Here is a 72089-nt window from a genome sequence, read left to right on the forward strand (position 1 = left end):
GAAAAAGAGTACACCTCGGGTTAAGTTATTCTAGCTGTAGTATCGTCTTAGGTTACAGGCGTGCCAGGTTCTGGGCAGCTCATTGCCTTCTAGGTCGGATATCTTGTAGTAGCCTGTCCCTAAGATTTCTGTTACTTTGTAGGGCCCCTTCCAATTTGCGGCTAGCTTTCCTTCTCCCGATTTTTATGTTCCGATGTCGTTTCGGATTAAAATCAGGTCGTGAGTGGAGAAGCTTCGTTTTATCACCTTTCGGTTATATCTGAGGGCCGTTCGTCGTTTTAAGACTTCTTCTCTGATACGGGCTCTTTCTCGGACCTCGGGTAGGAGGTCGAGTTCTTCCCTTTGTGCCTGAGGGTTGCCTCCTTCGTTGTAGAGTGCGGGGTTGTCCGATATGCCCATAATACCTGGGGGAGTTCATCGGCCCATGCCCCTTTGGCCTCTTGGAGTCTTCGTTTTAACCCGGCCAAGATGACTTTATTTGCGGCCTCTGCTTGTCCATTGGCTTGCGGGTGTTCGACCGATGTGAACTGCTGTTTGATTTTTAGCTCGGCCACCAAGTTCTGAAAACTTGTGTCTGTGAACTGTGTTCCATTGTCTGTTGTGATGGAGTAGGGGACTCCGAACCTCGTGACAATGTTTTTGTATAGGAATTACGGCTTTTCTGAGCCGTAATAGTGGCTAAGGGTTCAGCCTCGATCCACTTTGTGAAGTAGTCGACCCCTACTATGAGGTACTTGACTTGCCCGGTCCTTGTGGGAATGGGCCGAGTAGGTCGAGTCCCCACTTTGCGAAGGGCCATGGTGCGGTCATGCTTATGAGGTCTTCGGGCGGTGCTTTGTGAAAATTGGCGTTTTTTTGGCAGGGGGGGCATATTTTCACAAACTCTGCCGCGTCTCTTTGCAAGGTCGGCCAGTAGAACCCGGCTCTGACTATTTTCTTGGACAGGGCCCGGGCTCCGAGATGGTTCCCACACATGCCTTTGTGGACTTCTTCGAGGACGCTCTTTGTTTCTGTGGTCGGGACGCACCTCAGGAGGGGGTTTGAGAATCCTCTTCTGTATAATACGTCGTGGATTAACGTGTAGTTCTGGGCGTCTTTTGTAAGCCTTTTAGCTTCTTTTCTTTCGGCGGGGAGAGTTCCCGATTTCAGATAGTTGAGTATGGGGGTTATCCATCCTTGTTGTTGCCCGGATATATTTAGTATTTCTTCCTCCCTTAACACGGAGGGGGATTGTAGAGTTTCTTGGAGGAGACTTCTGTTGTTCCCTCCGGGCTTGGTGCTAGCAAGTTTTGAGAGGGCGTCTGCCCGGGCATTTTGCTCCCGGGGTATGTGCTGGATTTGTATTTCCGGGAAGTGTCGTAATTGCGCCTGTGTTTGGTCCAGGTATTTTTTCATAGTAGGGTCTTTGGCCTGGTAGCTTCCATTTACTTGTGATGTGACGACCTGGGAGTCGCTGAAGATCGTGATCCTCTTTGCTCTGACCTCTTCGGCTAGTTTTAGTCCCGCTAGTAGGGCTTCGTATTCGGCTTGGTTATTTGAGGCCTGGAACTCGAATTTTAGGGATAGCTCAATCCGTGTTCCTTGATCGCTTTCGAGTATAACACCGGCCCCGCTTCCTGTTTTGTTTGAGGATCCGTCGACATACAGATTCCATGAGAGTGGGGTTCCCGGGGTCTCAGTGTATTCTGCGACGAAGTCGGCTAGGTATTGAGATTTTATGGCAGTCCGGGCTTCATAGTGGAGGTCGAACTCGGACAATTCCACCGCCCATTGTAGGATTCGTCCTGCCATGTCTGTCTTTGTAGGATGTGTCTCATGGGTTGGTTTGTCCGGACTTTGATGGTGTGGGCTTGAAAGTAGGGGCGGAGTCTCCGAGCTGTGAACACTAGTGCATAGGCGAATTTCTCTATTTTCTGATAGTTTAATTCGGCCCCTTGTAGTGCTTTGCTTACGAAGTATATGGGGTGTTGCCCCTCCTCATTTTCTCGTATTAGTGCCGAGGCGACTGCCCGATGTCCGACCGACAGGTATAGTACGAGCTCTTCCCCTTTTAGAGGTCGGGTTAAGATTGGTGGCTGCCCGAGGAATTCCTTGAATTCTTGGAAGGCCTTTTCGCATTCCGGGGTCCAAGAGAAGGGTTTCCCTTTCTTTAGGAGTGAGTAGAGAGGGAGTGATCTTATCGCTGATCCTGCCAAGAATCTTGATAGGGCGGCTAGTCTCCCATTTAGTTGTTGTACTTCTTTGACACACGTCGGGCTTTTCATATTGAGTATTGCTTGGCATTTGTCCGGGTTTGCTTCGATGCCTCTCTGAGTCAGCATGAAGCCTAAGAACTTCCCGGCTTCTGCGGCGAAGGTGCACTTTGTCGGGTTAAGTCTCATGTTGTTTCCGGAGGGTGTCGAAGATACTGCTGAGGTCGGCCACCAAGTTTCTGTCTTCTTGTGTCTTTACTAGCATGTCGTCGACGTACACCTCTAGCTGTAGCCCGATGTGTTCTGAGAACACTTTGTTCATTAGCCTCTGGTAGGTTGCCCCTGCGTTCTTCAGCCCGAAGGGCATTACTACGTAGCAGTAGTTTGCCCTTGGGGTTATGAACGAGGTCTTTTCTTGGTCGGGTCCATACATCGGGATTTGATTGTATCCCGAGTATGCATCCATGAAGGAGAGGTATCTGTAGCCCGAAGCGGCATCGACTAAGGCGTCGATGTTCGGTAGTGGATATGGATCTTTGGGGCAGGCTTTGTTGAGATCCGTGTAGTCGACGCACATCCTCCATTTTCCATTGGGCTTCTTCACTAGGACCACGTTTGCGAGCCATAGGGGTACTTTACTTCCCTAATGAACCCTGCATCTAGTAGTGCTTGCACTTGTTCTTCTATTGCTTGCATGCGTTCGGGCCCGAGCTTCCTGCGTCTTTGTTGGACAGGTCGGGATCCCGGGTATACTGATAGCTTATGGCACATCAGGTCGGGGCTTATGCCTGGTATATCGGAGGCTTTCCAGGCGAAGAGGTCGGAATTCTCCCTTAAGAGGGTTGTGAGTTCCTCCTTTAGGCCTGCCTCGAGGTTTGCCCCTATGTTTGTTACTTTCTCGGGTGTGTTCCCGATCTGGATCTTTCGGTCTCTCCTTCTGGTTGTGGCCGAAGATCTTCTCGGGCTTGGACTCGCCCGAGTTCTATTGTGTTGACCTCTTTCCCTTTTAGGCTCAGGCTTTCGTTGTAGCATCGTCGTGCTAGTTTTTGGTCGCCTTTTAGGGTAGCGATTCCCTTTGCGGTAGGGAACTTCATACAGAGGTGTGGGGTCGAGACTATAGCCGCTAGTCTGTTTAGGGTTGGTCGTCCGATGAGGGCATTGTATGCTGAAGTGACGTCGACTACAATGTAGTCGATGCTTAGTGTTTTGGTTTGCTCGCCTTTTCCAAAGGTAGTGTGTAATGAGATGTATCCCAAGGGGCGGATCGGGGTATCTCCTAGTCCAAACAGGTCAGTGGGATAGGCTTTTAGCTCTTTTTCTTCGAGTCCGAGCTTGTCGAAGGCTGCTTTGAACAGGATATCTGCTGAGCTTCCTTGGTCGATCAGGGTTCGATGTAAGTTGGTGTTGGCTAGGATGATGGTGATCACCATAGGGTCGTCGTGTCCGGGTATTATTCCAAGAGCATCTTCTCGGGTAAATGAGATAGTAGGTAACTCGGGTAAGGGGCTGTCTTCTCGGACATGGTAGACTTCTTTGAGGTGTCTCTTCCGTGAGGATTTGGATGTCCCTCCCCCTGCGAAACCTCCGTTTATCATGTGTATGTGCCTTTCAGGAGTTCGCGGGGTTCGTGTTTGCTCGGCCCGATCTTCGTTATCTCCCCGTCTTCTCTTTCTGGTTTCTTCTCCTTTCTCAGCTATGTATCTGTCCAGTTTTCCCTCTCTGGCTAGCTTTTCTATAACATTCTTTAAGTCGTGGCAGTCGTTAGTAGAGTGGCCGTAGAGTCTGTGATATTCGCAGTACTCGGACCGATCTCTTCCTGCTCTCTGTGCTTCAGAGGTTTGGGTGGTGGGATCTTCTCGGTGTGGCATACTTCTCTGTAGACGTCTACCAGGGAGACTCGGAGGGGAATGTAGCTGTGGTATTTTCGTGGCTTGTCCGAGTTGGATTCTTCTTTCTTTTTCTGTTCCCGATCTCGATCTCGGGGCGGGTAGGTTGACTCCTTCCTGGAAGAGTCTCTCAGCTGGGAGGTTTCTTCCATGTTGATATACTTTCCTGCCCGTTCTTGTACTTCGTATAAGGAAGTCGGGTATCTTTTGGATAGGGATTGGCTAAACGGTCCTTCTTTTAGGCGTTTGCTAGTCCCATGATGGCTGCTTCCGTGGACAAGTGTTGTATGTCCAGGCAGGCCTTGTTGAATCGCTCCATGTACTCTCTGAGAGTTTCTCGGTTGCCTTGTTTGATCCCGAGTAGGCTGGGGGCATGTTTTGCCTTGTCCTTTTGAATAGAGAACCTTGTTAAGAATTTTTTGGTCAGGTCTTCAAAGCTGGAGATTGATCCTGGTGGCAGGTTGTCGAACCACTTCATGGCTGACTTAGTGAGAGTGGTGGGGAAGGCTTTGCATCGAATCGCGTCGGAGGCGTCGACTAAGTACATTCTGCTTCTGAAATTGCTGAGGTGATGACTTGGATCGGTGGTGCCGTCGTAGAGGTCCATATCTGGTGGTTTGAAGTTTCGCGGTACCTTCTCTTTCATGATCTCTTGTGTGAAGGGATCATGGTTGCTTTCGGGAGTGGTGCCGTGTTCCGTCCTATCTTCCGCAGTTTTTCTATCAATTCTCTGCGTTTGCGAGCTTCCCTTCTCAGATCCTGTTCAGTTTCCTTCTGCTTCTTTGCGTCCTCTTCGAGTTGTCTCAGCCGGCTTTGTTGTGCCCGAACTGTTTCCAGAATCTCCGAACTTTTTTCTCTTTCGGGATTTTGTGGATCTTTGTCTGGGGGTGATGTCTTTGGGCGATTCTGTTTGTTTCCTCCTGGAGTGCGTGGTGATAGAGGGCTGTCCGGCCGTTCTCCGGTGTCAACTTCCTCTTCTTGTTCTGATGTAGCGTGGTTATTGTTGGGAGGGTCGTCCGCCATGGTAAAGGGATGACTTCCAGGTTCCCCGGCAACGGCGCCAATGTTCCGAGGGTTACCTGAAACGTGTAGCTCGGTCTTCTGGCAAGGCCCGAGGTGGGGGGTTTGTGACCCGAGCTGGTTGTGCTGAACGACGGGGGGTTGTACCTGCAATGACACTCCGATGCTTAAGTTAGCATGGGTCCAAGCAGATATCAAGTAGAATTAGAGTATGAGTTATACCTGGGTGCTCCAGTGTATTTATAGTAGTTGGCTGCGATCATCCCTGGATAAGATATTCTTATCTTATCTTATCTTTTGGGAGATTCATCTCTATCTTTGCGGAACCGCCTTTCCCAGGCCCTTTCGGCCTTTAGGTTTTGGGCTTAGTTCCTTCTGATGGGCCTTTCTTTGGCCTGTTTGTCCGAGGTCCGACCTCGAACGTGGGCCTTGGGTCGAGGTCGGGCCTTCTATCAGCATTACCGAGTTTGGAGAGCTCGGTCAGGGTATGAACACTTCCCATCTTACTTTCTTCGCTTCACCTCTCGGATTCTTCTCCGTGTCACTTGGGAAGCTATCAGTGGGTCTGGGAATCTTCTCAGACAAATATCCCACTTGGATTTCCAGCTTCTTGATTGCTTCCCCCCGATTCTTCATACTGGCTCTCACCTCCTCTTTGAACACCTTATTGTCTTGAATGTCTTTGCATATGCTTTCAAGTAAGGTTTCAATCTTAGAGATTATGTCATCAAATGATGGTATGTTGGGGGTAGAGGTAGAAGAGGTGAGATGTATTACTGTGGTTTTGTTGGTATGTCCTCTGTGTGAATTGTTGGGGAGCTGTGTTGTTGTTGGGGTTGTGACGTCTCTGATCTTGGCCTTGGTTTTGTTGATTCTCCCACCCAAAGTTTGGGTGATTCCTCCATCCAGGGTTGTAGGTCTTGGAGTATGGATCATGGTTGTATCTAGGTGAATTCCCAATGTAGTTGGCTTGCTCCTGAGTGCCTTCTTCCTCTTCACTTGCTTCCTCTTGAGTTGAAATGGTGATTGCTGCCACTTGACTTCTCTCCATCTTCTTGGTGAGGTCAGCTAGCTGCTTGATGATGAGCTTGTTTTGAGCAAGCAGAGCATCTACATTGTTCAGCTCCATTACTCCTCTAGTGTTCCCTCTTTCAGAAGCATAGAAGTAGTCATTCTCAGCTACAGTTTCAATGACATCTATGGCTTCCTCAATGGTCTTCTTCTTGTTCAAAGAACCTCCGGATGAATGGTCTACGGCCTTCTTAGATTCATATGATAGTCCTTCATAGAAGATGTGCAGCTGCACCCATTCATTGAACATATCAGATGGACATCTCCTTGTTAGGTCTTTAAACCTCTCCCATGCTTCATATAGAGTCTCACCATCTTGTTGCCTAAAAGTTTGGACCTCAGCTCTCAGCCGATTGACTCGTTGAGGAGGGTAAAATCTTGCCAAGAATCTATTCATAACATCATCCCAAGTTGTCAAGCTATCCTTTGGAAAAGACTCCAACCACTTGGTTGCCTTGTCTCTGAGAGAGAATGGGAACAACAACAGTCTATAGACATCTGGTTGAACGCCATTGGACTTCACTGTGTCACATATTCTCAGGAATGTGTTTAAGTGTTGGTTGGGGTCTTCTTGGACACCTCCTTCGAACGAGCAATTGTTCTGAACGAGGGTGATGAGCTGTGGCTTTAGTTCAAAGTTGTTGGCATGGATGGTTGGTTTTTGGATGCTACTTCCGCAATTCCCTGGGTTTGGGTAGATGTAAGAGCCCAAGACTCTTCTATCTTCCCCACCAGGATTTGCTCTACCTCCTCCACCATGGTTGTGAACCTCTTCCTCACGATGGTCCTCCATGGTTGTTTCAAAGTATTCTTCAAAGTGTTCCTCTTCTTCTTCAGCACCCACTACACATTTTTCTTTTGCCTCCCTTCTTAATCTTAAGAAGGTTCTCTTAGGTTCAGAATCAAAGGAAGTTGAGGCTCCGTTTCTTCTCCCTGTCATACAACCAACAGATTACAAGCAAGAAAAGCAATGCAGAAAGTATCTTGTTAGAATTACTTGTTAGTGTCAGTGATGCAATATATCAAACAGTTAGTGGGTTAGTGAACTGAATTGTAAATAGCAAAGAAAAACTCAGAAACAGGGGAAGGGAAGAATTAAACTAAGACGGAAAGCAAATTAACCAAATAGAAAATTAAATCAAACAAAATACAAATGCTCAATCTAGTGAGCCTCTAATGTAATCATTGTCGATGCACAATCAATCCCCGGCAACGGCGCCATAAACTTGATCGGGGTAAAACTTGTCTCTCAACAAATTCCCATTCGGCAAGTGTACCGAATTTGTCGTCAAGTAAAAACTCACAATAGAGTGAGGTCGAATCCCACAGGGATTGATTGATCAAGCAACTTTAATTAGAGGAATGATCTAGTTGAGCGAATCCATGAATAGAGTTGATAATTGCAGAAATTAAAATGGCGAGAAAGTAAATGACTGAAAGTAAATACCATAATTGTAAATGGGAATGGGGGAATTGCTCATAAAAGTAAATTGCAGAAAATAAAGAGAATGGGTAAGATCAGAAATGGGGAGTTCATTGGGCTTAGGAGATGTTGCATTCTCCGGATCAATTTCATTTTCATCTCTTCCTCAATCAATGCACTCATTGATCTCCTTGGTAATCTTAAGTGATTGAATCACAATTTCTTGCAATTCAATCTCTCAAATCTTGATCAATAGCCAATTCTTTGGTCAATTGCTCATGAGAAGAGATGAAGTGTGGTCACTGATTATACCACATGCACTTCCCAAATCAAATGCTTAAAGGGTTATAGCCACATACCTATCCACACTCAATTTGGTCCAGCATGAGAAAGCATTTCTAGCTAATCTCTTCATTCCTCTTTCAAGGATCCGAAGAGATCCATGTTTGAATAGCTTCTTTTCCAAGATCACTATCCAATTGGATGAAGATCGAAAGCTTTCAAGTAAAATCAAAAGGAAAGATAGAAGAAGAATAAGAAAATTAGTATTGATCCATCAAATTACAACAGAGCTCCCTAACCCAATGAAATGGGTTTAGTTGTTCATAGCTCTAGAAATCAAAATCAAAGATGGAGAATACATGATAAAGCTAGAAGTACAAAGAAAGTAAATACAAAGAGTAGTTCTCTGTCCTAGCTCCTTCCCCAAAAAGCTCCTCTCTCTTTCAAAACTACTCCTATATATACTACTCTTCTCAGCTTCTAGTTAGCTCTTCAAATCTTGGGCCTCTGGATCTTTGAGCTTGAAGCAGTTCCTTTCTTCAATTGGGCTTGACTTACTTGCAGAGAGAAAATGTAAAGTGGGCATAGAATTTAGCTCAAGACGTTAGGGGTATTTAACATTTAGTGAAAATACAAGTTCGAGAACGTTAGTGACACTTAACATTGTCACTAACGTTGCCATGCACCCCTTTGCCTCACGTTAAAGCCCACGTTAACTGGGTTAACGTGGCTTTTAACGTTGCCTTGTTAGCCTTCGAGAACGTTAGTGACACTCAACATTGTCACTAACGTTCAAGTGTGCCCCTTCTTGCTTCACGTTAAAGCTCACGTTAACTAGGTTAACGTGGCTTCTAACATGGCTTTTGCCAACCTTCGAGAACGTTAGTGACACTCAACATTGTCACTAACGTTCAAGTGTGCCCCTAGGTCTCACGTTAGAGTCCACGTTAACTAGGTTAACGTGGCTTCTAACGTGGCCATTCTTAGCCATCCCAACGTTAGTGACAATGTTGAGTGTCACTAACGTTGGCTCATTCTTCATTCCTCATCGTTAGCTTCCACGTTAACCAAGTTAACGTGGAGGTTAACGTGGCTCTTGGGGGTTGTGTGGTTGCTCCAATGTTAGTGACAATGTTGAGTGTCACTAACGTTATCGACAACTCTCCATCTGGTTAACGTGGGAGTTAACGTGGCTCTTTGCACCTTAGGCCAACGTTAGTGACAATGTTAAGTGTCACTAACGTTGGCTCAACTTCTCTTCTCCACGTTAGAGTTTACGTTAACTTAGTTAACGTGACTCTTTAACGTGGGCATTGATGGCTTCTGAGAGTGTTTTTGGCAATTACTTTTCTCCTTAACTTTGCAAGTTACCTCCCATTCCTTGCTTCCTTTGGTCCTGAAATCAAGCAATAGAGTACATCAAAGTTCTAGTCCAAGTCATGGGTAATGCAATATAAAATTTTATCATTAAAATCATGCAAAATCCTCATGAAACATTGTAAAATGCACAATGTATGCTTGAATCAAGGTCTGAGTGAATATCTGCCCAAAACTAACTTATTTCCTAAGAAAATGCATGAAATTACCTAAAAACAGTAAAGAAAAGGTCAGTGAAACTGGCCAAAATGCCCTGGCATCACAGCTCCTAGATCCTTAACGGTTTTTCTAAGTATGTGTCTTAGGGGTCCTTTTCATTGATTGTCACCTTGAAGTAGTAAGGGTTAACTCTTTTTTTCTCTTTTGTGCTTCTTTTCTATTTATTGACCACGACTCTAAGTGTTTTGTCTCAAGACAACCCTTTAGTTAGGCTTTCAATCAACACTCTCAAGTCAGTTGACTTTAGGGTGCTAGGTGTTGAAACACCCCTGAGAATTTACTTGCATAGGCCTCTTCTTGACACATCTTCACCACAAGCATCTACTAGGGGTTCTAACTCTTTTTGAGTTTTTCAATGTTTCTTTTTTCTCCTTAGTAGTTGATGCTCAGAGCCTTGGGTCTTTGTTGCTTACTACTTCTTGGTTTTATAGATATTCAAGGAACACCCCTCAACTTCTTCTTGTCGTGCCTTCTAGGAATAGTTACTTTTCATGACTCAATTTTTTTCTTTTCACTTTATTCAAGGTTCCTTACTTAGTCTTTTGTTGCTTAGTTCTTTTAAATAAGCTTTCTTGGTCTTAGTCTCATTTACTCTTGTTCACACTCACAACAACTCTTATGGAAACAAACTCTACTTTATAGATGAAAATGAAGACTATAGTTATCGTTGCATTTTCTTTCTTGCATATCAAAGGACTCACAAAAGACTTCAAGCAGAATAAAACATAAACTATCCTAATATTATCAATTATTCTCAAATATAAAGTAAACAGATAAAAACTTAGGCAGAATTCAGAAATTTGGGAAATGTCAGCCATGGAACTCAACAATCTTATGCAGTTTCTTCAGTTCATTGGCCCCTTGCCTTTGTCCTTCTTCTTGGAGGGGGAGGAGTCATCTCCACCCTTTTTGGAGGATCCTTATTGTGCTTTCTTGTCCTTGGGCTTCCAGAAACCCAGCCTTCTCATGTAGGACTTCACGTTTTCCTTGTGCTGATACACAATTTTCTCCTGCTGTCCACTGAGTTCCTCCAATTTCTGCATATAGGTGGGGTAATTGGGATTTAAGTTGGCTACTGTATTGCATAAGTAACTCAACTTAGTTTGTTCATAGCAGTCATATTCCCTTCTTGCTGTAGTTCTAACTTCATAGAGGTGTCTGAATTCAGCAAGGCTGTTCATTTGATGTAATTGATGTTCCAGCATCATCCCTAAGCTGTCTTACATTTCTCCCCAGTTGATCCTTCCTTGCTGCTCCTTCAATTGTTCAGAGCTTCCTTGGAGGTTTTGCATGTTCTCATTCACTTGGTTCTATTTCTCCCTTTGGCTACTTTGAAATTGGTTGACATATTCCCTTATTTGATGCAGATCTCCCTTCATTTGGTGCACATCTCCTTGCAGCTACTCCCAGTTCATTCCTTCAGGAAATTGTTGGTATTGTTGGTATGGTGGTGTTTGAAGTGCCAGAAATTGTAGTTGCTCCTCTGCCTTCTCTTCCTCTTGTTGTTGTGGTGGTGGCACATGAGCGTGAGCTCTATGCTCTCTAGCCCTTTGAAGTGGATTGACGGCCAATATCTTAGCCATCTTCTTGGCAGTTATAGGCTTATCTTGCTTCACCAACACCTTATCAATCACCTTATCAACTCCAGCGTCATCACATAGCTCTTGTATGATGCTGGGGAATGCCAATCTTGTGCTCTCGTTAGTGCTTTTTAGTATCTTGTTGATGTTGTTGGCAATCAACTCCCCAATATTCACGTCCTCTCCCTTCATTATACTGTATATAAGTACAGCCCTCTCCTTTGTCACCTCAGATGTGTTTGATGTAGGGATCAAAGACCTTCTCACAAAGTCTAACTACCCCCTAGCTTGGGTGCTCAAGTCCCTTCTCCTCAGCTGGTTGGATTTTCCATCTTTATCATTGATCCACGGCACATTTAGTACACAGATTTCATTCAGAATTTCATCAAATCCTGGGTCTGGTTGCTTCATCCTCTCCTCATAACTTCGAGTAGAGTTGACCCTTTTCACCATCAGCACCCTTTCTATGTTAGAGGGACTATAGTCAATGGTCTTCCCCCTCACATAGCTAATATACCCATAAGTTTGCCCTGGCTGTGGCACGGCATTGGCATAAAACTCTCTTACCACCCCTTCCACCACTTTCTTTGGTGGGTTACAGAAGAGTGCCCAGCCCCTATTATTGATCTCAATGTTGATCTCAAGGTGCTCATTCCTTCCTAGTTGAAAGCCGACCTCTGGGATGATCTCCCTCTCACTCACCTAACCATAGAATTGGTTTTGGTTGAATGCTGAGAGGAATTTATACTCATTGAAGTTTGAGCTTGAAGAACCTGAGGTTGATTCTTTGGTCTTTCTTTTCTTTGAGGTTGAGGATCTTGGTGGTGCCATTGGGTGGAGAGAGAGAGAGTGTGTTGTTCCGGGGGTTACCTGAAACGTGTAGCTCGGTCGTCTGGAGAGGCCCGAGGTGGGGGTTCAGGGACCCGAGCTTGATATGCAGAGTGGTTGGTGGTTGTACCTGCAATGACACTCCGATGCTTAAGTTAGCATGGGTCCAAGCAGATATGTGTAGAGTGGAATGAATGTCATACCTGGGTGCTCCAGTGTATTTATAGTAGTTTGGTCGTGATCTTCCCTGGATAAGATATTCTTATCTTATCTTATCTTTTTTGGGAGTTTTATCCTATCTTTGTGGAACGCCTTTCCTAGGCCTTTTCGGCTTTTAGGTTTTGGGCTGTGTTCCTTTGTGATGGGCCTCTTTGCTCTTTGTCCGAGGTCCGACCTTAAGGCGTGAGCCTTGGACGAGGTCGGACCTTTTGAATTTGCCGAGTTTGGAGGAGCTCGGTCAGGGTATGAACAGTGCCCCTGCCCGAGTTCGTCCTTTTTGGGAGGTCGAGCTCGGGCATAGTAGTTTTTTAAATTTCAAAAATGACCGTTTCCTGCATTTATTGCATTTTACCGTTTTTCCTCGATTTCCGTTCGGGCTCTGTGGAGGCTTTATTTATTTGCCCCTTTTCCTCTTTCTCTGCATTTTTCTCTCTATCCTTTTCGAGCACTGCTTCTTCTTTTACTCTACTTCCCTGAATCTTTCTGTGTGCTTTTCCGGGGTTTCCTCTGTGCCGCCGTCTTGTTCTCCTTGTTTCGGAGCTCTTCGTCTTCGTTTTCTTGTTTCGGAGCTCTTTCGCCTTCGTTTCTTTTTCCAGGGTTGTTTTCCCATATTTTTCCTTTCTTGTGATCATATGCTTCTGTTCTTTGGTGGCTCTTTTGTTTTGTTTCTTTTTCTTTATGCCTGGGTTGCCCCAAAAAGAGGCGCCGCCACGCTGTTGTTTGTATATGGGGGGGGGGCTCTTTTTTTGTTTCTGGTGTTTTCGCTCCGGGTTTTTGCTTTCTTCTTTACATGATTTTGCTTGCTGTTGTATTCTTCTTTGTAGGTAGGAATTTTAATGTCTCGAAAGTTCTTCAGGCGATGTCGACTAAGATTCCACGGGGTCTTGGTTGGGTAGACACTCTTCCTCTAAAGTCCCTTCTGTAGATTATGAGTATTTAGCTAGGTTCCGTAGGCACAGTAGCATATGTGAAAATAGAGAGTCTGAGAGGGATTATGAACTAGTGGCCCCGGATTCCGAGGAGAGAGGTGCTTCCCGCCTTTAGAGAGTTCCGAGAAGCTCTTCTTTTATGCTTATGATTGTTTTTCTCTAAGCTGGGTGTCCGACTTCCTTTACCGACCTGGAGTCCGAGGTGTTGTGGTCTTGTAACCTTGCCCCTACGCAGCTCCACAAATTCAGGGCGTTTTTAAAGCTGTTTCAACTTTTGTGTCAGTTTTTGGGGGTCCCCCCTCTATTTCTCTTTTTTCTATTTGTTTGACGAAGCCGGGGTCGGGTGGAGGGAAGGTATCTTGGGTCTCTTTTAGGGCTAACCAGGGAAGGAAGTTTTGTACCCTGTATGATGAGTCCTTTCATGATTTAAGAACTTTTATTTCAAGGTCCGGGCTACTGGAGATGTCCGACCTTTCTTTCTAGATGAGAGGGGAGCCTTCTTTTCCTCTTTGTTGGCAGGAGAATGTAGTGTCTACTAAGTATACTTTTGAGTCTAGATGAGGTGGAGCAAGCTTTTGTGGTGTGGTGAGCAATTTATGGGTCGGCACCTCACTTGGACACGAGAAAATGTTGGGAGATCCAAGCCTTCTCCGTTCCGAGTTAGGTAGTTCCCGACCTCTCCGAGATTCATCTTTTTAGTATTTTTGGCTTTGCTTGTTTTGGTGGAATTTCTGTTGTGGTAATCCTTTTCTTTTATTTCTGCAGAGATGTCTTCTCAGGCGGATTCCATGAAGTTCCTTCGTCGGACGAAGAAGTCTGTGGCTGCTCAGAATATTGAGGCCGGGGGGGTTTCTGCCCGATCTTCTCCTGAGAAGACTACTGTGGTGTTACTACTCGGTCAAAAACTATTCCGACTCTCCCAGTTCCGAGCTATAAATCAGATCCTCCGACCTCTGGACCTGCTACCTCTTCTCCTCTTCGTCCCCGGGTCCTCCTCCCAAGAAACAGAAGACCTCTCAAGAGCCTGCGGGTTTTAATGACAAGGATTTCGATGCTCTTGGTTGGGTTGAACAGCATATTCCCTCAGACTTTTATTTCTACTGATGATGTTCTATGGAGCACCATTTCAGTATATGGCGCGGAGCTGTGTCCGGATGGCTATTCTTCATGCCGCTATTGCCCGGGAGTTCAAGAAAGCCCCTATTGGTGCGACCAGTTCCCGACTTGAGAAAGCTCAATCCGAGTTTGAGAGAATTAGTAAACTGAAGGCTGCTAGGATTGCTGAGCTGGAGGAGTCTTTGGAGAAGGAGAAAGCTAAAGCTACGCGGCTGTGGCGGTGGCGAGTTCGTCCGAGGAGATGGCGAAGGCGGCGAAGGAGAATATACTCGGGCACTTGTCGAGCTTGTGGAGACAAGGAGAAGTTGCGATCTGCTCAGGATGACTTTTACGAGCTAGAAGGGCATGTGGCTAAGGGTATGGATCGGCTGTGGCGGTGGCGAGTTCGTCCGAGGGATGGCGAAGGCGGCGAAGGAGAATTATACTCGGCACTTGTCGAGCTTGTGGAGACAAGGAGAAGTTGCGATCTGCTCAGGATGACTTTTACGAGCTAGAAGGGCATGTGGCTAAGGGTATGGATGCTATATGAAAATTTGAAGGCTCAGGTCCGGGTTCTTGCTCCTGACCTGGATCTGAGCTTATTCAGTATGGATAACGTTTGTGGAGGGAAAGATTGTTCCTGCTCCCAACGAGGATGTTCCGGTCCGACCCCAAGGTTCCGGTGTCCGACCCTGAAGTTCCGGCTGCGAACCCGACTTCACCTTTGGTCGGGGACGGATCTGGTGTGGAGGTTTTAAACCGAGATGACGGTGCCGTTGATGCTGTCCCGATTTCTATGTTTCTTCCGCAGCCTTCTGATGTGGCGTCCGAAAGGATCTTTGATTCTCTGTGATCTTTTTATCTTTTGGTTTTTTGCCCGGCCTGTGGGCTCTTTTGTTTTTGGATGGTTTCTGTGAATGCTTTGGACACCCTTTTTGCTTTTGGCTACTTTGTAGTAATTTTTTAGCTTATTATGCGGTGTTTTTGTTCGCGTTTTGACTTTGTTGCTCCGCTTTATGCTTTTTAGTTGTTTTTTGGATAACAACTTTTAGCTAGCGCTCGATTTCGTTTTTTCGCTCGTACTTTTTTAGTTGTTTTTGTATAGCAACTTTTTAGTAAGCGTTTTCGAAATCTTTGTTTTCGCCGTTTTGACTTGTTGCTCCGCTTTTATGCTTTTTTAGTTGTTTTTTGGATAACAACTTTTTAGCTAGCGCTTGATTTCGTTTTTTCGCTCGTACTTTTTTAGTTGTTTTGGTATAGCAACTTTTAGTAAGCGTTTTCGAAATCTTTGTTTTCGCCGTTTAAGGCTTCCTTCTCGGTTCGGGCTTTTTCTCGGACCTCGGGTTTGGGCGTCGAGTACACCCTTCGTTGGGTCCGACCTTTCATTGGTCGGCCTTTTAAGTTATTTTTGTAATCGTTTTGTCGAGCATAAATTATGCGCTTGGCGGGGTACTTTTTCAGGATTTGTTTTATCACGAAGAACAAAAGAACATAGAAAAATTTGATTAGTATTAAAAAAGAAAGAATATTTACAGAGTTTTACCCTTGACTAGGTCGGGGTGCCTTACTTGACCGGGTGTCTCGTTAAAAAACCCTTGTAGGGAAAAAGAGTACACCTCGGGTCAAATTTTTTCTAGCTGTAGTACCGTCTTAGATTACAGGCGTGCCAGGCCCTGGGCAGCTCATTGCCTTCTAGGTCGGATATCTTGTAATAGCCTGTTCCTAAGTTCTGTTACTTTGTAGGGTCCTTTCTAGTTTGCAGCTAGCTTTCCTTCTCCCGACTTTTGTGTTCCGATGTCATTTCGGATTAGAATTAGGTCGTGAGTGGAGAAGCTCCGTTTTATTACTTTCTGATTGTATCTAAGGGCCGTTCGCCGTTTTAAGGCCTCTTCTCGGATCCGGGCTCTTTCTCGGGCCTCGGGGAGGTCGAGTTCTTCCTTTTGCGCCTGCGGGTTACCTTCTTCGTTGTAGAAGATGACTCTGGGTGACCCTCCATCTATTTCGATAGGAATCATTGCCTCCATCCCATAGCTAGTCGGAATGGCGATTCTCCCGTTGTAGAGTGTGGAGTTGTCCGATATGCCCATAATACCTGGGGGAGCTCCTCGGCCCATGCCCCTTTGGCCTCTTGGAGTCTTCGTTTTAACCCAGCCAAGATGACTTTATTTGCGGCCTCTGCTTGTCCGTTGGCTTGTGGGTGCTCGACTGAGGTGAATTGCTGTTTGATTTTTAGTTCGGCCACCAAGTTCTGAAAACTTGTGTCCGTGAACTGTGTTCCATTGTCTGTTGTAATGGAGTAGGGACTCCGAACCTTGTGACAATGTTTTGTATAGGAATTTGCGGCTTTTCTGAGCCGTAATGGTGGCTAAAGGTTCAGCTTCGATCCACTTTGTGAAGTAGTCGACCCCTACTATGAGGTATTTGACTTGCCCCGGTCCTTGGGGGGACGGGCCGAGTAGGTCAAGTCCCCATTTTGCGAAGGGCCATGGTGCGGTGATGCTGATAAGGTCTTCGGGTGGTGCCTTGTGAAAATTGGCGTGTTTTTGGCGGGGGGCATATTTTCACAAACTCCGTTGCGTCTCTTTGCAAAGTTGGCCAGTAGAACCCGGCTCGGACTACTTTCTTGGATAATGCCCGAGCTCCGAGGTGGTTCCCACACATGCCTCCGTGGACTTCTTCGAGGACGCTCTTTGTTTCTGAGGTCGGGACGCACCTAAGGAGGGGGTTTGCGAATCCTCTTCTGTATAATACGTCGTGAATTAGTGTATAATTCTGGGCGTCTTTCGTGAGTATGGGGGTCATCCATCCCTGCTGTTGGTCGGATATATTTAGCGTTTCTTCCTCTCTTAGCACGGAGGGAGATCGTAAGGTTTCCTGGAGGAGACTTCTGTTGTTGCCTCCGGGCTTGGTGCTGGCAAGCTTTGAGAGGGCGTCTGCCCGGGCATTTTGTTCCCGAGGTATGTGCTGGATCTGTATCTCTGGAAAGTGGCGTAATTGTGCCTGTGTTTGTTCCAGGTATTTTTTCATAGTTGGGTCTTTGGCTTGGTAGCTTCCATTCACTTGCGATGTGACGACCTGGGAGTCGCTGAAGATCATGATTTTCTGGGCTCCGACCTCTTCGGCTAGCTTTAGACCTGCTAGTAGGGCCTCGTATTCGGCTTGGTTGTTCGAAGCTTGGAACTCGAATTTTAGGGATAGTTCTATCCGCGTTCCTTGGTCGCTTTCGAGTATAACCCCGGCTCCGCTTCCAGCTTTGTTTGAGGACCCGTCGACATACAGGTTCCATGAGAGTGGGGTTCCAGGGTTCTCAGTGTATTCTGCAATGAAGTCGGCTAGATACTGAGATTTTATGGCAGTCCGGGTTTCATAGTGGAGGTCGAACTCAGACAGTTCCACCGCCCATTGCAGTATTCGTCCTGCCAGGTCTGTTTTTTGGAGGATGTGTCTCATGGGTTGGTTTGTCCGGACTTTGATGGTGTGGGCTTGAAAGTAGGGACGGAGCCTCCGAGCTGTGAATACTAGGGCGTAGGCGAATTTTTCTATCTTCTGATAGTTTAATTCGGCTCCTTGTAGTGCTTTGCTTACAAAGTATATGGGACGTTGTCCTTGGTCATTTTCTCGTATTAATGCTGAAGCGACTGCTTGATGTCCGACCGAGAGGTATAGTACGAGTTCCTCTCCCTTTAAAGGTCGGGTTAGGATTGGTGGCTGCCCGAGGAACTCCTTGAATTCTTGAAAGGCTTTTTCGCACTCCTTTTCTTTAGGAGTGAGTAGAGAGGTAGTGACTTTATTGCTGATCCTGCCAAGAATCTTGATAGGGCAGCTAGCCTTCCATTCAGTTGTTGTACTTCTTTGACACACGTCGGGCTCTTCATATTGAGTATCGCTTGGCATTTGTCCGGGTTCGCTTCGATGCCCCTTTGAGTTAGCATGAAGCCTAAGAACTTTCCGGCCTCTGCGGCGAAGGTGCACTTTGTCGGGTTAAGTCTCATGTTGTGTTTTCTGAGGGTGCCGAAGACGCTGGTGAGGTCGGTCAGTAAGTTTCTGTCTTCTTGTGTCTTTACCAGCATGTCATCGACGTACACCTCTAGCTGTAGTCCGATGTGTTCTGAGAACACTTTGTTCATTAGCCTCTGGTAGGTTGCCCCTGCGTTCTTCAGCCCGAAGGGCATTACTATGTAGCAGTAGTTTGCCCTTGGGGTTATGAACGAGGTCTTTTCTTGGTCGGGTCCGTACATCGGGATTTGATTGTATCCCGAGTATGCGTCCATGAAGGAGAGATATCTGTAGCCTGAGGCTGCGTCTACTAAGGCGTCGATGTTTGGTAGTGGATATGGGTTTTTGGGGCAGGCTTTGTTGAGGTCTGTGTAATCGACGCACATCCTCCATTTTCCGTTGGGCTTTTTTACCAGGACCACGTTTGCGAGCCATAGGGGGTATTTTACTTCCCTAATGAACCCTGCATCTAGTAGTGCTTGTACTTGTTCTTCTATTGCTTGTATGCGCTCGGGTCCGAGCTTCCGGCGTCTTTGTTGGACAGGTCGGGATCCCGGGTAAACTGATAGTTTATGGCACATCAGGTCGGGGCTTATGCCCGGCATGTCGGAGGCTTTCCAGGCGAAGAGGTCGGAATTCTCCTTTAAGAGGGTTATCAGTTCCTCTTTTAGGCCCGTTTTGAGGTTCGCTCCTATGTTTGTTATTTTTTCAGGTGTGCTCCCAATCTGGACTTTTTCGGTCTCTCCCTCTGGTTGTGGTCGAAGATCTTCTCGGGACTGAACTCGTCCGAGTTCTATCGTGTTGACCTCCTTCCCTTTTAGGCTCAGGCTTTCGTTGTAGCATCGCCGCGCTAATTTTTGGTCGCCTTTTAGGGTAGCGATTCCTTTTGCGGTAGGGAACTTCATACAGAGGTGTGGGGTCGAGACTATAGCTGCTAGTCTGTTTAGGGTTGGTCGCCCGATGAGGGCATTGTATGCCGAGGTGACGTCGACGATAATGTAGTCGATGCTCAATGTTTTAGATTGCTCGCCTCTTCCAAAGGTAGTGTGTAGCGGGATGTATCCTAAGGGATGGATCGGGGTATCCCCTAGCCCAAATAGGTCAGTGGGGTAGGCCTTTAGTTCTTTTTCTTCAAGTCCGAGCTTGTCGAATGCCGTTTTGAACAGGATATCTGCTGAGCTTCCTTGGTCAATCAGGGTTCGATGTAAGTTGGCGTTTGCTAGGATAATGGTGACTACCATTGGATCGTCGTGTCCGGGAATTATCCCTTGAGCATCTTCTCGGGTAAATGAGATAGTAGGTAACTCGGGCAGGGGACTGTCTTCTCGGACATGATAGACTTCTTTGAGGTGTCTTTTTTGCGAGGATTTGGATGTTCCTCCGCCTGCAAAACCTCCATTTATCATGTGAACGTGTCTTTCGGGGGTTCGCGGGATTTGTTCGGCCGACCTTTCGTATCTCCCCGTCTTCTCTTCCTGGTCTCTTCTCCTTTCTCTGCTATGTATCTGTCGAGCTTTCCTTCTCTGGCCAGCTTTTCTATAACATTTTTTAGGTCGTAGCAGTCGTTAGTAGAGTGACCGTAGAGTTTGTGATATTCACAGTATTCGGACCGATCTCTTCCCGCTCTCTTGTGTTTTAGCGGTCGGGGCGGTGGGATCTTTTCGGTGTGGCATACTTCTCTGTAGACGTCTACCAGGGAGACTCGGAGGGGGGTGTAGTTGTGGTACTTCCGTGGTTTGTCCGAGTTGGGGTCTTCTTTTTTTCTTCTGTTCCCGATCCCGATCTCGGAGTGGGTAGGTCGATTCCTTCCTAGAAGAGTCTCTTAGCTGGGAGGTTTCCTCCATGTTGATATATTTTTCTGCCCGTTCCTGCACCTCGTATAGGGAGGTCGGGTATCGTTTGGATAGGGATTGGCTAAACGGTCCTTCTTTTAGGCCGTTTGCTAGTCCCATGATGGCTGCTTCAGTGGGCAAGTGTTGTATGTCCAGGCAGGCTTTGTTGAATCGCTCCATGTATTCTCGGAGAGTTTCTTGGTTACCTTGCTTGATCCCGAGTAGACTGGGGGCATGTTTTGTTTTGTCCTTTTGAATAGAGAACCTTGTTAGGAATTTTTGGTTAGATCCTCGAAGTTGGTGATTGATCTTGGTGGCAGGTTGTCGAACCACTTCATGGCTGACTTGGTGAGAGTGGTGGGGAAGGCTTTGCACCGAATCGCGTCGGAGGCGTCGACTAGGTACATGCTGCTTCTGAAGTTGCTGAGGTGGTGACTTGGATCGGTGGTGCCGTCGTAGAGATCCATGTCGGGTGGTTTGAAGTTTCGTGGTACCTTCTCGTTCATGATCTCTTTCGTGAAGGGATCGTGGTTGCCTTCGGGGGTGGTGCCGCGTTCTGTCCGGTTTTTCAGGTTGGCCTCTTTTCTGCAGTTTTTCTTCTAATTCTCTGCGCTTTCGAGTCTCCCTTCTCAGATCTCGTTCAGTTCTTTCTGCTTTTTTATGTCCTCTTCGATTTGTTTCAGCCGATGTTGTTGTGCCCGGACCGCTTCTAGAATTTCCGAGCTCTTCTCTTTTCGGAATTTTGCGGATCTTTGTTTGGGAGTGATGTCTTTGGGCGATTCTGTTTGTTTCCTCCTGGAGTGCGTGGTGATAGAGGGCTGTCCGGTCGTTCTCCGGTGTCGATTTCGTCCTCTTGTTCAGATGCAGCGTGGTCATTGTCGTGGGGGTCATCTGCCATGATGGAGGGATGACTTCCAGGTCCCCGGCAACGGCGCCAATGTTCCGAGGGTTACCTGAAACGTGTAGCTCGGTCGTCTGGAGAGGCCCGAGGTGGGGGTTCAGGGACCCGAGCTTGATATGCAGAGTGGTTGGTGGTTGTACCTGCAATGACACTCCGATGCTTAAGTTAGCATGGGTCCAAGCAGATATGTGTAGATGTGGAATGAATGTCATACCTGGGTGCTCTAGTGTATTTATAGTAGTTGGCCGTGATCTTCCCTGGATAAGATATTCTTATCTTATCTTATCTTTTTTGGGAGTTTTATCCCTATCTTTGTGGAACCGCCTTTCCTAGGCCTTTTCGGCTTTTAGGTTTTGGGCTGTGTTCCTTTGTGATGGGCCTTCTTTGCTCTTTGTCCGAGGTCCGACCTTAAGGCGTGAGCCTTGGACGAGGTCGGACCTTTTGTGAATTTGCCGAGTTTGGAGGAGCTCGGTCAGGGTATGAACATGTGTGTTTGAGGGTTTTGAGATATTAATGGAGTGTTGCGAAGAAACACAAGCAAAACAAGGTTTTGCCCCAACAGCAAACTTAGCACTTGATTGTCCCAATCAAGTAAAAAGATAAAGAAAAAAAAGAACAAGAGAAGAAAGAAAGGTCTCTGTGAGTTTGTTATGTGGAGGTAATGGGAGGGAATGGGGAGGGTAGGGGATTTATAGGAGTGAATGGTGTGGTTTGATGGTGGGAAAAGAAGGGAATTCAATGTTTTCCACTTGGGGAGTGGCGCCTAGTGTGGGAAGAGGCGCCAACCCTTATCCCACTGTGCTATCTGAATATGTTGAGTTCCAAAGTGTAAGTACACTTTGACCTCCTTGTTATCTATCAAGAGGGCCCCATTCAATCTCCTGAAAAAAAAAAGAAAACAAAAATCCATTAGTAATGAGAAAATGATTCTCCACATTCCTTTTCAATGCTAGTGAATGCATTTGCAACTGATGGGTGTCCCTTGGGACACCAAACTTAATTCATTTGCATCTCAATAAATTGGGTTCATTATTGGGTTTTTAATGTGTTCATGGGAAAGAAATAATTCCAATCCTTTCACATTCTTTGCGTCTAATCTCCCCTAAACACATTAAAATTCTCATTCAAGCCTCCACCAATGTATTAAATGCTTCCAAATTGAGTGGTATTGGGCTCGCTGATTGATTCTCATATGGTAGTGGCCACACCAAACTTAATCTCTGAGCTTACTCTTTAAAAATTTAATTTATCCAAATGCTTGTAAGCCTAGATCAAGTTGGTGAGTGGGCACACCAAACTTATCTTTTTAGCTAGTTTTTAGCCCAATCACTCATCATCATTAGTAAATGCTTTCATCCAGCTGCACATCCAAAAAAGCACACAATTTACTCACAAAGCTATCTTAACTATCAAAACTGAAATTAACTTCCTAAGCTAATATTTACAATCTACTTCTAATAAAACAATGAATCAAAAGGATATAAAGTGTTAGGTTGCCTCCCAACCAGCGCTTCTTTATCGTCACTAGCTTGACGTTCTTCCTTTTTCAGTTGAGGTGGTAGCTCACTCTTCTTTCATCCAGTGAGTCCCCCAGGTAATGCTTGAGTCTATGGCCATTTGCAGTGAAGATTCTCTGTGTTTTGTCCTCCATGAGCTCTACTTGACCATAGGAGTACACTTTGATGATGGTGAAGGGTCCAGACCATCTAGACTTAAGCTTTCTAGGGAAGAACCTAAGTCTAGAATTGTACAATAACACCTTTTGTCCTTCAGTGAACTCCCTCTTTGCTATCTTTTGATCATGCCATCTTTTTGTGTTCTCTTTGTAGATCTTTGCATTTTCATATGCTTGGTTCCTACATTCTTCCAGCTCGTTGAGTTGCCTCAGCCTCTTTTCTCCAGCAGCTTGCTCATAAAAATTCAGTAGTTTTAGAGCCCAGAAGGCTCTATGCTCCAGTTCAACTGGCAAGTGGCAAGCCTTGCCAAATACTAGTTGGTATGGTGACATCCCAATGGGGATCTTGAATGCTGTCCTGTAGGCCCATAAAGCATCGTCTAGCTTCTTAGACCAGTCTTTCCTTGAGCTTCCAATAGTTTTTTCGAGAATCCTTTTTAGCTCCCTGTTGGAAGTCTCTGCTTGCCCGTTGGTCTGTGGATGATAAGGAGTTGCCACCTTGTGTTTGACTCCATATCTGAGAAGGAGTGCTTCCAGTTGTTTATTACAGAAATGTGTCCCTCCATCACTAATGAGTGCTCTGAAAACTCCAAACCTGCTGAAAATGTTCTTTCTTAAGAAGCTCATTACAACCTTGTTGTCATTTGTGGTGGTGGCAATATCCTCCACCCACTTTCACACATAATCTACAGCCACAAGTATATAACTATTTGAGTAGGAGGATAAGAAAGGCCCCATGAAGTCAATCCCCCATACATCGAATAGTTCTAGCTCCATTATAAATCTCTGTGGCATCTCATTATTCCTGGGTAAATTGCCAACCCTCTAGCATTCATCACACCTTGACATCAAGTCCTTTGCATCCTTGAAAATATTTGGCCAGTAGAATCCACATTGGAGCACCTTGGCTGCTGTTCTTTCTCTGCTAAAGTGGCCTCTATACGTAGATATATAACATTACCAAAGCACCTCTTATGCCAAAGCCTCCTCAAGATCCCATCATCACACTTTTTGAACAAGTATGGCTCATCCCTGATATAGTATTTGGCATCTTTGATGAGCTTTCTCTTCATATGTTTTTTGATGTTGGTTGGTAGTTCCTCAATGGCCTTGAAATTGGCTATATCAGCAAACCAAGGGATCTCTTATATCATCATCAATTGCTCATCCAGAAAGCTTTCATTCACTGCAAGATGGTGTGCTCCTTCTTCCTCTTGTAGGATCCTTGAGAGGTGGTCAGCAACTTTGTTCTCTGCTCCACTCCTATCCTTAATTTCGATGTCAAACTCTTGGAGTAGCAGGATCCATCTTATTAGCCTTGGCTTGGATTCTTGTTTTGTGAGTAAGTATTTGAGTGCTGCATAATCAGTGAAAACAATTACTTGAGAACCAATGAGATATGATCTAAATTTATCAAAAGCAAAGACAATGGCAAGTAATTCCTTCTCTGTAGTGGTGTAATTCCTTTGATTTTCATTAAGGACCTTGCTGGCATAATAAATGACATACACCAATTTATCCTTCCTTTGTCCTAAAACAGTACCCACAGCAAAATCTGATGCATCACACATCAACTCAAAGGGTAGATCCCAACATGGTGGTACTATGATAGGTGCAGAGGAAAGTTTGTTCTTAAGCTCCTCAAAGGCTAACATGCATTCATTATCAAAAACAAAAGGCACATTAGAGACAAGTAGGTTGCTCAATGGCTTAGCAACCTTAGAGAAGTCACTAATAAACCTCCTATAAAAATCAGCGTGTCCCAAAAAGCTTCTGATTGCTTTGACATTGCAAGTTAGAGGTAACTTTTCAATCACCTCTATCTTTGCCCTGTCTACTTCTATGCCCTTCTTTGAGATTTTATGACCAAGGACCACTCCTTCTGTAACTATGAAATGACATTTTTCCCAGTTTAAAACAAGGTTGGTCTCTTGGCATCTCTTTAGCACCAGGGCTAAGTGATGCAAGCAATCAGAATATGTGTTACCAAATACAGAGAAGTCAACCATAAATACCTCGATGAACTTCTCAATCATGTCTAAAAATATGGAGAGCATGCACCTTTGGAATGTTGTAGGTGCATTGCACAGTTCAAAGGACATCCTCCTGTAAGCAAAAACACTATATAGACAAGTAAATGAAGTTTTCTCCTAGTCTTTTAGGTCTACAACTATTTGGTTGTAACCCGAATAACCGTCAAGAAAGCAGTAGTATTCATGTCCAGCCAGCCTCTCGAGCATTTGGTCCATGAATGGTAGGGGGAAGTGGTCCTTCCTAGTGGCTTCATTGAGCTTCCTGTAGTCGGTGCACATGTGCCAATCGGTCACTGTTCTTGTTGTTATCAGCTCATTCTTCTCATTTGGTACAACAGTGATTCCTCCTTTCTTTGGAACTACTTGTACCGGGCTCACCCAAAGGCTGTCTGAGATGGGGTAGATCACCCCAGCTTGCCACAACTTCAATACTTCTTTCTGGACTACCTTATTCATGGTTGGATTCAACCTTCTTTGTTGTTGCCTTGAGGGCTTGGCACCCTCCTCAAGTAGGATCTTGTGCATACACATTGAAGGGCTGATCCCTTTTAAGTATGTGAGTGTCCAGCCTATAGCATCCTTGTGTTGTTTCAGTACTTGGATGAGCTCCTCTTCTTGCTCCTTGCTCAAGCTTGAGTTGATGATCACTGGTAGATGCTGTTGTCACCTAGATAGGCATATTTCAAGCTTGGAGGTAGGGTTTTTAGCTCTACTTTCGGTGCCTCTTCTTCATTGTTGTCTTTGTAGTTTGTCATGATTGAACTTTCCATGGTTCCTTGTGGTGGTTCTTCACGTGGTGCTTGTTGCTCCAATTCCATACTTCCTTCATATTGCTCTTCTTCCAAAACTCCTTGGACTATTTGTTCTATGGTGTCCACCATCATGCATTCTCCTATTGCTTCCTTGGGATAACTCATTGCCTTGAAGATATTGAAGACCATCTTTTCCTCATATAATCTCAAGACTAGTTCTCCTTTTTGCACATCAATGATGGCTCCAGCAGTAGCTAGGAATGGCCTTCCTAGGATAATTGAAGTGTTTGCCTCTTCTTCCATATCCAACACAACAAAGTTAGCTGGGAAGATGAATTCTCCCACCTTCACCAATAAATTTTCCACCACTCCATGTGGAAACTTGAATGTTCTGTCAGCTAGTTGGAGTGCCATTCTTGTTGGTTTCGCTTCCTCAATTCTCATCCTTCTCATCATGTTCAAGGACATGAGATTGATGCTAGTTCCCAAGTCACACAAAGCCTTTTCAATAGTGATATCCCCTATGATGCAGGGGATTTGGAAACTCCCGGGGCCCTTCATTTTCTGGGGAAGTTTCTTTTGTATGATGGCACTACATTCCTCAATTAGGACTACAGTCTCCTTTTCACCCCAGTTTCTTTTTTTTTTTGTCATGAGCTCCTTCAGGAACTTTGCATAGAGGAGCATTTGCTCCAATGCTTCAGCAAATGGTATGTTGATTTGGGGCTTTTTGAAGATTTCCAAAAATCTGGAGAACTGGCTGTCCTTCCCATATTTTCTTAGCCTTTGTGGGTATGGTGCCTTTGGTACATAAGGCTTCAAGATTGGCTTTGGTGGGCCTCTTCTTTCTTCCTGTTTTCAGGCTTTTCTGCAGCTTCTTCTTCGTTGTTTTCCTGGTTTTGGGTGGCTTCTTCTATCACTTTTCCACTTCTAAGTGTGATGGCCTTGCATTTTGCTCTTGGGTTGGCCATGGTGTCACTTGGAAATGTGTGTCTAGGCATTGGGATTTGCTTGGATAAGAACCCCACTTGTGCTTCCAGTTTTGAGATTGTTGAACCTTGGTTCTTCAAATTTGACCTGTATTCTTCTTGGTTGGCATCTATCTTCTTTTCAGCTTGTGCTTGCCTTTCCAAGAGGGTGGAAATGACTCCTGTGAGCTGTGATAATAGCTGTGCTATTACGGCCTCTACTCTCTTAAAGTTACCCTTGATTTCACACTGTTGTGAGGTTGGGGTTAGTGTGTCTTGATGGTGGTGTGTTTGCTGGTTGGAAGGATATGATGTGTGAGATGGATTGTGGTAAGGTCTGTTGTTATTTGACTGATGGCTAGAGTTGTGATTCTGGTATTGATTGGCTTGGTATGGTTTGTTGTGCTCTTGGTTGTGATTTTGTTGGTTCCCCCATCCCAAATTTGGGTGGTTCCTCCATCCTGGGTTATATGTCTTAGAGTTAGGGTCATATGGTGGTCGAGAGGGGTTATGCACATAGTTTGCTTGCTCACATTCAACTTCTGGTTCATTTTCTTCTTGGGTGGTGCTTGAGCTTGGACAACTGCAACTTTATTGTTTTCCATTTTCTTGGTTAAGGCTGCCAATAGTGCTGCAATTGACTTGTTTTGTCCCAACAGGTCATCCATAGAATTGAGTTCCAGCACCCCCTTTTTTTGGCCTCTTTCTGAAGCATAAAAGTAGTCATTCTCAGCTACAGTTTTAATGACATCTATGGCTTCCTCAATGGTCTTCTTCTTGTTGAGTGAACCCCCTGAAGAGTGGTCCACAACCTTCTTCGATTCATAGGTTAATCCTTCATGAAAATGTGGAGCTGCACCCACTCATTAAACATATCCTGTGGGCATTTCCTTGTTAGATCTTTGAACCTCTCCCAGGCCTCATAGAGTGTTTTACCATCTAGCTGTCTGAAGGTTTGCACCTCAGCTCTTAGCCTGTTGATCCTCAGTGGAGGGTAAAATCTCACTAGAAACTTGTTCACAACATCTTCCCATGTGGTTAGGCTCTCCTTGGAGAATGATTCTAACCACTTTGTTGCCTTATCTTTGAGTGAGAAAGGGAACAGAAGTAGTTTGTAGGTGTCAGGGTGTACACCATTGGACTTTACAGTATCACATATCCTCATGAATGTGTTGAGATGTTGATTTGGATCTTCTTGAGCACCTCCTCTATATGAGCAGTTATTCTGGACTAGTGTGATGAGTTGAGGTTTCAACTCAAAGTTGTAGGCATGAATTGTTGGCTTGAGGATGCTGTTGCCACAGTTTCCTGGATTTGGGTTGATATAGGAGCCTAAGACTCTCTTCTCTTGCCCAGCTTGATTTCCAGCTCCTCCTCCAACATCTTCATGCACTTCGTCTTCCATGGTGGTTGTTAGATCTTCTTCTACTGGTTCTTCTCCAACTATACCATTGCCTCTAGCCTCCCTCCTCAATCTAAGGAAGGTTCTATCAGGTTCACTATCAAAAGAGGATGAAGTCTCTCCTCTTCTACCTGTCATACAGCCAACACACAGTAAGAAAAGAGCAAGTGAAGAAATCTCCTTAGTTAAAATTAGTGATTAGCTTGAGTGATGCAATTAATCAAACAGTTAGAAGAGTGAAAGTATAAACAATTAATAGCTAAAGAAATCTCAGAAAGACAAGAAAGAAAAATAGAGATTAGAAAGGAATTTAAAGGTTACACTAGGAAATGAATTAAAAAAATAAAAAAAAGCTTAATCTAGCTCTCTAATTGGTTTAATCATTGTCAAATTCAAACCAATCCCTAGCAACGGCGCCATAAAACTTGATGGGCGGAATTCACTACCCTTCCCCAATAATATTGATGAATCCGCTCTTGGCAAGCGCACCAAAATTATCGTCAAATATTAACCCACAGTGGAGTGGGATCGTATCCACATAGATTGGTAGATTTGAGCAATTTTAATCAATTGGTAAATTAGTCAAGCTCAACAGAATAAGTTGTGTGTGCAGAATTATAAATGGCAGAAACATAAATGGCAAAAGAAATAAAAGAAAGCAATAGAATGCAGAAATGGAAATAACAAGAATGTAAAGGTGAATGGGATTTTACAGAATGTAAGTAAAGCTATAAAAGAATGGGAGAGATAAGAATGGGGAAATTCATTGAGATCAGGAGATATTGTCTCTTTGGATTAATTCCAGCTCATATCCTCTTTAGTCATACAACTCATTGACCTCTTGGCAATCATGATTGATTGAGCTCCAATCCCTTGGTGACTCAATCTCTCAGATCTTGATCAATAGTCAATTTCTTGGTTTAATTGCTCATGAAGAGAGATATGCTTGGTCCCTGATTATACCACACATCATCATAGGTCCAGGTAGAGGGAGGATTGTATGTCACCATATCCAAACACCAAAACCCAGATTCTACTCAAGTGTGAGAATGGATTTCTAGCATGGTTTCATGTTTCCTTTTCCAAGGTTCCTATGAAACCCATTTTGCATTCAATCTCTTTTCCAAGTTAATTGAACACTAAGCATTAAATTTGAAATTCCTTCTAGCAAATCAAAGAGACAATGAAGAGAAAAATAAATTTACTATTATTAATCCATCAAGTACAATAGAGCTCCCTCTCTCAATGAGAGGGAATTTAGCTACTCATAGCTCAGAGAGAAAGTACAAAAGATGGAAGAGATGAAGTGTGAAAACTAAAAGTGAAATCCCCCAAAACTAAACTCTATGACTTGCTAACCTCTTTTCCAATACTTCCAAGGGTATTTATACTATTCCTAGATCTAGAAAATAAAAGAAAATTACAAAAGTGAAAAGAAAATTACAATTTGGAGGGAAAAAAAACTCAACAAACGTGATCTTCTACCTGGCGTGTGACTGGCGCTTCTCTGGCGTGTCACGCTCCTTCTGTTTCTGATTTGGCGTGCCACGCCTCTCCATTCAAGTGGCACGCCGTCCTCTGTTTCACCCCTGGCGTGCCACGCCTTCGAGCCTAAGTGGCACGCCCAGGACATTTTAAAGGGCAAAGTAGCCTGGCGTGCCACGCCTTCCAACCAAAGTGGCAAGCCCAAGGCATTTTAAAGGGCAAAGCGACCTGGCGTGCCACGCCTTTGAACCAAAGTGGCACGCCCAACGTCACTTCCTTTATCTCTATGCTTCAGGAGATTTGTACCAGCGTGGCACGCCCAGGGTCTGGCATGCACACCCTTCTTAAAGCTTCACTCCCTTGCCGGCGTGCAATGCCTCCCCATCCAAGTGGCACGCCTGAGTTCATTGGCTCCTCTTCTTCCTCTCTGGAAAATACTACAAGCGTGCCATGCCATGAGACCGGCGTATCACGCCCTTCATTTGCTTCATCTTCTTACTGGCGTGCCACGCCTCATCTCCCAAGTGGCACGCTTGAGTTCACTGGCCCTTTAACTCCTCCTCTGGAAAACACTACCAGCGTGTCATGCCATGAGACTGGCGTGTCACGCCCATCATTTGCCATGGTCCCAGATGTTGGCGTGCCACGCCTGGATGTTCAAGTGGCACGCCAAAGTGCGATAATTAAGCTGGCGTGCCACGCCTTCGATACCAAGTGGCACGCGTAGCTTTATTTGGCCTCCTTATGTGCTGTCATGCCACACCTTGTTGCTCAAGTGGCATGCCTTAGTGGGACTTCTTGAGCTGGCGTGCCACGCCTTCGATACCAAGTGGCACGCCTAGCTTTTGCATTGTCTTCTTGTTCACTGGCATGCTACGCCTTGTTGCTCAAGTGGCACATCCATTCAATTGTGGGTCTTATAAGCTTGGTGTGCCACGCCTTGGTCCTCAAGTGGCACGCCCAAGAGAACTCTGGGGCTGGCATGCCACACCTTCGACACAAAGTGGCACCCCATAGTGATGGTTCTTCTAGTAACGAGTTTGCGTGCCACGCCCTGCTCCTGGCGTGCCACGCCCCTTTGATGGTCTTCAATTTTGCTCTCTTGAATGTTGTACCAGCCTGTCACGCCCAGCTTCTGGCGTGCCACGCCAACACATTTTTGTGGCGTTTGTTCCAAGTGGCACGCCTGCTTCACACGCCCCACTTGTTTTGTTGTTTTCTTTCCCATTTTTTGATGTCTTTTCCACCTGAAATCCAGCACAAACTCATTTCAAAGCAATGTACTATGATACTCATCAATTAAGGCATGAATTGCATTGATCAAATGAGATTATGCCTCTTTTATGGTCCTTTTTATGCAAGAAAAAGGGTAGATGATGTAAGTCATCAATGTGAAAGAAGCAATAAGGCTTTTCACCGTGTCTATAATGGATGCTACTCGATTTGGAATACTGATAAACCACTATTTTATGGTTTATCTTGTGCTAATTTGAGTGGTTTTTATCAAGCATTTGCACACTTATCCATACTATTTGCATGGTTTTACATTTTCCCTTCCTAACTTTGTGGTATGATTGAGAACATGCTTCTTTGGCCTTATATTTGCTAATATTAATCCTCTCTTATTACCATTAGATGCTGTGATATGTGTGTTAAGTGATTTCAGGGATTACAGGGCAGGAATGGCTTAGAGGATGGAAAGGAAGCATGCAAAAGTGAAAAGAATACAAGAAACTGAAGGAACTGCTAAAGCTGTCAAGCCTGACCTATTGGTACAAAATCGACCATAACTTGAGCTACAGAGATTCAAATGACGCGGTTCTAGTTGCATTGGAAAGATAACGTCCGGGGCTTCGCAACAATATATAATTTGTCTTAGCTGCCCCCAAGATAGGCATGCGAACGCGTGGATCATGCGAATGTGTGACCTGGAAAAAATGCAATCCACGCTAACGCGTGGACAACGCTTCCGCGTGACTTTGCAGCGACTTGTACGAACCAGAAATCGCTGGGGGCAATTTCTCGGCTGTTTTTGACCCAGTTTTTAGCCCAAAAAACACAGATTAGAGGCTATAAAGTGGGAGAATGTATCCATTCATAAGGGAAGCTGATAATTCATAATTATAGGTTTAGATGTAGTATTTAGAGAAAGAGGCTCTCTCTTCTCTTTTAGGATTAGGATTTAGGATTAGGATTTCTTCGTCTTTTCAATTCCAGGTTTAATATTCCTTTACTTTACTTTATGTTTTCTTCTACTTTTATTTATTCTATTACTTTAGTTGATTACTTGAGGTTGCCAATTTGGTTTATGGATTCCTATGTTTAATCTAACTTTCTATTTAATATAATTCGAGGTATTTCAGGTATATGATTTTTATTTAGCTTTCTATATTCTTGGCTTTGGTTGAATAATTAGAGACTCTTGAGTTATCAAACTCTTTTGTTGATTGATAATTGGAAGTTACTAATTGACTTGAATTCCACTAACTCTAGTCTTTCTTTGGGAATTGACTAGGACTTGAGGATTCATATTGATTTATCCACTTGACTTACCTTCATATTTAGAGGTTGAATAAGTGGAAGCAATGAGCAATTCTCATCACAATTGATAAGGATAACTAGGATAGGACTTCTAATTTTTATACCTTGCCAAGAGTTTTCTTAATTATTAATTTATTTTTCTTGTCATTTAAATTACTTGTTCTTTATTTCAAAAACCCAAAATAAAATATATCTTTTTGCATAACCAATAATAAATCATACTTCCCTGCAATTCCTTGAGAATACAACCCGAGGTTTGAATACTTCAGTTATTTATTTTTATTGGGTTTTCTTAAGTGACAAACAAAACTTTTGTACGAAAGGATTCTCTGTTGGTTTAGGAACCATACTTACAACGCGATTATATTTGTGAATTTCTTTACTGATAGAAATCCGATCGTCAAAATGGCGCCGTTGCCGGGGAATTGCAAACGTGTGCCTTATTATTGGTTATTGTAAATATTTGCTTTTTTGCTTGTTTGTTAGTTTTTGTTAGTTTCAGGACTTTGTTGCTTATTTTTATTAGTTTTGTTTTTATTTTCTCTTACTACTATGAACTCTCACCCCTTTGGCTATAAGTTTGGTTGTAATCATGTTGCAGGAAGAGGAGATTACAATAAGAACATGCATCAAGGATGGGAGAATCAAAGGTGGGAGGAGCCACAGGGATTTGATCAACCCTCTTGGCAACAGCCTCCGCCAACATACTATGAACAAGAGCCATTTCAAGAAGCATATCAAGATACTGGTTATGGTGAGCGCTCTTTTGATTATCAACAACCACCACCATACGCCTATGAACTTTCTCCTCAACATAGCTTTGAACAACCATACTCACAAGCTCTTTACCACCAAACACCCCCATATGACCCTAATCCATATCCACCATACCAACCACACTATGAGCCAAACGAACCATACATAGAACCACCCCAATTCCAACCCAATTATTCCCAAGAACCACCACCTCCATATACTCCACATCCATATCCATCAATCCAAGAGCCTTATAGTCCTACTTATGATATCCAAGCAGAACAAGAGTCAAGAGATCGTCTCAAAGAAACAGTGGATCAATTTCAAGCAACCCTTCATCAATTGGACTGAGCAGTAAGCCGAATGGCACCTGGAGCTCTCATGGCTAAAGAATCTCAATTTAAGAACAAGGAACTGAAGTGTGTGGTGCAACAAGTGGAAAAGATGGAGAGTGATGAACCACCACATCCTTATCATGAGGAACCACCCTCTTATCATGAACCCTTCCTCCCAAGTAATGAACCCTCATATCCACCCTAATCTCCAATGGATGACATCCTTCGTGGTCTTCATCAAGGGCAAGCAAAGATGAAAAGGGATGCACTAGAATTTGCGACTGCCTTAACCGAGGTAGTAAAATTAGCTTCCCGATGTTCGGACACTCAAGGAACCCCCATGGCTTCATGTGGAGAATCTACTGAAGAACGCAGCATGAAGGAGAAGCTAGAAACTCTGGTGGACAGTGAGCAGCATGACTTTGTATTAGAACAATTGGAGGAAGCCGTAATCGTTGAAGAGAAAGAAGTGGTTGAAGACTTAGGAGATGTTGAACCTCCATGGGAAAGTCAAGTTATAGAGCCTCCTTCAAAGACGTTTGAATTTAATGTTGAGGAGGGTGTACAACCTCCAAGGCATATCATGGTTGAAGACTTTGAAGGGGACGATCAAGAGATGGATTCAATCATTAATGAATTCTTATCTACATTTGAATCCTCTCCTATTGGACATGATATGGAGTTTAAAGAAGAAGAAGAAACACAACCTCCCATGCTCTTGGTGAATAATAAAGAAGAACTCGAATTGGAAGAAAGCTACCAAGAAGAAGAGGTTGATATTGAAGAAGCTTGCAAAGAGGTGGAAGGTGTCAAAGAAGAGCACAAAGGAGTGGAGCTTGTAAGATCATTAGAAACACTTCTCCCAAAGCCATTACCGTCCAATACAACATTCAAGTGGGTAAAATTCTTATCCTTAACCTTTACTTTCCCACTTGAATATGGGCTTCTAGAGACGGATGGTCAACTTAGAGCTCTTTGTGGCATTAAGAGCAAGAGGAAGATGGATAGTGGTTGGAGTTGTCAAGCAAGGTTCAACATGGTTATATGCTCCAAGTTGAAATGTAAGGTTTGGTGTAAAGCTCAATTGAATGGGTCTAGGAAGCTGTTTGGATGCCTTAGTGAGAATTTCAATTGCGTGCCACCCGGATGGAATCATGATAATCCACAAGAAGACGGGTGCAAAAGCAAGGTTTGGGACCCCGGAATTCATTCTAGCAATCAACACTCTTGGGGCCTTGTCACTTACTTTAGATTGCTTGACGGCTGTGTGCACCTAGTTTGGGATCCCGGAGGCCATTGGAATTACAAACATTGGTGGGGATTCAAGGATCAGTACAAGCACAAGCCACCATGACAAGGGACTCACCAAATGTCCAACTTAAGGACTTTAACTAAAAGTGCTAGGTGGGAGACAACCCACCATGGTATATTCTTTCCTTTTTGTTCTTAGTTTTATTTTATTTTATTTCTATTCGTGTTCATTCATAATTTCTACATAGTCATCTGCATTCTGCATAAAAAAAAGGTGAAGCACGCGACCGCGTCACTGACGCATCTGCGTCAAAGGAGAATTAGCGAAAAAGGGGATTTGAACAGAAAGTCATGCGGGAGCATGGCTGGAAGTGCGCCTTTGGCACCAACACATGCACGCAAACGCGTCCCTGACACGTTTGTGTCGGTTGCAAATCCAGCCCTCCATGCGTACGCGTCACCCACGCGCACACGTGACCCCGCGTCCGCGTCACCCACGCGCACACGTGACCCCGCGAAATCGACGTAAAGGGGTGCATGGCAGCAAGTTATGATGGAGTGGGGCTGGAATGGTGCTAGAAGCACAAAGCCCCATCACGCGAACGCGTACCTCACGCATTCGCGTCAATTTGGAAGTAAGGCCATCCATGCGTGTGCGTCACCCACGCGCACGCGTCACCCTAAATTTTGGCAAATAGGCATTTGAGACAGAGAGTTGCGCGAGTGCGCGGCTGCTCTCGCGCCACTAGCGCAAATCAAGTCATGCGTCCGCGTGACTGACGCGTCTGTGTCACTTAAAGATTTTGGATACCACGTGAACGCGTGACCCATGCGTCCACGTCACATGCGACGCACAGTAGTCATCAGCGCCAGATATCTTATATTTTCCCCAATCCTATTTCTCTCTTCTCCCTTTTTAATTCTCTCTTATTCCTTCTTTCTTCCTTCCTCCTTTCTTACTTACTTCTTTTTCATCCCTTTAACTTCTCATCCTTCTTCACTATCATTCTATTTTCCTTAATTTGCATACTTTCATTCATTGCATTTTAATTTCGTGCATATTTTTATTTTCTTTTCTAAATTTATTATTTTTCGATTGGTGTTAAATTTTCTTTTTCAACTGTTGTATCTTTTCTGGTATTCTTTTGGTGCTTCATGACTTATTTTATTCTGATTGGGTATTATTATTCATAAGTCAATGCTAATCTTTTATGATACTTGCATTCCATTTACATTGCTATGCATTTACACTGTCTTTTATTGCCCGCACTCTTCCCCCATTGTTGCAAATTTTTGCACTCTTGATTTACCATGTGCTTCTACTGTTTTCTCACTTGCATGTTGTAGCAACCATGTAATTGAGACCCTTATTATTTGGCATTAACACCCATACTTTATTTGTTTTCTATCTTTGTTTCTGGGTTACTTTTTTTCTTTTCCTCTTCTTTCAGGATGGCCATCGAGGAAGGGAAAGGGAAAGCTTCTATATGGGGTAACAAACAAGTCCATCTACACAATCTTTGGAGAAAAGCATCAGTTGTAGCAGCCCGTCCACTTGCACACCTCGGTGCAATCTTTAAGTGTGGGGAGGTCGATACCGACTACCATGGGTTAGTTACTTCATATTTTAACACCAATTTTAATTTTTCTTTGTTAAATTAGTTGTTGCATTTGCATGTTTGTTTGATTTTGTGCATATTTTACCACTTGGTTGAAGTAATATTTTCTTTTTCAAGAAACTTTTTATAGGATTTCACTAATTTGAATTAAAATTTTCGATAAACTTGTTTGAAGAAATGTTATTTTGGAACGTGGTTTATAGCTCGAACACACAAAACCAGTGAGATTTTAAGCCTATTTTATTGGTTGCATTTTATCAACCAATATTTTATTTTTTTTATGTGTGTTTTTCTCTCTATAATTGTGATCTTTGTCTTGCTTAATTCTATATTTTCATTATTTGATGTATACATGCACTTATATGATTGAGGCCTTATTTCACTTAGCTTACATATCCATATGGCCTTACCCTTTCATTATCCTTTGCAAACCAATGTTGAGCCTATTTTACCCCTTTGTTCTTTACTTTAGCTCATCATTAACTCTAAGCGAAAATAATAATGTCCCTAATTTGAATCCTTGATTAGGTTAGACTAGTGAAAGTGCTGATGATTTAAGTGTGGGGAAATTGGGTTTGGAAACATTTGGTTTTAGAATTGAGTATGTTAGAATTTTTCTGAAAATATGAAAGAATATAGAGAATATGTTCATTCATTCAATACCTTAATCATATGCCTTGAGAAAAGCAAAAGAAAGAAAAATTATGAAAAAAAAGAGAAAAAAAAAAATAAAATAAATAGAAAAAAAAAAGAAAAAGAGCAAACAATAAAAAGGGACAAAATGCCCCAAAGTAAATGGTGAAAGCAATGCATATGAGTTGTACTCAAATTCAGATGCATGAATATGTGGAAAACATGGTTAATGGATAGTTAGATCTTGTATTGTAATTACATGGATTGTCTTAAGTTAGGTGGAAAAAGTTTAGGTTAATTAAAGATTCAGATTTTAGTCCACTTGGCCAAATACAATCCTACCTTGACCCTAACCCCATTACAACCCTTAAAAGACCTCTTGATATGTGTATTTTGTGCATTAAATTTTTGTTGGTTGTTAGATAAAAAGCAAGCCTTAGAAAGCAAGATTAGTAGAGAATTGAGAGATCGAATCTTAAACACCTGAGCGATTAGAGTGCATACACTTCCAGTGAGGGTTCGATGCTCGATTCCTTGTTCCCTGCTTTCATGAGCTATTTTCTTTTGCAAGTTTACTTGTACTTTATTTTGTGATTTGAATTAGTAAAATCCAGTTCATATTTGTTCTTGAAAGATTTATTTACTTTTCACCAAGTAGGTAGAATCATTTTTTTGCATGTAGTTGCATTCATATAGATAGGTTTCATTTCATACATTCTACCATTCCCCTACACTATTTTAGTTCTCTTGAGCTTAGCATGAGGACATGATAATGTTTAAGTATGGGGAGATTGATAAACCACTATTTTATGGTTTATCTTGTGCTAATTTGAGTGGTTTTTATCAAGCCTTTGCACACTTATTCATACTATTTGCATGGTTTTACATTTTCCCTTCCTAACTTTGTGATATGATTGAGAACATGCTTCTTTGCCCTTATATTTGCTAATATTAATCCTCTCTTATTACCGTTAGATGCCATGATATGTGTGTTAAGTGATTTCAGGGATTACAGGGCAGGAATGACTTAGAGGATGGAAAGAAAGCATGCAAAAGTAGAAGGAATACAAGAAACTGAAGGAACTGCTAAAGCTGTCCAGCCTGACCTCTTGGTACTAAATCGACCATAACATGAGCTACAGAGGTTCAAATGATGCGGTTTTAGTTGCGTTGGAGATATAACGTCCAGGGCTTCGCAACGATATATAATTTGCCATAGCTGCGCCAAAGATAGGCGACACGAACGCGTGGATCACGCGATCGCGTGACCTGGAAAAAATACAATCCACGCTAACGCGTGGACGATGCTTCCGCGTGACTTTGTAGCGACCTGTAAGAACCAGAAATTGCTGGGGGTGATTTCTGAGTTGTTTTTGACCCATTTTTTGGCCTAGAAAACACATATTAGAGGCTATAAAGTGGGGGAATGCATCCATTTATAAGGGAAGCTAATAATTCATAATTTTAGGTTTAGATGTAGTTTTTAGAGAGAGAGAGAGAGAGAGAGGCTCTTCCTCTCTCTTAGGATTAGGATTTCTTCGTCTTTTCAATTCCAGGTTTAATATTCCTTTACTTTACTTTATGTTTTCTTCTACTTTTATTTATTCTATTACTCTAGTCGATTACTTGATGTTGCCAATTTGGTTTATGGATTCCTATGTTCAATCTAACTTTCTATTTAATATAATTCGAGGTATTTCAGATATACGATTTTTATTTAGCTTTCTATATTCTTGGCTTTGGTTGAGTAATTAGAGACTCTTGAGTTATCAAGCTCTTTTCTTGATTGATAATTAGAAGTTGCTAATTGACTTGAATTCCACTAACTCTAGTCTTTCTTTGGGAATTGACTAGGACTTGAGGATTCATATTGATTTATCCACCTAACTTACCTTCATACTTAGAAGTTGACTAAGTGGGAGCAACGAGCAATTCGCATCACAATTGATAAGGATAACTAGGATAGGACTTCTAATTTTCATACCTTGCCAAGAGTTTTCTTAATTATTAATTTATTTTTCTTGTCATTTAAATTACTTGTTCCTTATTTCAAAAACCCAAAATAAAATATATCTTTTTTCATAACCAATAATAAATCATACTTCCCTGCAATTCCTTGAGAAGATGACCCGAGGTTTGAATACTTCGATTATTTACTTTTATTGGGTTTGCTTAAGTGACAAACAAAAGTTTTGTACGAAAGGATTCTCTGTTGGTTTAGGAACTATACTTAGAACGCGATTATATTTCTGAATTTCTTTACCGATAGAAATTCGATCGTCAAATACACCAACAAATTAGTCTCACACCAGAAATGAAAAATGAAATAAAGGTTTGGCTTGTGTTTAATCCTTCTTTTCTCCCTTAATCTAGCTTCATATCCTAACGAGTTGTGTCTGCACAAATGAGCAGCAAGCAGAAACTAAGATAAAGAGAAGAATTAAGATTGGAAACCACATATCAGAAAGAAGGCTTATTGATGACCTCAGTAGAATGGGAATGAATTTTCTTCACTTTGAGTTTATTTTGATATCCAAAGGATACATTTTTCGATATTAACATTCAATATAGATTCTGCTTAAGCTATTCTATTTCATACATTTTTTGCAGCAGAAACTACGTAGGCAATTTATTGTTTACCCTTCTAGGTAGAACTCCCCGACAATAACGAAGTTATATACCCTTACTGCTCAAGCTTTTCTGAATCCATGTTAATTTTTGTATGTGTCACTGCTAAATGTCATAAAAAATTGCCTTCGTTGATTAAACTCTCTCTTGTTTATTTAATTGTCTCTCTTTAGCCACTTTATGAATGATAATTTATCGTCGATCTAGATTTTCACAAAGTAGAATTCCATCATTGAAAGTATAGTCTAGACCAACCACTAATTGCCAAATCAAATGTTTTAAATTCAAATTATAATAACCAAGATCGAGAGTAATTCAACCTCGGGTCGTTCTCCCTAGGAGTTGCAATTAAGTGTCAATTTATTGGCTATGAGAGAGAGCATGGAGAATTGGGAATGAAAGCAAGAGAGCAAGAGATGTAAATAGCAAGGAATTAAATAAACATGAAAGTAATTAAAAGAAAGCAAATAAACACGCAAGGAATTTAAAAAAAAAAAAAGCAAATAAACATGCAAGGAATGTAAATGGCAACTCTTGGCAAGAATTGGGGAGTTTAGGTTTCCTATCCTAGTTGTGGATCACAAACATGGCAATTGTGTGGAATCAATCTAAACTAGTCAATCCTCCTTGAGAATTAGTCAAAAGAGCATAATAGATCTCAATCCATAAGTCCTAGTCAACTCACTAGTTACTTAGTGAAAGACTAGCGTCAATGGAAACCAAACCAATTAACTATTCTCACACAATGCGGAATGGACATTCACAACTCAATTCCACCCAAACATCCAATTTCTCAACCAAGAGTGTGAAAACTAAACATGCAAGAAATTATACATCAAGGCAATAAAAGTCAAAGCAATTAAATGCAAGGAAAAGAAACTTAGAATGCAAGAAACCTCTTGGTAAGTAATTGAGAGCTAAGGTTACCTATCCTAGCCATTGACCACAAACATATGATGATTATGAAGAGTTAATCCTACTTAGTCAACCTTACATCGAAGATAAGTCAAATAGGCATAGTTAATTTCAATCCCTAAGTCCTATGTTAACACTAGGTCACATAGAGTCAAGGGAAACCAAATTAACTTACTCCTCTAATATATCAAACAAGAATGGACATCAATGACTCAAGGGACACCAAAGTCAACAATTCCAAGCCAATAGTGTAGAAAAACTATGTAAAAACCCAACCAAGCATTTTATCAAATACTTGGTGTGCATGAGAATAAAATAATATTAAATTGCAATAAAATAAATTCTAAAACTACCAAAGCAAGAAAGTAACAATAACAACTAGAGAAAGCAATAAATGACATGAAAACATAAAATTGCATTAATTAGAATTAAATTGTTAAAAGTGTTTATAACAAGAAAATGACATAAAAGAGAAAATAACAAAAGAGATGAAGAAGATAAAGACAAGAAAGCATAGAAACATAAATGAAACTACACTAAAACAAGAATTAAAGTGCTGAAATTAAAAGGAAACTAAGCTAAAAACCCTAATTCTAGAGAGAGGGGGGAGCTTCTCTCTCTTGAAACTAATAGGAAAACATAGAAAAGCTAAACTTAATTGCTCCCCCTTCATTCCTCTTCACTTCAGCCTTAAATAACTTCGGAAAATGAGTTGGACTGGGTTTTGAAGGCCCAGAATTCGCCTCCAGCGATTTGCATTAATGACCTCACGCATATGTACGCGTGCATACGCACGACCTACTGTGCGTAAACAGTTGCGCAAAATTCCCATGATGCGTATGCACGACACTTGGTGCATACGCATCCTTGCACGAAGTCACCATGTGCGTACGCACCTTTGCAGCAGCTTCCAAACTTCATTTTCTTCATGATTTCTCCCTTTTGCATGCTTTTCTCTTCACTTCTTCTAACCCATACTTGCCTTGGAAACCTGAAATCACTCAACAAATACATCAAGGCACCAAATGGGATTAAAGTGAATTAATTTTAGCTAGTTTAAGGCTTAAAAAGCATGTTTTCACAATTAAGCACAAATCTAGGAAGAAATCTCAAAGGCATGCTATTTAGATGAATAAATGTGGGTTTATGTGACAAAATCCACTCAAATTAAACCAAAATATATCATAAAATATAGATTCATCAATTCCCCCACACTTAAACCAAGCATGTCCTCATGCTAAACCCAACCAAAGGTGATGAATGAAGGGGTAAACGATTTATTCAATGCAACTACTTATGTGCATGTAAGTATGTATATGCTATATATACCTATATATACTATAGTATCCTATTGAATTGGTGAAAACAAACAATCAAACTCCCAAGTAAGTATATAGACATATAGGGCTAAGCAAAGAAGTAGCTCAATGCAATCAAAATCCAAAGAATTGATTCAACTCATCAAAAAAGAAGCAACTTACAAGAATGCATGATAAGAAGTGTGGAAACATAGAGTTGAGTGATCGAACCCTCACTTGGTGTGTATACACTCTAATCACTCGGTGTCTAGGGGTCAATTCACTCAAGTCTCCTCTAATCATGCTTTCAAGGTTTTTCTTTTCATCTAACAATCAACAACCATGTGATGCATGAATGCAATTATCATGAGGACTTATTATGGTTGTAATGGGGTTAGGGTTAAGGTGGGGTAGATATGGCTAAGTGGACTAAAGAATTGGATCTTTGATTAGCTCAAGTATTTCACTCAACCTATATCAACCAAATCACAAAAATACATTTTAACCACTGGTGCACGAAATCGCAATCACACTTTTGCAACCTCGCACAACTAACTAGCAAGTGCACTGGGTCGTCCAAGTAATACCTTGCGTGAGCAAGGGTCGATCCCACGGAGATTGTCGGCTTGAAGCAAGCTATGGTTATCTTGTAAATCTTAGTCAGGATATCAGAAATTATCAGGATTGATTGTAAAAAGCAAAAGAACATGAAATGGTTACTTGTATTGCAGTAATGGAGAATAGGCTGGGGTTTTGGAGATGCTCCATCTTCTGAATCTCTGCTTTCCTACTGTCTTCTTCATCAAACACGCAAGGCTCCTTCCATGGCAAGCTGTATGTAGGGTTTTACCGTTGTCAGTGGCTACCTCCCATCCTCTCATTGGAAATGTTCAACGCACCCTGTCACGGCACGGCTATCCATCTGTCGGTTCTCAATCAGGCCGGAATAGAATCCAGTGATTCTTTTGCGTCTGTCACTAACGCCCCGCCTTCAGGAGTTTGAAGCACGTCACAGTCATCCAATCATTGAATCCTACTCAGAATACCACAGACAAGGTTTAAACCTTCCGGATTCTCTTGAATGCCGCCATCAGTTCTAGCTTATACCACGAAGATTCTGGGTAAGGAATCCAAGAGATATCTACTCAATCTAAAGTAGAACAGAGGTGGTTGTCAAGCACATGTTCATAGTTGAGAATGATGATGAGTGTCACGGATCATCACATTCATCCCGGTTAAGAGCAAGTGATATCTTAGAATGGAAGCAAGCATGATTGAATAAGAAACAGTAGTAATTGCATTAATCCATCAAGACACAGCAGAGCTCCTCACCCCCAACCATGGGGTTTAGAGACTCATGCCGTGGAATGTACACAATGAAACGTGTAAAAATGTCATGAGGTACAGGAACAATGTCAAAAGGTCCTATTAATAGTAAACTAGTATCCTAAGGTTTACAGAAATGAGTAAATGACAGAAAAATCCACTTCCGGGCCCACTTGGTGTGTGCTTGGGCTGAGCAATGAAGCATTTTCGTGTAGAGACCTTTTCTGGAGTTAAACGCCAGCTTTCATGCCAGTTTGGGCGTTTAACTCCAAGTTTTATGCCAGTTCCGGCGTTTAACGCTGGAATTTCTGAGGCTGAATTGCTACGCCGATTTGGGCCATTAAATCTTGGGCAAAGTATGGACTATCATATATTGCTGGAAAGCCCAGGATGTCTACTTTCCAACGCCGTTAAGAGCGCGCCAATTGGGCTTCTGTAGCTCCAGAAAATCCACTTTGAGTGCAGGGAGGTCAGAATCCAACAGCATCTGCAGTTCTTTTCAGTCTCTGAATCAGATTTTTGCTCAGAACCTTCAATTTCAGTCAGAAAATACCTGAAATCACAGAAAAACACACGAACTCATAGTAAAGTCCAGAAAAGTGAATTTTAACTAAAAACTAATAAAAATATACTAAAAACTAACTAAAAGATACTAAAAACATACTAAAAACAATGCCAAAAAGCGTATAAATTATCCGCTCATCACAACACCAAACTTAAATTGTTGCTTGTCCCCAAGCAACTGAAAATCAAAATAGGATAAAAAGAAGAGAATATACTATAGACTCCAAAATATCAAAGAAACATAGTTCCAATTAGATGAGCGGGACTAGTAGCTTTTTGCCTCCGAACAGTTTTGGCATCTCACTCTATCCTTTGAAGTTCAGAATGATTGGCATCTATGAGAACTCAGAACTCAGATAGTGTTTTTGATTCTCCTAGTTAAGTATAATGATTCTTGAACATAGCTAGTTTATGAGTCTTGGCTGTGGCCCAAAGCACTCTGTCTTCCAGTATTACCACCGGATACATACATGCCACAGACACATAATTGGGTGAACCTTTTTAGATTGTGACTCAGCTTTGCTAGAGTCCCCAATTAGAGGTGTCCAGGGTTCTTAAGCACACTCTTTTTGCCTTGGTTCACAACCTTATTTCTTTCTTTTTCTTTTTCTCTTCTCTCTTTTTTTTTCGAACATTTTTCTTTTTTTTTTTTTTGCTTTTTCTTGCTTCAAGAATCAATTTGATGATTTTTTAGATCCTCAATAACAGTTCTCTTTCTCCTCATTCTTTCAAGAGCCAACAATTTTAACATTCTTAAAACAACAAATTCAAGAGACATATGCACTGTTCAAGCATTCATTTAGAAAACAAAAAGTATTGTCACCACATCAAACTAATTCAACTAGTTTCAGAGATAAATTTCGAAATCCTGTACTTCTTGTTCTTTTGTGATTAAAGCATTTTTCTTTTAAGAGAGGTGATGGATTCATAGGACATTCACAACTTTAAGGCATAAATTTTATTAATTATGAACTAAGAATAAGACTCAAATATAGATATAAGATGAAAAAAATAAAAATAGGAATGGAAAACAAAAGAAAAACGCAAAAATAAGCTCCTAATGATAGAGGTTTTCACAGAGTTAGGATTCAACAACCTTGATTTTGAGAAGTGGATGCTCCCTCAGCTTGAGAGGAGAGCTTTTGGTGTTTCATCTCTTGGAGTTCACGCCCCTGCTTCTCTTGTTCCTTCCATTGACTTCTTGGTGATTGGCCTTTCAATGGGTATGAATTCATCTGCTTCCATCTTTACCCCAGCCTCTTTACAGAGCAAGGAGATCAAGCTTGGGTAAGCCAATTTGGTTACAGTGGAATTCTTATTTGCAATTGTGTAGATCTCACAAGCAATCACATGATGAACCTCCACTTCTCTTCCAAGCATAATGCAATGAATCATCACTGCTCTCTTGATGGTGACCTCAGAACGGTTGCTAGTGGGCAATATGGAACGCCCAATAAAGTCTAGCCAACCTCTTGCAATTGGTTTGAGGTCTCCCCTCTTGAGTTGGTTTGGGACACCCTTAGAATTGGTTATCCACTTAGTTCCAGGGAGGCATATGTCCTCTAGAACTTGATCCAACCCCTTATCTACTCTCACCATCCTCCTATTGAAGAAGTCAGGATCATCTTGCAGTTGGGGCAACTTGAAGATTTCTCTTATTTTGTCCAGATGAAAGTACATAACTTTCTCTCTGACCATGGTTCTGTAGGTATGGTAAGCGGTTCCAGTCATTCTCTGCTTATCTGTCAGCCACAGATTTGAGTAGAATTCCTGAACCATGTTCCTTCCAACCTTTGTCTCAGGATTGGTTAGAACTTCCCATCCTCTGTTTCAAATTTGCTCTTGGATCCCCGGATATTCATCTTCTTTCAGATCAAATTTAACTTCCGGGATCACTGACCTCAGACCCATTATTTTGTGATAATGGTCTTCATGTTCTTTAGTTAAGAACTTCTCTTGATTCCAAAGATTCTTTGGATTATTCTCTTTCTTGCCTCTTAAACTGGTTTGTTTTCCCTTAGGAGCCATGATATTGATGAATCTTGGCTTAGTGATCACGGAAAAGCACACCAAACTTAGAGGTTTGCTTGTCCTCAAGCAAAAGAAAAGAGAGAAGAGAGGGGGAGGAAGAGGAAATTCGAATGGTGTGGTGTGATGAGGGAGCCAAACGTGTATTTATAAGGTGGGGAGGGGAGTTTTCGAAAAAAAAAAAGAGAGAAATTTGAAAGGATATTTGAGAAGATATGGAAAGAAATTGAGAAAAGGGTAAAATTTTTGAACAATGTTTGTAATTGATTTGAAATAAATTTGAAGAATGGTTTTGATTTTTGAAGATTTGAAAGTGAATGATGAATGATTGAAGTGTGATTTTGTAGAAAAGTATGGGTGAGAAAAGGAAAGTTTGAAAAAATTTGAATTGAAAACAAAATTGTGGTCCCCCCACCTTGCTGGCGTTAAACGCCCAGAATGGCACCCATTCTGGCGTTTAACGCCCATTTGTTGCCCCTTTTGGGCGTTTAACGCCCAGCCAGGTGCCCTGGCTGGCGTTAAACGCCAGAAATCCTTTGTCACTGGGCGTTTTTCCAAAACGCCCAGGATGCTGCACACCTGGCGTTAAACGCCTAGAATGGTGCCCATTCTGGCGTTTAACGCCCAAAATGGCACCATTCCTGGCGTTAAACGCCCAGAATGGTACCCATTCTGGCGTTTAACGCCCAAAATGCCCCTTACTGGCGTTTTTTCGCCAGTAAGCTCATTTTCTCTGCTTTTTGAGCTGAATCCTTCTATAACTCTGTGAATTCCTTCATTTTTGATACTTGCCTCTGTAAGAACTAATCATATAACCTCCTAATGACTGGGTTGCCTCCCAGCAAGCGCTTCTTTACTGTCTTTAGCTGGACCTTCACTGAGAATCACTCAAGTCTCAGTTTTGAGCATTCCTGCTCAAAATTGCTCTCAAGATAATGCTTGATTCTCTGTCCATTAACAATGAACATTTTGTCAGAATCAATATCTTGAAGCTCAACATATCCACATGGTGACACTCCTGTGATCACATATGGACCCCTCCACCAGGATTTGAGTTTTCCTGGGAACAATTTGAGCCTGGAGTTGAAGAGCAGAACTTTTTGTCCTGGCTCAAAGACTCTGGTTGACAATTTCTTGTCATGCCACTTCTTTGCCTTTTCCTTATAAATTTTTGCATTTTCAAAGGCATTGAGTCTGAACTCCTCTAGCTCATTTAACTGGAGCAATCTTTTTTCACCAGTTAACTGAGCATCCATGTTTAGGAATCTGGTTGCCCAGTAGGCTTTATGTTCCAGTTCCACAGGCAAATGACAGGCCTTCCCATACACCAATTGGTATGGAGAAGTTCCTATAGGAGTCTTGAATGCTGTTCTGTATGCCCACAGAGCATCATCCAAGCTCTTTGCCCAATCCTTTCTTCGGGCTATCACAGTCCGTTCTAGGATTCTTTTTAGCTCTCTGTTAGAGACTTCAGCTTGCCCATTTATCTGTGGATGATACGCAGTTGTCACTTTATGGCTAATTCCATATCTAACCATAGCAGAGTATAGCTATTTGTTGCAGAAATGAGAGCCCCCATCACTGATTAGTACTCTGGGAACACCAAATCTGCTGAAGATGTGTTTCTGGAAAAATTTGAGCACGGTCTTGGTATCATTAGTGGGTGTAGCAATTGCTTCTACCCACTTAGATACATAGTCTACCGCCACCAGAATGTAAGTGTTTGAGTATGATGGTGGGAATGGCCCCATGAAGTCAATCCCCCATACATCAAACAATTCTATCTCTAATATCCCTTGTTGAGACATGGCATATCCGTGAGGCAGGTTACCAGCTCTTTGGCAACTGTCACAGTTACGCACAAACTCTCGGGAATCTTTATAGAGAGTAGGCCAGTAGAAGCCACACTGGAGGACTTTAGTGGCTGTTCGCTCACTTCCAAAATGCCCTCCATACTGTGATCCATGGCAATGCCATAGGATCCTTTGTGCTTCTTCTCTGGGTACACATCTGCGGATCACTCCGTCAGCACATCTCTTAAAGAGATATGGTTCATCCCAGAGGTAGTACTTGGCATCTGAAATTAATTTCTTTCTTTGCACTCTGCTGTACTCCTTGGGTATGAACCTCACAGCTTTATAGTTTGCAATAACTGCGAACCATGGAGCTTCCTGAATGGCAAAGAGTTGCTCATCTGGGAAAGTCTCAGAGATCTCAGTAGAAGGGAGGGACGCCCCAGCTACTGGTTCTATTCGGGACAGATGATCAGCTACTTGGTTCTCTGTCCCTTTTCTGTCTCTTATTTCTATATCAAACTCTTGCAGAAGCAACACCCATCTTATAAGCCTGGGTTTTGAATCCTGCTTTGTGAGTAAGTATTTAAGAGCAGCATGGTCAGTGTACACAATCACCTTTGATCCCACTAGGTAGGATCTAAACTTGTCAATGGCATAAACCACTGCAAGTAATTCTTTTTCTGTGGTTGTGTAATTCTTCTGTGCATCATTTAGAACATGGCTAGCATAGTAAATGACATGCAGAAGTTTGTTATGCCTCTGTCCCAACACTGCACCAATGGCATGATCGCTGGCATCACACATCAATTCAAATGGTAATGCCCAATCTGGTGCAGAGATGACTGGTGCCGTGACCAGTTTAGCTTTCAGGGTCTCAAATGCCTGCAGACACTGTGTGTCAAACACAAACGGTGTGTCAGCAGCTAGCAGGTTACTTAAAGGTTTTGCAATTTTCGAAAAATCCTTTATGAACCTTCTGTAAAATCCTGCATGCCCCAGAAAGCTTCTGATTGCCTTAACATTGGCAGGTGGTGGTAATTTCTCAATTACCTCTACCTTTGCCTTATCCACCTCTATTCCCCTGCTTGAAATTTTGTGCCCAAGGACAATTCCTTCAGTCACCATAAAGTGACATTTCTCCTAGTTTAAAACCAGGTTAGTCTCTTCGCACCTTTTCAAGACAAGTGCTAGGTGATTAAGACAGGAGCTAAATGAGTCTCCATATACTGAAAAGTCATCCATGAAGACTTCCAGAAATTTCTCTACCATATCTGAGAAGATAGAGAGCATGCACCTCTGAAAGGTTGCAGGTGCATTGCATAGACCAAAAGGCATCCTTATGTAGGCAAACACGCCAGAAGGGCAAGTGAATGCTGTCTTCTCTTGGTCCTGAGGATCTACTGTAATTTGGTTGTAGCCTGAATAGCCATCCAAAAAGCAGTAGTAATCATGACCAGCTAGTCTTTCTAGCATTTGGTCTATGAATGGTAAAGGAAAATGATCCTTTCTGGTGGCTGTGTTGAGCCTTCTATAGTCAATACACATGCGCCACCCTGTGACTGTCCTTGTAGGAACCAGTTCATTTTTTTCATTATGAACCACTGTCATGCCTCCCTTTTTGGGAACAACTTGGACAGGGCTCACCCAGGGGCTATCAGAAATAGGATAAATAATCCCAGCCTCTAGTAATTTAGTGACCTCTTTCTGCACCACTTCCTTCATGGCAGGATTTAGCCTCCTCTGTGGTTGGACCACTGGTTTGGCATTATCCTCCAATAGGATCTTGTGCATGCATCTAGCTGGGCTAATGCCCTTAAGATCACTTATGGACCACCCAAGAGCTGTCTTGTGTGTCCTCAGCACTTGAATCAGTGCTTCCTCTTCCTGTGAATTTAAAGCAGAGCTTATAATTACTGGAAAAGTGTCACCCTCTCCCAGAAATACATATTTCAGGGATGGTGGTAGTGGTTTGAGTTCAGGCTTAGGAGGCTTATCCTCTTCCTGAGGAATTTTCGAAAATTCCCTTGCCTCCTCTGATTCTTCTTGATCAGGTTGAGCATCTTTGAAGATGTCTTCAAGCTCTGATTCTAGGCTTTCAGCCATATTGATCTCTTCTACCAAAGAGTCAATAATGTCAGCGCCCATGCAGTCATTTGGTGTGTCTGGATGCTGCATAGCTTTTACAGCATTCAACTTGAACTCATCCTCATTGACTCTCAAAGTTACTTCCCCTTTTTGTACATCAATGAGAGTTCGTCCAGTTGCTAGGAAAGGTCTTCCTAGAATGAGAGTTGCACTCTTGTGCTCCTCCATTTCCAGCACTACAAAGTCAGTTGGAAAGGCAAATGGCCCAACCTTGACAATCATATCCTCTATTATGCCTGATGGATGTTTAATGGAGCCATCAGCAAGTTGGAGGCAGATCCTGGTTGGCTTGACTTCTCCAATCAACCCAAGCTTCCTGATGGTGGATGCAGGTATTAGATTGATGCTTGCTCCAAGATCACATAGAGCTGTCTTGGTGCAAGTGCCTTCTAATGTGCATGGTATCAGAAAGCTTCCCGGATCTTGAAGCTTTTCTGGTAAGCTTTTCAGAATGACTGCACTGCATTCTTCAGTGAGAAACACTTTTTCAGTTTCTCTCCAATCCTTCTTATGACTTAAGATTTCCTTCATGAACTTAGTATAAGAAGGTATTTGCTCAAGTGCCTCTGCAAACGGAATCTTTATTTCAAGAGTCCTTAGATAGTCTGCAAAGCGGGCAAATTGCTTATCCTGTTCTGCTTTGCGGAGTTTCTGAGGATAAGGCATCTTGGCTTGATATTCTTCAACCTTAGATGCTGTAGGTTTATTCCTTATAGAAGTGGTTGAAGAAGCTTTTTTAGAGGGATTACTGTCAGCACTCTCAGGTGTCTGATCTTCCCTTGGCGTTTGAACGCCAGGAATGGGTAAAGTTTGGGCGTTAAACGCCAACTTCTCTTCCTTTTCTGGCGTTTGAACGCCAGAACTGGGCAAGGAATGGGCGTTTAACGCCAACTTTCCTTCCCTTTCTGGCGTTTGAATGCCAATAACATTCCTCTCCGGGCTCTTACTGTCCTCAGAGGGATTTTGAACAGTGGTTTGGTTATCCTCTGTCAATTGTTCCCTGTTTGGCTTTTTGCTCTTTTGAGCAGTGGTATTCAGTGTCTTCCCACTCCTTAGTTGAACTGCTTGACACTCCTCTGTTATCTGTTTAGATATTTGCTGTTTTGCCTGATTCAACTGTAGTTCTATGCTCTTGTTAGCAACTTTAGTTTCATAGAGCATCTCTTTAAATTCTGCTAACTGTTCTGTCATCAGGAGTAGTTGTTGATTAAGCTCATTCATCTGTTCTTGAGGATTAGGATCAGTGATTAATGCCATGACTTCCTCTTTTGGAACGAACTCATTGCTAGAATATAAGTATTGGTTTCTAGCAACAGTGTCTATGAGCTCTTGAGCTTCTTCAATTGTCTTCCTCATGTGTATAGATCCACCAGCTGAGTGGTCTAAAGACATCTGAGCTTTTTCTGTGAGCCCATAGTAGAAGATGTCTAACTGTACCCACTCTGAAAACATTTCAGAGGGGCATTTTCTAAGCATACCTATGTACCTCTCCCAGGCATTATAAAGGGATTCATTATCCTCTTATTTAAAGCCTTGGATGTCCAGCCTTAGCTGTGTCATCCTCTTTGGAGGGTAGAAATGATTTAGGAATTTGTCTGACAACTGTTTCCATGTCTTTATGCTTGCTGTAGGCTGGTTATTCAACCACCTTTTAGCTTGATCTTTTACAGCAAATGGAAACAGTAATAGTCTGTAGACATCCTGATCCACCTCTTTATCATGTACTGTGTCAGCAATTTGTAAGAACTGTGCCAGAAACTCAGTAGGTTCTTCCTGTGGAAGACCGGAATACTGGCAATTTTGCTGCACTATGATAATGAGTTGAGGATTTAGCTCAAAGCTGCTTGCTTTGATGGGAGGTGTGTAGATGCTACTCCCATATGCAGCTGTAATGGGGTTAGCATATGACCCCAGAGTCCTTTTGGACTGATTAATTCCACTTAAGTCCATAATGGACAAAAGGGAAATGATAATGATTGCAAAGAGATAAATTTTGTTTATTTTCTTCTTCTTTTTTTTTTGAAATAACCGAAAAAAAATTAAAATAAAATAAAATAAAACAAAAGGAAAATAAAAAAAATTCGAAGATCAAAAGGAAAATGAGATCAAAGCAAATTGAGAACTGAATCAATTAGTAAAAAAAAGATTTTGAAAACAGCAATTAAAAAGATATGATTGAAAAATTTTTATGAAAAAGATTTGATTTTTGAAAAGAGGAAAGAGAAAAACACAAAAAGACACCAAACTTAAAATTTTTAGAAAATCAAACACTAATTTTCGAAAATTTTAAAGGAAAAACACAAAGAGGACACCAAACTTAGAATTTTTATGAATCAAAAAGGGACTAAGAACATGCAAAAACGAAAATTAAGAGAAAAACACAAAAAGACACCAAACTTAAAATATGAAACTAGACTCAACTAAAAGACTCTAAACCAACAAAAATAAACAGTCCTAATCTAAGCAACAAGATAAGCCGTCAGTTGTCCAAACTCGAACAATCCCCGGCAACGGCGCCAAAAACTTGGTGCACGAAATCGCAATCACACTTTTGCAACCTCGCACAACTAACCAGCAAGTGCACTGGGTCGTCCAAGTAATACCTTGCGTGAGCAAGGGTCGATCCCACGGAGATTGTCGGCTTGAAGCAAGCTATGGTTATCTTGTAAATCTTAGTTAGGATATCAGAAATTATCAGGATTGATTGTAAAAAGCAAAAGAACATGAAATGGTTACTTGTATTGCAGTAATGGAGAATAGGCTGGGGTTTTGGAGATGCTCCATCTTCTGAATCTCTGCTTTTCTACTGTCTTCTTCATCAAACACGCAAGGCTCCTTCCATGGCAAGCTGTATGTAGGGTTTCACCGTTGTCAGTGGCTACCTCCCATCCTCTCATTGGAAATGTTCAACGCACCCTGTCACGGCACGACTATCCATCTGTCGGTTCTCAATCAGGCCGGAATAGAATCCAGTGATTCTTTTGCGTCTGTCACTAACGCCCCGCCTTCAGGAGTTTGAAGCACGTCACAGTCATCCAATCATTGAATCCTACTCAGAATACCACAGACAAGGTTTAAACCTTCCGGATTCTCTTGAATGCCGCCATCAGTTCTAGCTTATACCACGAAGATTCTGGGTAAGGAATCCAAGAGATATCTACTCAATCTAAAGTAGAACAGAGGTGGTTGTCAAGCACATGTTTATAGTTGAGAATGATGATGAGTGTCACGGATCATCACATTCATCCCGGTTAAGAGCAAGTGATATCTTAGAATGGAAGCAAGCATGATTGAATAAGAAACAGTAGTAATTGCATTAATCCATCAAGACACAGCAGAGCTCCTCACCCCCAACCATGGGGTTTAGAGACTCATGCCGTGGAATGTACACAATGAAACGTGTAAAAATGTCATGAGGTACAGGAACAATGTCAAAAGGTCCTATTAATAGTAAACTAGTATCCTAAGGTTTACAGAAATGAGTAAATGACAGAAAAATCCACTTCCGGGCCCACTTGGTGTGTGCTTGGGCTGAGCAATGAAGCATTTTCGTGTAGAGACCTTTTCTGGAGTTAAACGCCAGCTTTCATGCCAGTTTGGGCGTTTAACTCCAAGTTTTATGCCAGTTCCGGCGTTTAACGCTGGAATTTCTGAGGCTGAATTGCTATGCCGATTTGGGCCATCAAATCTTGGGCAAAGTATGGACTATCATATATTGCTGGAAAGCCCAGGATGTCTACTTTCCAACGCCGTTGAGAGCGCGCCAATTGGGCTTCTGTAGCTCCAGAAAATCCACTTTGAGTGCAGGGAGGTCAGAATCCAACAGCATCTGCAGTCCTTTTCAGTCTCTGAATCAGATTTTTGCTCAGAACCTTCAATTTCAGTCAGAAAATACCTGAAATCACAGAAAAACACACAAACTCATAGTAAAGTCCAGAAAAGTGAATTTTAACTAAAAACTAATAAAAATATACTAAAAACTAACTAAAAGATACTAAAAACATACTAAAAACAATGCAAAAAGCGTATAAATTATCCGCTCATCAACCACCCATTACTTCTTTTCACGCACATTCATGCCTTAGTTTTTATTCAAAACCATATGCATTTCTTATTCATTTTTTTCTTTTTTTTGGGACAACCTTTGTCCCATCTTATTACTATATTTTCTTTTTTTCTTTCATTTCATTTTTTTCTTCTTTTCTATTTCTTCTTTTTCTTTCTATGACAAATGCATATGGTTAAAGTAAATTGATACATGAATGTGTACCCATTTTTCCAAATTTTTCAATAAGTACCCAAAACATAATTTTTCTTTACCAATGCTTCCCAAAATTTTTTCCACACTTAAATGACACACACTCCTCAATCTAAGCCAATCAAGGATACAATCCAAGATAAATTTATGGTTTTCCGCTTAAGGTTGTAATGTGGTGATATTACAAACAATGGGGTCAAATAAGGCTCAAAGGGGATAACAAAGGTAGATGCAAGGGTAGGTCTATATGGGTAAAGTAAGCTTTTATCAAAGATGGCCTCAATCATGCTCAATGCAATTCAAAACATCAATCGTTGGAAATAAAGAATCAAGCAAAACCAAGATCACAATCATAGAAGGAGAAAAATCACACTATGAACAAAATTAGTGGTTAGAATGTATAACCACTCATTAAAGCTCAAAAAAACTCACAAGGCATTTTGTTCTATCTCTCTTCTATGTTCCACAAAAATTCATTCAAGCAAGTTTAAAACCAATTTTCCAAATCAATTCAATAGAATGCCCTAAAAACAAAATTATTGGAAAATCCTTGTTTGTTTTTCACCAAAATTATTTCCTATATGTATGTATGATGTGATGGATGCAATTTCAAAAATTTCCTTAGTTCTATTCCTAATTTTCAACATCCAAAAATTAACATGAACAATTAGGACAAAATTGAACTAGGCACTATGATATTCACATCGTCCAATCACAACTTCTATCTATCAAATACATACTAATAAAAAGATGCAAAAATGCAATACGCAATAGCTAGATATAAACTATGATATATATACCCAAAAGAAAATGCAATGCAACAGTCAAAAACACTACAACTATATACAAGAAACCTAAAGAAATAAAAATAAAGTGCAAGTGTTCGGAAAAGAAAGTTTACGCCCCAAATTGACGAATTCTCCCCCACACTTGAGCATTGCACGGTCCTCCGTGCACAAACAAAATTCAGGAAGAATGTCTCTCAAGAGCTCCACCTCCGGTTGGCGGATGCGGACGCTTGGGTTGTGTGGAAATCACCAAGTCCAATGTATGCTCGGCATCTCCATCCTCAGTGTCCTCCTCCTCTCTCGGTTCCTTGCCTCACGTCCCATCCTAAAACAGAATGAATATAGTATAATTAAGAATCATAGGGCAAGTGGCACAAAAGGGTAAAGGAGTGAGCAAATAAGCATCTAATTGAGGAAGTTTGCCTAGTTGTGTGGTAGGATGAAGAGATGAGCCATGTGTGTATTCCAAGTGTGCACGTGGTTAGAATACACACAACGGCAGGTTAAAATAGCATCCACACAATCAAAAAGTAAGAATGAGTTCCTCAATTAAATGTCCTAAGATGCAAGTAAGAGGTGAGATCAATTAAACACAAGCAATCTTAGGCAATTACAACAAGAGTGAATTGAATGTAGAAAATATTGGATATTGAAGGTGTGCAAGTAAAAGAGCAAAAGTGATGTAAATTAGCACAACAAATAATAACCAATACAATGATGAAAAGAAAATTACTTATTCATCCTTAGGAAAAATCAAATAATCACATGGTTAAGGTGTTTGTTACAAAAAGTGGCAAGTCTTGATAGAATCTAGCCAAGTCAACTCAAACAAATGCAAAGCATTGATAAACCATAATTTTATGGTTTATCTTGTGCTCAATTGAGTGGTTTTTATCAACTCTTTACCCACTTATTCATACTATTTGCATGTTTTATATTTTCCTTCCTGATTTTGTACTTTGATTGAAAACATGCTTCTTTGGATTTATATTTGCTTATTATTAATCCTCTCTTATTACCATTAGATGCCTTGATATGTGTGTTAAGTGTTTTCAGAGATTACAAGGCAGGAATGGCTCAGAGAATGGAAAGGAAGCATGCAAAAGTGGAAGGAATACAAGAAGTTGGAGAAACTGCTAAGCTGTCCAGCCTGACCTCTTCGCACTCAAATGACTATAACTTTAGCTACAGAAGTCCAAACGACGCGGTTCTAGTTGCGTAGGAAAGCTAACATCCCGCTTCGATTTGATATATAATTTGCCATAGCTGCCCCAACGCTAGGCGACACGAACACGTGGGTCACGCGGACACGTGACCTGGCAGGAACGCAACCCGCGCGGCGGCATAGACGACGCGACCGCGTTACTTTGCCGCGACCAGAACGTAAAGCGATTTCTGGGCTATTTTTGACCCAGTTTTCAGCCCAGAACACACAGATTAGAGGCTATAAAGTGGGGGAATGCATCCATTCATAGAGGGGGCTCTAATAATTCACTTTCCAGGATTTAGTTTTAGTTTGGAGAGATGTTCTCTCCTCTCTCTCTTTAGAATTTAGGATTTAGGACTTCTCTTATTTTTAGGAGTAACTCTCGATCCCAGGTTTAATATTCCTTTTACTATTTAATTTCTCTTCTAATTTTTGTTTACTCTGAAGCTTTTATTGTGTTTGATTGATGTTGCCCAATTGGCTGTTGATATTGTCCATGTTAGACTTGATATTTTTATTTAATGATATTTGAGGTATTTCAGTTTATGATTGTCCCTTTTTATTATCCCCAATTTGAAGACAATTTTCATTCCAGCATATTTAACTTCTTTTCCTTTTGGTCTTGGTTAAGAAATTAGTAACTCAGGAGTTATCTTAGCTTAACATAATTGATAACTGTTATCTTTGCTAATTGGACTGAACTTCAATAATCCCAACCTTTTCTTAGGAAATAAATAGGATTCAAAGGTCAACTAATTTGTCCCTTGACTTTCCTTTGCTTTAGCAAAGGTTAACTAAGTGGAATTAAGATTCAACTTTCATTATTATTGCTAAGAATAACAAAGTCTGGACTTCCAATTTCTCATACCTTGCCAAAGGTTTATTTTACAGTTATTTATTTATTTAATTGCAATTTAAATTACTTACTCCCTATTCTCAAAACCCCAAATTTACAATCTCCATAACCAATAATAAGAACATACTTCCCTGCAATTCCTTGAGAAGACGACCCGAGGTTTAAATACTCGGTTATCAATTTTAAAGGGGTTTGTTACTTGTGACAACCAAAACGTTTGTACGAAGGGATTTCTGTCGGTTTAGAGACTATATCTACAACGCGACTGTATTTATGAAATTCTTTACTGGCAAAAATCCTAACGTCAAAATGGCGCCGTTGCCGGGGAATTACAAACGTGTGCCGTATTATTGGTTATTGTAAATATTTAAAAAAAAATATTTCAGATTTTTATTTTAAAATTTTTTTTATCTTATCTTATCTTATTTTTCAAAATTCAATTTTTTTTAAATCATCTCTTTTTCAAAATATTTTCTTTTTGTTAGTTTTTATTTTTATTTTCTCCTACTACTATAAATTCTCACCCCTCTCGCTTCAAGTTTGATTCTAATGTTGTTGTTAGGAATGGAAACTATAATAAGAACAGGCATCAAGGTTGGAAGAATCAAAGATGGGAGGAGCCACAAGGATTTAATCAACCCTCAAGGAAACAACCACCTCCAATGGATTATCAACAACCACCACCATACGCCTATGAACCCCCTCCTCAACACAACTTTGGACCACCAAACTTACAAGCCCCTTTACGCCATTCACCTCCATATGACCCTAACCCTCAACCACCATACCAACCACCTTATGAGCCATATGAACCATATATAGAACCACCCCAATTCCAACCCAATTACTCACAAGAACTACCACTTCAATATTCACCATCTCCATATCCATCAATCCAAGAGCACTATGATCCTATTTATGAAAGCCGAGTGCATCAAGAGACAAAAGATCGTCTCAAGGAAACAGTGGATCGATGTTAGGAAACCATTCATCAATTGGGGCAAGCAATAATGAGTCAATTAGCTTCCCAACGTTCAAACACTCAAGGAACCCCCAAGGCTTCATGTGGGCAATCTAATGATGAACGTAGCATGAAGGAGACACTAGAAACTCCGGTGGACAGTACGGAACATGACTTTGTACTGGAACAAATGGAGGAAGCTGTAATTATCAAAGAAGAAGAATTGGTTGAAGACTTAGGAGATGCTGAACCTCCATGGGAAAGTCAAGTCATAGAACCCCCTTCTAAGACGTTTGAAATTGATGCTGAGGAGGGTGTACAACCTCCAAGGCATATCACAGTTGAAGACTTGGAAGAGGTTGATCAAGAGATGGAGATTCAAGAAGAAGAAGCACAACCTCCCATGCCCTTGGAAAGCAATGAAGTTTTTTTTGAAAACTTAATTTTTGACTTTGGTCCAAAAGAAGTTTCAATTTAATTCTGATTGCCTTTCAAAAATTTAAAATTAATTTCCTGTTTTAATTTAAAAATCAAATAAGATCTTCTCTTTTATGAGGTCATGTCTTGTCAAGTCTTTTCAAATGGTGATGCAGTTGCATGGTTTTGGAAATTTGCTTTTGGGTACGGTTACCAACACTCACTCTCTTCCCTCAATAACTTCTCCACACTCTCTTCGGTTTCTTCCCACTCACTTTACTACTTCTCTTCCCTCAAAAGATTGAATCTTACCAAATGAGGAAGAAAGTCATTGCAAAAAGGGCTCCTCGTGAGAAGATTTACAAACCACCCACAAAGCCTTCCACTTGCTCTCAAGACCGAACCTTTACCCCTTCTTCTTCTCCTCCTACCTCTCCTCCTCGCTGTGACCCCATGGCTCGAACCACGAACACTCCATGGTTCCCTGCCTCTGCCAAACCAACTCCACCACCAAAAGCGACGCCTTCCAAACCTGCCTCTTCAAAACCTGGCTCTTCAAAGGCATCCTCATCCAAAGGGAAGCGCCTGGCGACGGAGGAACCTGTTCCTGAGCCACAACAACACAGGGCAACGTCAGTTCCTATGCGTTCACAGAGAGGTAACACTCGAGTCCCTCTCAAAAATGTTAAAGAACCAGAAATTGGACCATTTGATCACAAAGCCCATTTATGACCTCTCATTCAAACTATAATCCCTATAGATTCAAATCTGCCATGAATAATGATTTTTATGAGGGAATCATCCAGTATCGTACCCTATGCTCTTCATTTCTCGCTGATCTGCCATCTTTGAAAAGAAAAGGTTTTCCTTTTGTTGACAACTTAATTTTTCTGGACTGTAATCACCTTTTTGACATAAAAAAACCTGTTTATCCATTGTTGGTCAAAGAGTTTTATGCAAACATGACTTATCATGAAGGCACCGCTCATTCGTATGTCAAGGGCCGAGATATCATTTTAAACAATGAAACCATCAGTGAAGCTTTGAAGTATACTGATGTTGGGCCTTGTGCATACACGTCAGTTAAGTGGGATGAAGGAGTTGGTGTTTCTTACAATGATGCCCTGGCTAGTATTTGTGAACATGTTTCCTTAATAGATGGCATTACACCCACACACAAAGCCCTAGGATATGAACGTGCTGAGTTGCACCGAATGGTCAACCACGTTATACTTTCTCAAAGTGGTTCATATCAAAGGGTTTCATACACTGACACTCTTGTTTTATATGCCATTCTCACCAAAACTGAAATTTCATTTGCATATTTGATGGTTAGATACATGTTTGACTCTGTTAGAAGTGAAAAGGACAAAGCTCTTCCTTATGGCATGTTTCTAACTTGTATTTTTGAGTATTTTGGTGTTGACTTGACCAATGAGAAATATGAAAATAGACATTCATATCTAAAGGGAGGTGGTTCAGTGAAGCAGAACAAAGAACCCACTAGATCTGAAAGAGTTGTCCTAGATGATGAAGATGATGATTTTGTCCCTGAGGATTCTCCTGCTCCTTCCACTGAGGGAACATCCATCTCCACTGGAAAGAAATCGGCTCTGCTGAATGTGGTTAAGGATGTTGCTCATGAGTTTGTCTCCCAATCAAATCACTTTATTGCCATGAGCAAGGAGCAAAGGAAACTAGCTAGCAAGCATGAGAACTTTCTGAAGAAATCGAGGAATAGGGTGGCTGTGCTCATGACCTTCATTGATAACCTTCAAAATGATGAAGACATTGCCACCGATGGTGAAGAGGAAGCTGCTTCGGAGGGGGATGGTTCTGATGCCTAAGATTTGTCTCATGAAAACTGCTGCTGCTGCTCTCTTTGTGTCTCATGATTTTTGTTTCCTTCGTTATTTTTGCACCGTTTCATTTTGGATGACTGTAATAACTTTTTACTATGCTGCACTTTTGACAGTTTATTTAGTGCTTTGTTATGTGCTCTAACTCTTTTCTGCAGGGTACAAGACTTTCTTTTTGTTGGTCTTTTTATCATCCGCCCTTGACGACAAAAGGGGGAGTAATAGGAGCAATAGCAAAAGTTGATATGCCATTCTGACTAAAGTTGCATTTGATTACTTTTTGTGAACTTTGTTTGATATTGTGAACTGTTGTGAATGAGGTTGGAAACTTGCTTTATGATATGTTGCTATCTGACTCTGACCCTGATGTATTAAAATTTTTTGGCAATTTAAACTGTCACTATTTGCTATACTTTTGGTTGGTACATAGCATCTATTTAGTTCCATAGAAGCATATGTAAACAGGAAAGAAGAGAAGAGCATAAATCCAGGGGGAGCAACATAAAAGCAAATGACAAAAATCAAAGGGAGTTTCTAAACCTTACTCAAACTCATATCTTTTACTTATTGCTTAGATCATGTTTGTCATCAAGGGGGAGATTGTTGAGTTAAAAAATTAACCAAATTAATTAGTGATGACAAACATTATTTTTGGCAAAATAAATAATTAGAGTTGTTAAATTAATAAGTATACATTGCTAATTATTTATGTTATGTTGCAGGCCATAATTCAATTTTGGCAGCCCAAGTTGAATGAATAAAACAAAGCTAATGGGCTGAATGGAAAGTGTGAATAAAGACAAGCCCAAGCCATTCTTATCAAACAAAGAAGCATAGCAAGGCACCACGGGCCAAAAAGAGAAGAACCCGATCCAAGCTTGAAATTGTTTTCAATTTCCCACCATTTTGCTCCAACCAAAGCAACGTTCCTCTCTTCTCTAATCAAGTCGCATCAAGACTTCAGTAAAGTAAGAAAGAGAAAGAGAAGAAAAGCTTCCTCCATAAGCCAGTAACCAAAGAAGCAAGAAAGAGAAAATCTAAGCTTGGAGCACAGAAGCTAAAGCAGAAAATCTAATACAAATCAAGCTTAAGAAAGGTAATCCATCTCGTCTTGCATGCATCAGATCTTCATCCTTTCTTCCCTACTCTCTGTTGTATCCGAAAATGGCATTCAAAGAAAAAGTTGATCTCTGTTCTTCACTGCTACAAATCCACGGTCACAAGAGATTCTTGGGGACCAAGTTGCATCTCTATGGTTCAGATTTTGGTTGACCATTGGAAAACAATTTCGGTTACCCCTTTATGGCTTTCGGTCAAGTTGGTAAAGTCAGAAGGAAAGGTTCTACTTTGATGATTGAGAAGAAAAAAAGTGAGCTTGTGGGTTGGTGAAGCTCAAGGCTCAAGATGTTGACCTTGGAGGAAGAACCAAGGAACATGCAAGGAGATAAAAAGAAGCTTGTTGTTCATTCTGAAGCAAGGAGAGAAAACCAGAGTTTGAAAGTTTGTTCTGAGAGAGCTCTTTGAAGAAGTTCAACTAACTAGACAGTGTAACCTAATCAAAGGTGCATTCCGCCAGTATGAAGAACTGAATCAGAGGCTTGCTAATCTGGTTTTTCGCATAGCACAGAGGCTGTTGATGAAGTTAATCTCCTTCATGTTTTTCTGATTGTGATGTACTTTTCTAAGCTTATCTTTCTGTAATTTCTTGAGAGAAAAGGCAGTGTGAGAAAGCTTGAGAAAAAGCCAAGAGTTGAAAAAGGCTGAGTGAAACACTTGAGAGAAAAGCCTAGAGTTATTTTCTGATTTCTTTAGGTTGATTAAGTGTCTTGTATCTTGTACCTGTTGGTATCCTATTCTTAGTTGAGATAGTACTAAGAGTGAATAGTTGAGTGTTAGCATAGCCAATGTCAAGTTAGGTTAGAACTTGAGTGTGAAATTGGTGTATGTAATACTGTTAACTATAGTGAAATTCTTCCATGGTTGTGGAGGAGACTGGATGTAGGTTGCATAGCACAAAGCAATCGAACCAGGATATATGCTGGTGTTAGCTCTTTCTTCTCTGTCATGTTCTGTTTTCTGATATTCATGAGACAAAAATAAATTGTCTCATAAATTTCTGCTGTTGAGTTCAAACAGAATCAGATTTGTAACTTTGATTAAAAAGGGTCAAAACAGCAACTTAAAAGGAAGGCATAGATTCAACCCCCCTTCTCTAAGCCTACCACAACCTTCAATTGGTATCAGGAGCTAAGGTCTCAAGAATCAAGCTTAACCGCTTGGAGCAAAGATCCAATAGCGAACAACTTGGGCACAACCACAGTTGCCTACACCCTCACTGAAGGTCAGTCAAACAACCGACCACCTTTCTTCAACGGGTAGAACTATTCCTACCGGAAAGAAAGGATAAGGATCTTCATCCAATCCATTGACTACAACCTATGGAAGATCGTTGTGAGCGGTCCAAAGATCCCAACAAAAATAAGTGCTGATGGAGTGGTGACTCCAAAAGAAGAAGCTGAATGGAATGAAGATGATAAGAAGAAGATAGAGCTGAATGCTAAAGCAATCAACCTTCTTCACTGTGCTATCAGCTTTGAAGAATACCGGAAGGTGTCTAGATGCAAGACAGCCAAAGAAATCTGGGAAAAACTCCAGGTTACACACGAAGGCACTAAACAAGTCAAAGAAACGAGGATTGATATGCTGCGAAAAGAGTACGAGATGTTTAGCATGAAGGATGGAGAAAGAATTGATGAAGCGTTGGAGAGATTCTCAATCATAATTAACAACCTTGATGCTATGGGTACAAATTATGCAGAACAAACCTTGGTGAGAAAACTCCTTAGAAGCCTCACAAAAGAGTGGAAAAATACTGCCACTGTCCTAACCGAGAGTAACAACATAAGTCCCATAACCTATGATGAGCTGAGAGGAAAACTCCTTGCCTATGAAGCCACACACACAAACACAGACTCAAAGAAAAAGGGAATAGCCCTTAAGTCACAAATAGAACCGAAAGAGAGTGAGTCAAGTGATGGTATTTCAGATGACGAGCTTTTGTTTTATGTTAGGAGATTTATAAGGATGTTGAAGAGCAAAGGCAAATACAAGGGCTCAAGTTCAAAGGAGCACAAGATAGACTTGAGCAAGGTGACGTGTTATCATTGCAAGGAGGCTGAACACTTCAAGTCAAACTGTCCAAAGCTCAAAAAGGAGGACAAAGGAAAGAAGGAAAGGAAGAGAGTACTCATGGCAGCTTGGGAGGATCTTGAGAATGACTCAAATGAAGAAGAAGAATCAGAAGGAGATAACAAAGACTGCTTCATGGCTGGAAACAACAATCTTGATGAGGTAAATTATTATGATTTGACCATTGAGGACTTGCATGCTATTATTTATGATCTTACCTTAAACACCTCAAAACTGCTTGACAAATACAATGAATGCAGATCTGAAAGAGATGTGCTAAGAGCTGAAAATAATTTTTTAAAAGAAAAAGTGAAGGAAACTGAATGTGCTTTGGACATCATTGAAGAAAACAGATTTCTAAAATCTGAACTTGAAAAATTAAAAGGAAAGCACATTGTGGATCCTTCTCATGAGTTGATTGCTGAAAATGAAAGATTAAATGACAAAATTAAAAGGCTGAATGGTGACTTAGCAAAATTTGCTCAAGGTTCTTGTAACTTGGACAAATTACTTGCAAATCAAAGACCATTGTTTGAAAAATCTGGTTTAGGCTACATTGCCAAGGAAAATGCAGTTTCTAATATTTCCACTATAAAGTTTGTGGCTTCTTCATCAAATACCAAAACTATACCAAACAAAGTTGGTGCTGAAAATGCTCCAACATTTGAAGAAACATTTGATGAAGTATACACAAGTGAAACTGAGCATTCACCAAAAACTGAACCGAGTTCAAACCGGCCAGGTTTGGGTCACATTTCGAAAAATGAGGATGTTTTCAAGAAACCACCATTTTACAACAAAACCTCATTTTCGAAAGGTAAAAATATTCAAAAAAATTCTGGTGAAAACATTTTTACAAAGAGGATTAATTATAACAAAAATCAGTTTGTCAAAAGAAATGCATATCCTCCAAAAACCAGAAAATTCCAACCATTTAATCATTTCAAGCAATATAACTCACCTCAATTTCAGCGGCACACATAAGAAAATCATTGTGTTAATTGCAAGAAATTTGGTCACTCATATGCACAATGCTTCATTGAAAAGAGAGTTGTAGGAAACAAAGTTTACAATGTTGTTTGTGATTTCAATGTACTTGGGCAACCAAGATGGATTAACTTAAAAGGATCCAAATTAGTTTGGATACCTAAAGCTACTTGAAACTCTTCATGCAGATCTGCCTAGCATCCAAGAACAAATAGGACATGTGGTACATGGATAGTGGATGTTCAAGGCACATGACAGGAAGGTCAACCTACTTCATCAAACTAAATAAGTATGATGGAGGTTTTGTGACCTTTGGAGATGATGGTAAAGGTAAAATCATTGCTGTTGGAAAAGTAGGTAATGAGCAATCTACTTTCAGTGATGATGTGCTTTTGGTATATGGTTTAAAGCACAATCTTTTGAGCATAAGTCAGTTGTGTGATTTAGGATATTTAGTTGTTTTCAAAAGGCTTGAATGCTGTGTTGTAAATGAAAAGACAAATGAAGTGATTTTTGTTGCCAAGCGTTTCAATAATATGTATGGACTTACTCTTGATGAACTAAAAGATCAAAATGTAGCTTGTCTCCACTCTAAAGATTCTGAAAAGTGGTTATGGTACAAGAGATTGGGCCATGCAAGTATGTTTCAAATAAACAAACTTGTAAAGAAAGAATTAGTAAGAGGTCTTCCTTTGATAAAATTTGACAAAGACATCACTTGTGATGCTTGTCAAATGGGAAAACAAACAAAAAGTTCTTTTAAACCAAAGGAAGACATCTCTACTAAAAGACCACTTGAGTTGCTACACATTGATTTATTTGGTCCAACAAGAACTCAAAGCCTAGGTGGTAAACATTATGGTTTAGTAATTGTAGATGACTATACTAGGTTTGGTTGGGTTTTATTTCTTGCACACAAAAATGAAGCCTTTTCGGCCTTTGAACCTTTTTGCAAGAAAATTCAAAATGAAAAGGATTTGAAAATCTCTTCTATAAGAAGCGATCATGGAACCGAATTTGAAAATAGTTTGTTTGAATCCTTTTGTGAGGAACTTGGAATATCTCACAACTTCTCTTGTCCAAGGACACCACAACAAAGTGGTGTTGTGGAAAGAAGAAATAGAAGCATACAAGAGATGACAAGAGCTATGCTTTGTGAGAGTAATGTTCCAAAATTCCTTTGGGCTGAAGCGGTTAACACGGCTTGCCACATTTTGAATAGAACAATCATAAGAAAATTTTTGAAGAAAACCCCTTATGAACTTTGGAAAGGCTACCCACCAAACTTAGATTACTTGCACATCTTTGGATGCAAATGTTTTGTTTTGAATAACAAAGAAAATTTGGGAAAATTTGATCCAAAGGCTTTTGAGTGTTTGTTTGTAGGATATTCCACAACTAGTAAAGCATATAGGGTTTATCATCAAGATGCTAGAATTATTGAAGAGTCCATACATGTTACATTTTGTGATACTAACTTGGTGCAAAGCATTTTGGAAGATGGTGATGCAGGAAATCAAGCTCAGAAGGATGATGAAGCTGCTCAGAATCATGGAAAAGAAAATTCTGGACAAGCTGAACCAGAAACAGCAAATGCTGAAAATTCAAGAGACAATTCCATTTTGTCTCATGAATCTGAAGGAAATTCTGCAGACAGCAGCCTACAGAATCCTTTGGTGACCGAATCGGCCTCTAAGTCCACCAGACCTCGTGAATGGAGATTCTTGAAGAATTATCCTGAAGAATTTGTAATTGGGGACGTCTCTCATGGAGTGCAAACTAGGTCTTCCACTAGAAAGGCAAATGAAGGTTCAAACATTGCCCTCCTCTCACAAATGGAGCCTCAAAACGTCAAGGAAGCCCTTAGTGACCCCTCTTGGATCAAGGCTATGGAGGATGAGCTTCTTGAGTTTGAAAAGAAACAAGTGTGGACGTTGGTTCCAAGTCCAAGTGGAAAGAAAGTGACCGGCACCAAGTGGATATTCCGGAACAAGTTGGGAGAAGATGGTAGCATTGCGAGAAACAAGGCAAGGCTAGTGGCACAAGGATATGACCAAGAAGAAGGAATAGACTTTGATGAATCCTTTGCCCCTGTTGCCCGAATGGAAGCCATAAGACTTCTCCTAGCCTATGCTGCATTTTGTGGTTTTAAACTATACCAAATGGATGTGAAATGTGCATTTTTGAATGGTGTGATAGATAGAGAAGTATATGTGGAGCAGCCTCCTGGTTTTGAAAATAAAAAGCTACCCAATCATGTTTTTAAATTGTCTAAAGCTCTATATGGTTTAAGACAATCTCCTAGAGCTTGGTATGAGAGACTTAGCTCTTTTCTTTTAAAAAATGGTTTTCAAAGAGGCACCACTGATACAACTCTATTTATCAAAAATTCTAATGACTCTTTTATTTTAGTCCAAATATATGTTGATGACATTATTTTTGGATCAGTAAATGAATCCCTTTGTACTGAATTTGGAAAGCTCATGACAAGTGAATTTGACATGAGTATGATGGGTGAAATTAATTTTTTCCTTGGGCTACAAATTAAACAAACTGAAAATGGTATTTTCATTCATCAAGAAAAGTATGCCAAGGAATTAGTTAAGAAATTTGGCCTTGAAAATGCCAAACCCATGGGAACTCCCATGCACCCAAATTTTAAATTAGATAAGGGAGAAAATGAGAAAGATGTTGATGAGACGAGGTATAGAGGAATGATTGGTTCTCTTATGTACTTAACTTCCTCTAGACCCGATATTATGCAAAGTGTTGGATTGTGTTCTAGGTTCCAATCCAAACCAAAAGAGTCACATCTTTCGGCAGTTAAGAGGATCATTAGATATGTTCATGGCACATCCAATTTTGGTCTTTGGTATCCTAAGATTGATGATTTTTCTGCAGTTGGTTATTGTGATGCAGATTTTGCTAGTGATAGAGTTGATAGAAAGAGCACTTCTGGTTTATGCTGCTTCCTTGGAAAGTCCATAAATGTTTGGTCAAGTAAGAAGCAACCAACAGTGGCCTTATCCACTGCAGAGGCTGAGTATATAGCTGCTTCTTCTTGTTGTTCTCAGCTTTTATGGTTAAAAACACAGCTTGCTGATTACAAATTAAATGCTGAAAATATTCCCTTAATGTGTGATAATATGAGTGCCATCAATATTTCTAAAAATCCAGTTTTGCACTCTAGGACTAAGCATATTGAAGTGAAATTTCACTCAATAAGAGAACATGTCCAAAAAGGGGATATTCGCATTCAATTTGTTAAATCAGAAGAGCAATTAGCAGATATTTTTACTAAACCATTAGCTGAGGATAGATTCTGCATGCTTAGGACTTGTCTAGAAATTTTGAGTTATAATTCTTTATTTGAAAAGTGCTGATGTGTTTGCTGGAGAATTTTGTCTCATAAACAGGTATGAGACAATTTTGGGCAGATGATGAATGTTTCCTTCAAGACTGCGTGCTCTGGGCTTATTACAAGTAAAAAATCAATCTGGGCCAACCTCAATTCAGATCTGGATAGTCCTATATGTTCCATTGATTCAAACCACATCTGGGCCCAATGTGAATGTTACATTCTTACTTGTGTGTTAAAGTTTTCATTAAAAGTTTTTTTTGTGGCCCGAAGAAGTTTTTTTTGAAAACATAATTTTTGACTTTGGTCCAAAAGAAGTTTCAATTTAATTCTGATTGCCTTTCAAAAATTTAAAATTAATTTCCTATTTTAATTTAAAAATCAAATAAGATCTTCTCTTTTATGAGGTCATGTCTTGTCAAGTCTTTTCAAATGGTGATGCAGTTGCATGGTTTTGGAAATTTGCTTTTGGGTACGGTTACCAACACTCACTCTCTTCCCTCCATAACTTCTCCACACTCTCTTCGGTTTCTTCCCACTCACTTTACTACTTCTCTTCCCTCAAAAGATTGAATCTTACCAAATGAGGAAGAAAGTCATTGCAAAAAGGGCTCCTCGTGAGAAGATTTACAAACCACCCACAAAGCCTTCCACTCGCTCTCAAGACCGAACCTTTACCCCTTCTCCTTCTCCTCCTACCTCTCCTCCTCGCTGTGACCCCATGGCTCGAACCAAGAACACTCCAAGGTTTCCTGCCTCTGCCAAACCAACTCCACCACCAAAAGCGACGCCTTCCAAACCTGCCTCTTCAAAACCTGGCTCTTCAAAGCCATCCTCATCCAAAGGGAAGCGCCTGGCGACGGAGGAACCTGTTCTTGAGCCACAACAACCCAGGGAAAGGTCAGTTCCTGTGCGTTCACAGAGAGGTAACACTCGAGTCCCTCTCAAAAATGTTAAAGAACCAGAAATTGGACCATTTGATCACAAAGCCCATTTTATGACCTCTCATTCAAACTATAATCCCTATAGATTCAAATCTGCCATGAATAATGATTTTTATGAGGGAATCATCCAGTATCGTACCCTATGCTCTTCATTTCTCGCTGATCTGCCATCTTTGAAAAGAAAAGGTTTTCCTTTTGTTGACAACTTAATTTTTCTGGACTGGAATCACCTTTTTGACATCAAAAAACCTGTTTATCCATTGTTGGTCAAAGAGTTTTATGCAAACATGACTTATCATGAAGGCACCGCTCATTCGTATGTCAAGGGCCGAGATATCATTTTAAACAATGAAACCATCAGTAAAGCTTTGAAGTATACTGATGTTGGGCCTTGTGCATACACGTCAGTTAAGTGGGATGAAGGAGTTGGTGTTTCTTACAATGATGCCCTGGCTAGTATTTGTGAACATGTTTCCTTAATAGATGGCATTACACCCACACACAAAGCCCTAGGATATGAACGTGCTCAGTTGCACCGAATGGTCAACCACATTATACTTCCTCAAAGTGGTTCATATCAAAGGGTTTCATACACTGACACTCTTGTTTTATATGCCATTCTCACCAAAACTAAAATTTCATTTGCATATTTGATGGTTAGATACATGTTTGACTCTGTTAGAAGTGAAAAGGACAAAGCTCTTCCTTATGGCATGTTTCTAACTTGTATTTTTGAGTATTTTGGTGTTGACTTGACCAATGAGAAATATGAAAATAGACATTCATATCTAAAGGGAGGTGGTTCAGTGAAACAGAACAAAGGACCCACTAGATCTGAAAGAGTTGTCCTAGATGATGAAGATGATGATTTTGTCCCTGAGGATTCTCCTGCTCCTTCCACTGAGGGAACATCCATCTCCACTAGAAAGAAATCGGCTCTGCTGAATGTGGTTAAGGATGTTGCTCAAGAGTTTGTCTCCCAATCAAATCACTTTATTGCCATGAGCAAGGAGCAAAGGAAACTAGCTAGCAAGCATGAGAACTTTCTGAAGAAATCGAGGGATAGGGTGGCTGTGCTCATGACCTTCATTGATAACCTTCAAAATGATGAAGACATTGCCACCGATGGTGAAGAGGAAGCTGCTTTGGAGGGGGATGGTTCTGATGCCTAAGATTTGTCTCATGAAAACTGCTGGTGCTGCTCTCTTTGTGTCTCATGATTTTTGTTTCCTTCGTTATTTTTGCACCGTTTCATTTTGGATGACTGTAATAACTTTTTACTATGCTGCACTTTTGACAGTTTATTTAGTGCTTTGTTATGTGCTCTAACTCTTTTCTGCAGGGTACAAGACTTTCTTTTTGTGGGTCTTTTTGTCATCCGCCCTTGATGACAAAAGGGGGAGTAATAGGAGCAATAGCAAAAGTTGATATGCCATTCTGACTAAAGTTGCATTTGATTACTTTTTGTGAACTTTGTTTGATATTGTGAACTGTTGTGAATGAGGTTGGAAACTTGCTTTATGATATGTTGCTATCTGACTCTGACCCTGATGTATTAAAATTTTTTGGCAATTTAAACTGTCACTGTTTGCTATACTTTTGGTTGGTACATAGCATCTGTTTAGTTCCATAGAAGCATATGTAAACAGGAAAGAAGAGAAGAGCATAAATCCAGGGGGAGCAACATAAAAGCAAATGACAAAAATCAAAGGGAGTTTCTAAACCTTACTCAAACTCATATCTTTTGCTTATTGCTTAGATCATGTTTGTCATCAAGGGGGAGATTGTTGAGTTAAGAAATTAACCAAATTAATTAGTGATGACAAACATTATTTTTGGCAAAATAAATAATTAGAATTGTTAAATTAATAAGTATACATTGCTAATTATTTATGTTATGTTGCAGGCCATAATTCAATTTTGGCAGCCCAAGTTGAATGAATAAAACAAAGCTAATGGGCTGAATGGAAAGTGTGAATAAAGACAAGCCCAAGTCATTCTTATCAAACAAAGAAGCATAGCAAGGCACCACGGGCCAAAAAGAGAAGAACCCGATCCAAGCTTGAAATTGTTTTCAATTTCCCACCATTTTGCTCCAACCAAAGCAATGTTCCTCTCCTCTCTAATCAAGTCACATCAAGACTTCAGTAAAGTAAGAAAGAGAAAGAGAAGAAAAGCTTCCTCCATAAGCCAGTAACCAAAGAAGCAAGAAAGAGGAAATCTAAGCTTGGAGCACGGAAGCTAAAGCAGAAAATCTAATACAAATCAAGCTTAAGAAAGGTAATCTATCTCGTCTTGCATGCATCAGATCTTCATCCTTTCTTCCCTACTCTCTGTTCTATCCGAAAATGGCATTCAAAGAAAAAGTTGATCTCTATTCTTCACTGCTACAAATCCACGGTCACAAGAGATTCTTAGGGACCAAGTTGCATCTCTATGGTTCAGATTTTGGTTGACCATTGGAAAACAATTTCGGTTACTCCTTTATGGCTTTCGGTCAAGTTGGAAAAGTCAGAAGGAAAGGTTCTACTTTGATGATTGAGAAGAAAAAAAGTGAGTTTGTGGGTTGGTGAAGCTCAAGGCTCAAGATGTTGACCTTGGAGGAAGAACCAAGGAACATGCAAGGAGATAAAAAGAAGCTTGTTGTTCATTCTGAAGCAAGGAGAGAAAACCAGAGTTTGAAAGTTTGTTCTGAGAGAGCTCTTTGAAGAAGTTCAACTAACTGGACAGTGTAACCTAATCAAAGGTGCATTCCGCCAGTATGAAGAACTGAATCACTGGCTTGCTAATCTGGTTTTTCGCATAACACAGAGGCTGTTGATGAAGTCAATCTCCTTCATGTTTTTCTGATTGTGATGTAATTTTCTAAGCTTATCTTTCTGTAATTTCTTGAGAGAAAAGGCAGTGTGTGAAAGCTTGAGAAAAAGCCAAGAGTTGAAAAAGGCTGAGTGAAACACTTGAGAGAAAAGCCTAGAGTTATTTTCTGATTTCTTTAGGTTGATTAAGTGTCTTGTATCTTGTACCTGTTGGTATCCTATTCTTAGTTGGGATAGTACTAAGAGTGAATAGTTGAGTGTTAGCATAGCCAATGTCAAGTTAGGTTAGAACTTGAGTGTGAAATTGGTGTATGTAATACTATTAACTATAGTGAAATTCTTCCATGGTTGTGGAGGAGACTGGATGTAGGTTGCATAGCACAAAGCAACCGAACCAGGATATATGCTGGTGTTAGCTCTTTCTTCTCTGTCATGTTCTGTTTTCTGATATTCATGAGACAAAAATAAATTGTCTCATAAATTTTCGCTGCTGAGTTCAAACAGAATCAGATTTGTAACTTTGATTAAAAAGGGTCAAAACAGCAACTTAAAAGGAAGGCATAGATTCAACCCCCCTTCTCTAAGCCTACCACAACCTTCAACTACTATCCAATGCTTGCTTTTCATAAACTTCCTTTACTATTGTATTAATTGAATTTAATTGTCAATACAAACATGGTGATTTATTACAAGTGATGCTTGATCTATGCTACGCATGCCCTTTTCCGGCATGTCAATAAACACCTTGCATTCACTTGTCGTTATATGCACTAGGTATTTTTCATTGATGACTTTTTACATGTACTCATGAGCATGTGTTAATGTCAGTTACATCTTAATGTGCATCCATCACCACCTTTTCCGTTTCCTTCCTTGCTATATCTGTTTGAATTTAATTTACTTTCTCTTCCCTTTTTCAGGATGGCCACCAAGAAAGGAAAGGAGAAAGCTACTCCCAAACCACAGGCAAGGAGAGGAACAACAAGAGCCCCAGCTGAGGAACCCACAACCCCCATCCACTTGCACATCTTAGCATGCACCGAGGACGGTGCAATCTTTAAGTGTGGAGAGGTCGATACCGATCTCCATGGGTTAGTACTTCCTTGTCTCAACACCAATGTTTAAATTTTCTTTGTAGATTAGTTGTTGCATTTGCATAATTATCTGATTTTTTTGCATATTTTACCACTTGGTTGAAGTAATAATTTCTTTTCCAAGAAACTTTTTATAACATTTCACTAATTTGAATAAAATTTAATGTTACACTTGTTTGAAGAAATATTATTTTGGAACATGGTTTAGAGTTCGAACACACAAAACTTGTGAGATTTTTGAGCCTATTTGAATTGGTTGCATTTTATCAACCAAAAATTTTGTTTTAGTGTGTATTTTTCTCTCTAAAATTGTGATCTTTGTCTTGCTTAATTCTATATTTCCATTTATTTGATT

At 41.2% G+C, this 72089-nt stretch overlaps 3 protein-coding genes across 3 annotated transcripts; 1 reads left to right on the forward strand and 2 right to left on the reverse strand.

The window, feature by feature from the left end:
* Positions 1-22396: 22396 nt before the first annotated feature.
* LOC130981046 (uncharacterized) lies at positions 22397-23598 on the reverse strand. Its single transcript, XM_057904685.1, has 2 exons — positions 23429-23598; positions 22397-22883 (listed from the first exon to the last, which is right to left on the reverse strand). The coding sequence occupies exons 1-2, from the start codon at positions 23596-23598 to the stop codon at positions 22397-22399; spliced, it is 657 nt and encodes a 218-aa protein (XP_057760668.1).
* Positions 23599-25202: 1604 nt separating this feature from the next.
* On the reverse strand, positions 25203-25997 carry LOC130981047 (uncharacterized). Its single transcript, XM_057904687.1, has one exon. The coding sequence runs from the start codon at positions 25995-25997 to the stop codon at positions 25203-25205; it is 795 nt and encodes a 264-aa protein (XP_057760670.1).
* Positions 25998-57802: 31805 nt separating this feature from the next.
* LOC130981048 (extensin-like) lies at positions 57803-58219 on the forward strand. The gene has a single exon (XM_057904688.1). It carries the CDS (start codon positions 57803-57805, stop codon positions 58217-58219), a length of 417 nt encoding a protein of 138 aa, XP_057760671.1.
* The last annotated feature ends 13870 nt before the right edge of the window (positions 58220-72089 follow it).

Source organism: Arachis stenosperma, chromosome 5, assembly GCF_014773155.1.
Source record: "Arachis stenosperma cultivar V10309 chromosome 5, arast.V10309.gnm1.PFL2, whole genome shotgun sequence".
In the NCBI taxonomy this organism is placed as follows: domain Eukaryota; kingdom Viridiplantae; phylum Streptophyta; class Magnoliopsida; order Fabales; family Fabaceae; genus Arachis; species Arachis stenosperma.

Coding starts and splice junctions, on each gene's coding strand:
- LOC130981046 (XM_057904685.1), bottom strand. CDS start 23,598: ATGAAGAGAAAGCTCATCAAAGATGCCAAATACTATATCAGGGATGAG. Junction 22,884..23,428: donor GAGAAAGAACAGCAGCCAAG/GTGCTCCAATGT, acceptor ATGGGCCTACAG/GACAGCATTCAAGATCCCCA.
- LOC130981047 (XM_057904687.1), bottom strand. CDS start 25,997: ATGCTCCTCTATGCAAAGTTCCTGAAGGAGCTCATGACAAAAAAAAAA.
- LOC130981048 (XM_057904688.1), top strand. CDS start 57,803: ATGAGGAAGAAAGTCATTGCAAAAAGGGCTCCTCGTGAGAAGATTTAC.